Source organism: Carassius auratus, chromosome 22 (genome assembly GCF_003368295.1).
Source record: "Carassius auratus strain Wakin chromosome 22, ASM336829v1, whole genome shotgun sequence".
Taxonomy (NCBI): Eukaryota; Metazoa; Chordata; class Actinopteri; order Cypriniformes; family Cyprinidae; genus Carassius; species Carassius auratus.
The window spans coordinates 27,112,081-27,178,485 of record NC_039264.1 but is presented as its reverse complement, the minus strand read 5'-3'; the positions used below and the strand labels follow the sequence as shown (position 1 = coordinate 27,178,485).

Here is a 66,405-nt window from a genome sequence, read left to right as displayed (position 1 = left end):
TGTATTTTCGTATGCGCTCGACTACGTCAAACCTCGTGAAGTATCGCAGTTCAGGGCGCTGCGCGATCTAGCTAACGTTGCCAGAAAAAGGTGTCTGTATTCAAGTGTGTGTTGTGAATTTAAACACAGACATAGATTTAAAGTATAGATTTCATTACAAAACAACAACAACAACAACAACCTTGAAACAAAAGGCATGCCTATTTTTCAGTTTAAAGGTGTAAAATTATTATAATTTGCCAGATTTTTTTTATTTATGTAGGGAAATTACTTATTTACAGATTTGAATAACGAACTACAAATTTACAATAATTTTGTGTTTCGATGCAATTAGCTTAATTAGTGATCACTCATAGCAATATCCAATTGCCAAAAAATTTAGCGCTGCATTCTTATTTGGAATAACTATCTGATAATTTTTTTTAAATAAAAAATTTGCTTTATCTAATCTGTAAAACATCGCGGAAACCAGCGATTAAAGGGTTTTAGGAGTCTATTCACGAAGTGTTATATTTTATAATTTTATACTTTTATGCCGCAAATATTCGTTTTTCGCCTTTACAAAGCATTTCGCACCACAATATGCTGGATGTTTTGAAAAGCAACATGGCAGCCCAGTGTCATTTTTAAGACAAAGGACTGATCTAATGAATTTGGAGGTTGGGTAAAATGTATAATGTTGACATATAACAGAATGTCAGTTAAAGTCGGCAAGAAATTTAAATGAAGCTGAAGTTTACAAAATTATATATTTTCTAAATTAAATGAATCTTTATGGTGAACAATTAATGTTTGTTTTTGTTTTTTGCTTCGTTTTTTATTTAAAAAAAAAATTCCAATGGAATAGACTAATGAAACTTCTTCAAATCGTTTGGTGTACTTAAACCACACCCCTTTCTTACAATTGACTGCGAACTGATTCACACCTGCTTTCATCCAGTCAACAATAGATAGAACTATCCCTAGCCAAAAATAATTTTTTCTTTTTGGAAAATAATTTGTTCAAATGTCTGTTACTTTATAAAAAAAATCTGTCACTACTTCCGTTAAATCACAAATATAAAAAGCCTTTCAACTCACCTTTTGTTGCACTCCAGTTTTTATAATGCTGCAGTGCATTGAGTGTAAACATCTCTTAACATCTGATTATTTTCTGAAAACTAGCTACATTTTCTAGAATTTACAGATGATAACACACACTAAAATGATTGAATGAACTTTTATTCTTGCTGTTGCTGCCGCCATGTTGTGGAGACACTGTGCGTTTCCTTGTGAAAACGAAATTACTTTATTTGATATTCTAAAAGAGTTCACAACTAGAAATCAGGTGGTTAAGTTGTATTTACAGTAGGGTGTAAACCGCCGGTGGTTGAGATATATATATATGTATGTATAAATATATATTAAAAAATGTATGAATATATTAAATATATTAGTGGTGTCAAAATTAGCACGTCAATGCAGGCGATTCATTTTTTTCCAGATTCTGCATATTCTGTATACACCCCACTCACAACTGGTGCTTCTGTCAATTTCTCTTGACAAGAAGTTAATTTATTTAGTCGCAGAATGAGACATTTCAGACGCGCACTTCACTTCAGTGCTAGGCGCCAGTCAAGCGAGTGTGGAATCGCTCCTGTGCTTGCAGTGCGTGGTCTTCAATTACATGCTTAAAGGCGCTGTTGCGCTACCCTTGTGCGTATCCTTTCTTATCAGACCGCAAAATAAACTATGTGCATATTTATATACATCTCTGAAACCCATGACTGGCTGACTCCTCTAACACACCCGATTTAACCCATCAGCTCGTGTTTATTTTAGCACTTCCGTCAGTAAATACGCAACCTAAAAACGCAAACTTCATATTATGCCTGCTATAAAGCTTACACTACTGCTGGTGGCGGTTGACAACCGCAGTTGTCATAGCAACAGTCACAGCCCTAATTTACAACACTGTTCAACACAAATATTCAAATGCAGTGCATTTTATGGAGTACTGTTCTCCTGATCTTGGGAGAGTAGACTACATTGCCGGCTGTTCTGACTCACAGTCTGTAAGTACATTTACATATTTAAAAGATTTGGCACTGATGATTCAAATGCAAGTTTTGAGCCCCTTTAGAATAGCCCTTGTTGTTTGTCGTTTCTACGATCACAAATGCAGACATGGTTTTAGGTCTACACAGTACGGCAAGGTGCAAAGCAATGCAACACATAAAAAGACAGTTTAGTTAAGTCGGTGGTTCTCAATTCCAGTACTTGCCCCGCACTGCTCTGCACATTTTGTACGTTCCTCTTATCGCTTCAGACATTTGTTCTATTCGAACGTAAGTGCCCTGAGAAGTGGACATCACCGGATTTCCACCATGATTCCAGTTCGAAGCGAATGTATATGTTCTATTCAAAGTGCATGAATTTGCAAGTGCAAAGTGCAAAGACATGGATTTGAAATGCATTTATTTACAGAGGTATATAATGTCACACTTGTCCGTGTGTGAGGATTAGGGCTGTGCAAAAAATAGAATGCAATTTTCATGTGCATCTCCTCAGTAAAGGCACTCCTGTCATTAGTAGTGTATCTCCCAGCATGTGTGTTAAAGGGGGGGTGAAATGCTCGTTTTCACTCAATATCCTGTTAATCTTGAGTACCTATAGAGTAGTACTGCATCCTTCATAACTCCAAAAAGTCTTTAGTTTTATTATATTCATAAGAGAAAGATAGTCTGTACCGATTTTTCCCAGAAAAACACGACCGACTGGAGGCGTGACGTGTGGGCGGAGCTAAAGAATCACGAGCGCCAGTAGGCTTTTGCGTTGAGAGCGTTTGGAAGCTGTGACATTACCTTGAGGGAAAAACCATCATCCAAAACAAACCATGGCTAACAGTCAGATTCAGCCGTTTATTTATGATCCAGAATCCGATCCCGAGGCTGAAAGTGAACGAGAGCAGCAGCAGCAGCAACGACTCGCTCCGAGCGGGGCTCGAACCCGGGTCTCCGGCATGGGAGGGGACGCACTAACAAGGAGGCAGAGATATTTTAAGCAGTTTTACTCACCGCCTGCGGTTCCAACACACGATCGTGACCCTTTTTCGTTGGGATTGCATCATCCTTAAGAAATAAACGATACGCAAATCCGTCGTCACACTGGGCCTTGTTTGTAAAACAAGCATCTTCGAAATGCAGGGAACAAACAAAAACACTTGCACAACTCCGTTGATGCTCTGTAAAAATAAACTCCATCCACTGGTCCCTTAATGCTGTTTTTTTTTGGTAATCTGTGCAGGTTTGTCTTGCCCTGGCAACCAAAACACAGTCCTTTTGTGACATTTCGCGATGCTCTCGCTCTGATCAGTGAAGTCTGTTGTGCTCTCATTGCTCTGCTATACGGGAGCGCACGCTCTTCCGGCAGAAGTGCCCTTAGGAGCCATATAAGGAAATTCCGCTCCATTTAACGTCACACAGAGCCATACTCGAAAAAAACTTTCCGAAACTTGTGACAAACCGGAAGGAGTATTTTGGGAACAAAAATACTCCTTCAAACGTACAACTTAATTTTTGAAACTTTGTCCATGTTTAGCATGGGAATCCAACTCTTTAACAGTGTAAAAAACTCAGTATGCATGAAATAGCATTTCACCCCCCCTTTAAGATCAGAGTTGCCAGGTTTTCACAACAAATCCTGCCCAGTTTCTTCTCAAAACTAGTCCAAAACTAGCCAATCACGTTTCCAGGAGGTTCCCCGATAAAAAATTGTGTCCCTGGGTTAAAATACACGTTTTTTTGGCAGGGTTGCCTTGGTAACATTCGCATTTTAGGGGCTAAATATAATGTTATCGAGATTGGAGTCGCTTTGACCAGCGGACATGGAAAAACTACTGCGGACTTGTCAACACTGGTTCAGGTGGAGCGGCATTCTCAGGGACACATAACATCACAGTATAGTAAGGGGCATAACATTTTCATCACACGCATGAGGTGTTCGGCCAATCACAATGCACTGGATAGCTGGCCAATCAGAGCACACCTCGCTTTTCAGACCAATGAGCTTTGTAAAAATCTATTCTTTTCAGAAAGGCGTGGCATAGAGGAGAAACAATGTACATTGTGGAAAATGTTTTTTTTTTAAACTTTGCATAAACCCATTTCATTACACCAAATACACAAAATAATATTCTTTTTAGCAACATCATGTGACCTCTTTAATGTTTGGCCAAAAAAATTGTGAGTTCTGTTGAACACTTAAAAGGTGCTGTTGTGTTTACAACCCTCTACGGACACCCTTGGCAGTTGAATCTCCATTGGCTGGTAATTTTTTTGTTTACTCAACAGACTGCCATATAATATACAGTATATAATATAGTTTGCAGTTTATAAAATGTATTTCTTAAATATCTGAAAGTACCTGATTGTACTTTCAGAGATCAAAAGTACCTAATGTATATGAAAGCACCTAATGGTACTTTCAGGTATAAGCTGTGGCCTAATGGTTCGAGAGTTTGGTTCAAGTCTTGGCAATACCACGACTGAGGTGCCCTTTGAGCAAGGCACCGAACCCCCAACTGCTTCCCGGTAGCCGCCGCATAAATGGCTGCCCACTTCTCCGGGTGTGTGTGTTCACTGCTGTGTGTGTAGACTTGTGTGTAGAGATTGCCGTTGTGCATTAGCTCTGCCCACTACCAGAGAAACCGGCAGTTCTTAATTAATGTGAAGAAATCCAAAGGAATGCCATTATTTATACAGGAAAATACAACCGGCTATATCGTTTACATGTAGCGTGTCAATTCTCTCTGTGTGTGTGTGTGTGTGTGTGTGTGTGAGACAACACAATGGTGAGTCTTGCGACTTTACACTAGAGTTTATGGTACATCAAATACAGGCGTGTTGCACATCCATTCAGATGAACTGAAAAATATAGCAGATCGCCTGACGCAGAGTGAAACTCTGAAGCGCTCAGTGTTTGGCGAGTGAAAATATATCGGTGCTAAAACTTTCACAAATACCGCGTTTCCACCGAAATTACCCGGAACATTTTTACCAGGAACTTTTTTTCCCAGGAACTTTTTTCCCCCAGACCTGTTGCTTTCTGCGTTTCCACCGCGGTGTAAAGTACCGGGAAGATTAGGCAAATAGACTGGTGACGTAGGTCTGCGCGCGTTTCTCAATACAAAGTACTGCTGATTTGTTTTTTTTTTTAAAGTACGCTGATTTTGGACGTGCATCCTCGGTAGTTAGTTCAGACTTTGTGCATTCGACTGGGGAGTGTGATGTCCGCGACGACGCAAGTCCGGTAAATCTATAAACAGCAGCGTACTTGATAACTTCAGTCAGCTCGTCTTGGCTACTGCAATTTTCCTATTTACAATAAAACGAAATAGGATATAAAATACCACTGCCTCCTTTGGTTTTCATTTAAGCATAATAACAGCTGCAGAAATGTACTTAGTTCAGGGAAATGTGTATATGCAGGCCATTACAATGAAACGAAATATTATATAAATTTGCCTTTTTTTATTTTCATTTTAACATATAGATAAATTGAATACAGACCAAAGAAAACCTGTTAGATTTACCCCGCAGCTGAATTATATGTTATGTTTAACCACTAAAGACACATCAGAGCCAGCGGCACATATCAGAAGGTCTAGCCGATTTGAGGCTGCATCTCGGCGGATACATGAGGACTGAGCTCTCGCTGATCGAGTGGAGCTCACCGTCGCAGAGATCGGCGAAACACATTTTTTAAATAGGCACGGTCTTTATAAATAAACCATAGATTTGAGTTTTAAACAACTACATTCTCGCCTGAAATACTTTTAAAATTACATTTCATGACACAATAACAGTAATATTTGAAAATGATCCAAATAAATGGTGGTTGAACTCAACCAATGCTGCGTGAACTCAGATCGCTTTGGCTACTGCAATTTTCCCCTCAGTACATTTACAATAAAACGAAATAGGATATAAAATACCACTGCCTCCTTTCGTTTTCATTTAAACATAATAACAGCTGCAGAAATGTACTTAGTTCAGGGATATGTGTAACGTTATATACAGCCATTACAATGAAACGAAATATTATATAGACTTGCCTTTTTTATTTTCATTTTAACATATAGATAAATTGAATACAGACCAAAGAAAACCTGTTAGATTTACCCCGCAGCTGAATTATATGTTATGTTTAACCACTAAAGACACATCAGAGCCAGCGGCACATATCAGAAGGTCTATCCAAGGTGAGGCTGCCTCTGGGCGGATAGATGATCACTGAGCTCTCGCTGATCGTGTGGAGCTCGCCGTCGCAGAGATCGGCATAACACATTTTTAAATAGGCGCTGTCTTTATAAATAAACAACAGATTTGAGTTTTAAACAACTACATTCTCGCCTGAAATACTTTTAAAATTACATTTCATGACACAATAACAGTAATATTTTGAAAATGTTGATCCGAATAAATGGTGGTTGAACTCAACCAATGCTGCGTGAACTCAACCAATCAGAATGTTTAGCGCCAAAGTCCCGCCCCCGAAAGTTCCTGAACTTTAAAAAAAGTACCACCTCGCCAGCAGGGACTTTCTGGGGGGCATTTTTTTACCCGGAACTTTTATTTAGTTCCTGGTTCCTGCTGTGGAAACACACCAAGTACCGGACCAAGTCCCTAGTTCCTGGTAAAGTTCCTGCGGTGGAAACGCGGCTTTAGCCTCAAACTCACACTGGTGAGTAAAATCTGATAATTTATTGGCTAATATTAGACATCATTTAGTCACCCAGGTAAAGATTTATTCGCATATGCAAGTGATTTACTCGCAATGTAGATGGTTGTTTATGTGGCGATTTTTTTTATATATATATATTTAAAAAAAAAACTCTTTACAAAAGGTACGATAATTTTTTTTTTCAACTTGCTCATCAATTTCGAGGATGATGACAGTAAAAAGATTGTTAGCGCTGTAGTATCCCTAGTAGTATTGATGGAAAAGCAAGATGCATCAACTAGCTTACATAGCTGCCTCTTATGTTCAGCTAATCACGAAGACTTGAGTTTTTTTTCAGGTGTGTTTGGCACTCCAGGACTGGAGTTCAGTAGCCCTGTTTTCACCACAAACAAAATTTTGAATAGGAACAATGCATTACAAAGGAACTATTCCCACCCAGGATGAACATTCTGTTTGATGACAGAGTACAGTATGAATTTTTGCAAATTGACAAACCTCACTGACCAGTAATTTCTTGTTATTGATTCATTCTCTTCCCCAATACTTCTAGCCTATATGTCTGTTCAATATGTGCATTTAGTTTGGGGAAATTACATTTTAAAGTGATAGGTAGTCTACTATACTTTAAAACATTCAGTACGCTAAGATAACAAAGGATGCATATTAAGCTATCTTGCAATCTGATTTTTCACCAGTTTTTCAGTTTTGAGCTTCATTTACATTTGAAAATTGAATGGAGTGGGTGCAAACGACTTGAGTTTTTTAGCTAGTGTACTTCATTGATGGTTAACACCTAGTATTAACATTCATTTGTTGAATGGGGCTAAACAAGTGTAAACAAGATCCAAAATGTTTTTCGATCTTGTCAAAACATGTCAGAAACACAATTTACATAAACCTTTGAAAATTGAAGTGGTTAAACAAGACACTTTTGCAAACACTGACTGAACACTTGTGAGTGGTTCAATTCGCACCAGGTGCAAACATTTGCATACTGACAATCCAATGTTTTTTGTTGTTTTTACAGGAAAAAATCTGAGTTAAGCAAGAAAACAGGCCAGCCGATGTTATATGAGCTTATTCCTGATTCTTGATATTATTTTAATTATTTATAAAAATATTTTCTGAGTCCGTTTTCCAAAGATGTTGTCAATCCTGACACGGTATTTCTCATTGGATATATTTTGAGAAAAATGCATCTGGATTTGGCCTACATCAAGAGAGTTTTTTGTTTTCAATTTGAATTATTTAGTTTTAAAGCAATAAAGTAAAGTAATAATTGAAAGCTTTTCTATAGATAGCCTATATCATGTCTGTGAGGCAGTTTGTTGAATTTCAGTTCATTTTTGTGAAGCGCTCTTGTTCAACACAGAGACTTCAGAAAGCGCATTCTGTTTTCTTTATTTTATAAAAGCACAATGTTTTGTTGATATTGTGAATGCACACAAATAAATATAGACCCTTTATAGTTCCGGATAATATATTACGCTTACCTTTTTATGAGCACAAAAAGTTGTTTGCAAGTGATCACACCGGCGCCTCCATGTACATCAATGCGCACTTGGTTTCTACTTTCTGCACAAACGAATGGATCTAGGGTACATCTAATAGCTCACATCTAAGTTAAACATTTAAACAGACATTTTGATTAGAGCACAAATTAGAGAGATTATCAGCCAGTTTGAGCCTGTTACCGATATATCGGTATTGGCGAATATGCTGCTTATATAATCTTTTTTTCTTTTTTTTTTTTCAGAACATATAATGCAGATTGAATGAATGGTGTAATTACTTAGTTTGTCCAGCAGAGTCTGCTTCATTGTTTGCTATTGTACTCCATTACTCCATTGTAGAGTGATGTAGAGATACACAGATAAACTCAAACTTCACACAAGTCCGCTGCTTCAAATTATCCGCCCGCCACCCACCTGCACCTATACTCGATCGTCACATTACAGTGATTCTAATTCTTAGTTTGGCATGATGATATAATGAATAGATGGCTAATTTTTAACAGCAGATTCAGTTACGTTAGAGACTAAAGCGCAACAAAATACAATAGAATTTTATTGTATTTTCTCACGCCGTTCGTCAAATAGTTTTCTGCACTGGCTGTGGTAAACTGAGGCCCTGTTCTATTTATGACACGCTGACACAAAGTTCAAATGATTTTTCAATGGTCGCTTTGTTGTGGCTTGTTGCAGTGCAGGCACAGTTTGTCAGTACAGTAAGTAACGTAGCAGATAGAATTGTTAGTATCTTTCTGCAGTCCAATAGATGGCAGTCCAGTGGGGGCTTGAGTCTGTTGAATCGTGATTTAACGCTAAGTTGTCCTCTTTTTCGAAAGACTCAATGCCAAGTAAATAAACAACAATGTCCTCGTCTTTAACTCCCATAGTGAGCTTATCATACTAGTTTGCTACATAAGTAGGGCCTTATTTCCGTGATGAGGAATGTCTGTATTTATCTTTTTTACTCCCTAATATCGGCATCGGTATCAGCTCCCTAAAAAACCCATATCAGTCGGCCACAAATTGTGATATGCTTGATGATTTTATTTTAGGCAAGTCGTGATGATTTGAGAACAGAGGCTATGATTAACTCAATGTCTTCTCCTGGCTGCTTGGTCGTTACTTAAAAACCTTTTACAAACAATAAATGTTCTAAACATCTATTTCTAAATTAACTCTATAAAGAAATATAACCACTTTGCTTTCAAAAGAAAACTGAGCTATTTTAATGGCTGGAACAACAGCTGTGTGTAATGGGAAAGAGAGCGAGAGAAAAGACTCAGACTCAGGTCGGACTTGGGCCAGTAATTATGAGAAGCTGTCGGACAAGGGCCAGGCTTTTTTTTATTTTAATATTTATTTTAAGGCACCACGGTGGTAAAAATCTGATACCGTCACAGCCCTAGAACACACCGCTAAGCAGTGAAGCTATCTATTATACTTACATTGCATGCACTTTGTTTATGATGAAAGAATTTGCGAAAGACCAGAATTCAGTCAGTGAGTGCACACTGAACAACAATACTCCGGTGTTTCAGTGATGACTCATCTGAATGCCTTTGATTAGCCATTGAATTCATAAGTTCAACAGAATTGTGTGTGATTGGTTATATAACACATAACCTTGTAAAAAAAAAAAAAAAAAAAAAATTATTTCTTTAAAAAAGGTTTGCAAAACGTTTACTTTATGTGCGCTGAATATACGCAATGGCCGGATCAACATTCTGTCCAACGTTATATAACCAATCCAGTGGTTTTTCTGCATTGATCTTTTTTTTTTTGGCGGCTGTCAAAGCCTTATTTGATCGATGAGTGATGTAGAATAGAATGACTGCTGCGCCTGACAGGGCGCGTACGAGAGAGAGCCCCGGCTGAGCGCGCACACTCACAGTCTTCAAACATCACAAGCGCTTCTTGCTCTCTCTCTCCCTTGTGCATATTAATCAAAATCATGAAACACGATAGAAAAAGGGCGAAACACCAAAGTTTCACGCGCGCTCGCGCACTCACAGTCTTCAAACTACACGAGCGCTGTCTTGCTCTCTCTCTCTCTCTCTCTCTCTCTACCTCGTTCATATTAACCAAAATCATTAGACACGATAGAAAAAGGGCGGAACGCCAAAGTTTCATGTGGAGCATTTGGAGATTTTTTTTTTTCTCCATGACAGGCTACTGGCTCACACGGTTAATTTTTTTTTTTTTTTTGAAAAGCAATCTCTGTATTAGCTTAAAGCCCTCAAGTTTACATTGGTTACTGTATTCTTTCAATTGCTCTAAACAAGTATTTTTGGTGACCTTTTTTATTGAATGCTAGACATCAAGTTGTTGTTATTTTCATCTGAAAGAAGAACTTTTTTTCAGTAAGCTTGTTTCAGTAAGCTATGTGTTTTCAAGGCTTCAAGGTTTTATTGAATGCTATCTCTATACAAGTGCAAAGTAATGCATTCTTAGTCAGTCTTTTATTTTGTAATTTTAAGAGCAATAAATATATATTGCAATGTTAAGGAATTCATGTTTTTCCATTCAGATATGTAAATCAACTTGTATAAATTGTTAGTAGTCAATTAATGGGGAGATAATCGAAATCGAATCGGTCTGAAAAAATAATCGTTAGATTTATCGATGTATTGAAAAAATAATCGCTAGATTAATCGTTTAAAAAATAATAGTTTATCCCAGCCCTATCATCAATATACAATATTATTGTCTATAAGCACAACCCTATAAATGGTCACCTTTTTTCTTTAACCTAAAAGTAGTCTAGTCTGATACTTTTTACCTTGCAGATTCAGAGCATGGCGCTGATTGTTGTCATTTGTGGTCATTCTGTGAATTGCATGAATTTAATTGCTTAAGTTGGTAATAACGCGAGCTGCAGAACAATTGGTCCAGCAAAATATCTTTATTAAAACCAAGAGCGAAACAGTTCTATTTCATCAATACGATGGTGACATGTCTGTCTTGATATAAAATATTGGTTGGTAGCAAAGTGAGTATTCGTACTTTGGATATCATTGTTCTTCAGTGCCAATGTGTTTTTGTCTGGTCATCCATTTTGAATGAGTGAATTCATCAGACAGACAGATCTTATTTTTGAAAGTGAAAAATGTACCTGTTCTTTGAAACCTATATTCTGTAGGATTACTCTAGGTAAGGGCTTTGTCACCCTAGTGTTTAGGCAACACCAATGTGTGGATGTTCTTCTTCATTGCTTAATAATGAAGTAGTCTCTGTGATGTAGGTATTGTGATTTATTTCTTAGAATTGAGTATCATGTCCCAAATGGATTCCTTAGACATTATGATTTGAATCATCAATCATCATGGATTTCATAAATATACTTGGGAAGCAATGGTGCTTGGGATATTAAAACTTGTCTTCATAGATTGTATCTGGTGTGTTTTGTCGAACTGCACTGGCAGATCTTTTCACTTTGAACTTGTTTATGCCTGAAAACAAATTAAAAATCTGCCAACTGCTGTAAGACAAAATGTACTTGTATTAAAGACACATTTTTGGGAAATGAGTCATCATAAGTCATGCTAATATTTTGATGTTAAAAGGGTTATTCATAGAAACTTTATAATTTAAGAGGTGATGAACTGCATCTTTAATTCCTATTAAAAATCTGTGTACCATTTTGACGTTTCATTAATTTGCACCCAGCAAGTCTAAATGGACAGAAAGATCAAATAAGCATGTGCGAGTACCTGTGTCTGTCATTCTTCAGGTTTAGTCAGATATTTGTGAATTAATTTTCCATCAGTTGTTCAAAGGTGAAAGCAATATTTTGTCTTGGTATGCTTTCAACGTGTAAAGGCATAGTTCATCCATGGAAGCAATCAAAATCAACAAAAGCAGCAGCATGTTCCGAAAGAAAGGGCCTGATCTTCGTAATGTTTAATAAAGCAAATCTGCAGGACCGGGCAATTTTGGCAATGTGGTCTGACAAAGTCAGCTGATCATCAATCATATTTCCAAGGTTTCTGGCTGCTTCTGTGATGAAACAATGGGTTTGATGGAACCATAAGCAGTTCAGTCTTGCAAGGTTGAGCTGAAGGTGATGGTCCTTCATCCAGCATCAAATTTCTATTAGAAAAACTGAGAAGCGAGCAGCTAACTTCGGATCATCAGGATGGAATGAGAGGTAGGGTTGAGTGTCATCAGTCAAGTCATCTTTATTTATAAGGCACTTTAAACAAAAAAGATTTTCAAAACAACTAAACTACATTAATTAGGAAAACAGTGTGTCAATAATGCAAAATGACAGTTAAAGGCAGTTCATCATTGAATTCAGTGATGTCATCTCTGTTCAGTTTAAATGGTGTCTGTGCATTCATTTGCAATCAAGTCAACGATATCGCTGTAAATGAAGTGACCCCAACTAAGCAAGCCAGAGGCAACAGCGGTAAGGAACCAAAACTCCATCGGTGACAGAATGGAGAAAAAACCTTGGGAGAAACCAGGCTCAGTTGGGGGGCCAGTTCTCTTCTGACCAGACGAAACCAGCAGTTCAATTCCAGGCTGCAGCAAAGTCAGATTGTGCAGAAGAATCATCGGTTTCCTGTGGCCTTGTCCTGGTGGTCATCTGAGACAAGGTCTTTGCACTGCGTGCAGGTGCCAAGTCCTGTTGGTCAGCAGCAGGAAGCATGAAGTGCTCTAAAACTTCCTGGTATACGGCTGTGTGACCATCACTGACTGTGGAAACTTTACACTGGACCTCAAGCAACGTGGACTGTGTGCCTCTTAGGGCTGCAACTAACGAATATTTTGATAATCGATTAATCTGTCGATTATTTTTATGATTAATCAATTTTTTCCCCAAGTAAATTATTACTAAAGGGTTTTTATCATTCAGCATAGATTTTTAAGATATTTTAACCATTTTGCATTGTCATATCCTCATCAAAAATATACCTGGAGTTATTTTATTATGTGTTAGTAATCCTTTGTTGAACTCTTCTGCAATCAAAACACTGACACATACTCTAGCAAATTTCACAAGGAGATTTCAAATAATGTTTTCACCATGGCAGTCCTTAGAGCTCATAAAGTAGTTTAACATCCTGAACAAAGCTTAAGGAATCTTTCAGAACATATTTTCACGAAGAATAAGGATAAAACAGAATAAAATTGCTGTAAATTGCATTTTATTATTTACTGGGAAACCGCTTTATAGCTTATGCTGTGAAATTGTAAACAATCCTTCGAAAAAAGTGCCAATGGCATGAAACCTGAATGGAACTCACATTTTAAAGTAAAATCCATCAGAAGGTTGTCCAGAAAAAATAATTGGACACACACAAAAAACCTGCTGTGTGAAAAAGAGCAGTGAATACTCTGGGGAAAAAAGTGCATTTCAAATACATTTAAACATTTACCTCTCTCATTCAGTCATAATTAGGCTGCGAGACTGAATTATGAACTGGTAAACGACAAACTGATCACAGAACATGTTTGTAAAGCTTTAAATGTTTACTTTTAAAAAGCAATGTTATCAGCTTTTACGACTAAACATTTGCAAACAACATTGTACTGGAGAATCTGCACAAATAAAAGTCTTATGGGACGTTCACATATCGCGCCTGAAAATGCGTGGGAAATGCTAGGCGCACCGCTTTCTCCTTCTTTCCAAAGCGATCGGGCAGAAGCGCGTCTGCCTTTTCTAAGCAACCATGACGTGCTCTCTCCATGAAGACGCAGAAATTTCAGCAAAGGATAAATGGATTTGCAGCTCTGTAAATCGCTTGCAGTAGCTCTGCTACTAAATTTATTTCAACATGGCAATCCATATACAACTATGATCAGCTGTTCCTTCATCTTGGCTGAGCTTTCAACGTTACGGGAAAGGATGAAGCTGATTGGTTAGTTCTTGTCACATGACCCGCGGTGCGCTTGCGGCTCTCTGAAAAGTTGAGATGTTTTTAACTCGATGCGGTCCGGATGCGCCTGGAAAAACGGGCGCGTCGCTTCCATTATGAGCGCGCAAAAGACTACATTGGAAATAACGAACTTGAGCACACAAAAGACGCGATATGTGAACGGCCCCTTAAACAGTTCAGTAGTGCAGAGTTTACAGGTTACTCTTCTTTTTTTGAAGGCTCAAAGTAAAGTACTCCCACATCCCGCTGAATGCCGCAGAGACGCTGTTCGGGAAGCATGTGACATAAAAGTAAAACGAGGCCAGCTATTGGCTATTCGCTACTTCTCCTGCTGTACTGGCTGAGTAAAACCTCCGGTGGCTCATTACTGCCAAACTTTGGTCACCGCAGATTTGAAATATGCACGAAATGAGCCACTTACGGCAAATAAAAGTTATTTAGGAACTAATCGATGACTAAATTAGTTGACAACAATTTTAATAATTGATTTTAATTGATTAAATCGATTAGTTGTTTCAGCTCTAGTGCCTCTACTCTCTTCCTCCGGACTCTGGGACCCTGATTTCCAAAAGAAATACAAAATTTACTTTCATCAGAGAACCTAAATTTGGACCGCTCAGCAGCAGTCCAGTCCTTTTTTTGAAGAAAGATGGTTCTGATGTTGTCTGTTGTTCAAGAGTGGCTTGACACAAGGAATGCGACAGCTGAAGCCCATGTCTTACACACGTCTGTGCGTAGTGGTTCTTGAAGCACTGACTCCAGCTGCAGTCTACTCTTTGTGAATCTCCCCCAAATTTTTGAATTGGTTTTGTTTCACAATCCTCTCCAGGGTGCGGTTATCCCTATTGCTTGTACATGTTTTTTTCTACCACATCTTTTCCTTCCCTTCGCCTCTCTAATAATGTGCTTGCACACAGAGCTCTGTGAACAGCCAGCCTCTTTTGCAATGACCTTTTGTGTCTTGCCCTCCTTGTGCAAGGTGTCAATGGTCGTCTTTGGGACAACTGTCAAGTCTTCCCCATGATTGTGTCGCCTACAGAACTACACTGAGAGACCATTTAAAGGCCTTTTCAGGTGTTTTGAGTTAATTAACTGATTAGAGTGTGGCACCTGGTGTCTTCAATATTGAACTTTTTCACAATATTCAAATTTTCTGAGATACTGAATTTGGGATATTCCTTAGTTAATCATCAAAATTAAAAGAAATAAACATTTGAAATATATCAGTCTGTGTTTAATGAATGAATATAATATAATATATAAGTTTCCCTTTTTAAAACCTAATTAGTGAAATCAACTTTTTGACCTGTGTGTTGTGTGTGTGTGTGTATGTGTATGTGTGTATATATATATATATATATATATATATATATATATATATATATATGTATATAATATGTATATGTGTGTGTATATATATATATATATATATATATATATATATATATATATATGTATGTGTGTGTGTGTGTGTGTGTGTGTGTGTGTGTGTGTGTGTGTATATATATATATATATATATATATATATATATATATATATATATATATATATATATATTAGTGGTGGGCATAGATAAATTTTTCTTTAATCTAGATTAATCTCACTGTAATCTTGGAAGTAATCTAGATTAAAATGGCTCATTTGAATTCTGTCGAAAACATTCAGAATATGTGTGCTACCCAAATAAAATAATGACTAAAATTAACGTTAAGTCTTATTTCCTGTGTATGTTTGTTCAACAACTTAAATTATAAAAATGACTACGCATTTGTAGGTGCAATGTTGAAACCACAACAAAAGGTGTCTATCAAAAGTCATTGCTCTTAACAATATGACAAAGTATTTAATAAGCAATTGATTGAAATTGTAGAACTGTTTTGATGTGGAAAGCAGTGAGTTCAGATCCATTTCCCATTGATAGCTAAATAGATTCTTATCTCTTATATCTCTTATATATTCTTATATCTCTTATATAAGGGAATTAGAACAGTTTGCAATAAAATTGGCCAGTCTTCCTGTAGGTAATGTTGTTGTAAGAAATTAAGCCTGAGGCTAATACCTGGACTACCTGAACACCTGTAAATGCTCATTTCACAGTTGAAGTCAATAACTCAACCGCAAAACATTCTCGAGATGGTTATTCATGCAACTTAGATTGTGTGGAATAAAAGCCCTACCAGCTACTGATTATTTAGTGGAGTATTCTAGTTGAAGTGCACTTTTGAAGAACTGTTGAAAAACTGACAGTTCAAACTGCATAACCAGAATGTTGTGATTAGTTTAGTCATAGTACTGTTTTGACCCAAAGCAAACACTAAAAAACATTGTTTTGCCAAACTGCATCAGTCAAGATTGGCTGGGATAATTTAGAGTAAGTTGTTTAAATCTAGGTCTACATCTAGGAAGATACAATCAAAACTATCAGCAAAGATCAAACAGTAATATTTTTGCTAATCCATTTGGTGCTAGTGTTGCAGAATTTACACTGCTCTTTGTGTTAGATAAAATAAACTGCAATTCATGTGTGTTTTTTTTTATTCATCACCTTAATATCCTTTTCATATTCACAGACACCTGAAGTCCTTATGCATACCAGCTGTGAAGGTGCACCATGAATTGTGAAGAGCAGGGCATGGGGAGGGTAGTCCATTCCTGGGCCAGATTTTCCCCAGCTGGACAATCTGCCCTTGAAGAGGCCCTGAGGGTTTTTAACCCCATGTCCAAAGATCTTTCGGACACCGAGAGACAAATGGGGTCCTTTCTTCAAGAGCTGAGGAAAGAGGGAGCCAAGCCTGTGATTTTGAGGAGCAAAGATGTGTATGGATACACGTCTTGCACCACAGAGCCAATCTCTTCCAGAATTGGCAGCAAAGTTCAGAGAGTGCAGAAACCTTCCAAGAAGCGAGGGCGGAAAGGTTTGAGCAAGTCCAAGGATGTGAATTACGCGATGCTCAGTAGAGCAGCAAAGAACATTCTTCATAACCAACCCAAGATTCTGCTTACCAATCTCTCGGTGGACAGTCTTAAGCAGAATGTTCGATCGGCAATGCTAGATAAACATTCTGTTCAAGCGCAGCAGTGCCTCAAGCTAACAAACATAAAGGGGTTGACCGGAGGCCACACCGCAAGGTTGCAAATTCACTTTGGTTCGGATTCTAAAAGCGCCCCCAGTTTTGCTCTGGGACGGCCACCGGATCTCTCCGGAATCCCACACTCTCCAACGGAAAATGGCAGTCAGATATCAAATGTAGTTGCCTTGGACAACAAACGTGTTTTGTCATGTCCGTTCAAAGTAGACGATGCCCTTATTGGAGACTCTGCCCCAGTCGTCTGTCAAAATGGTTTCGGTCTTAAAGATGGTAGCATTTATAAAGGTAAAGCTGATGTGATGACCAGTGGTTCGGTGAGGAGACTCCATTTCCAAAGCTATAACTGGTCCCAGTCTACACTCACCAATGGCCAAGACGTTTCTAGACTGAATGGCAATGGTCTTGAATGGAAGGTTATAAAAGTAGACGATTCGGTCACAGACGAGGAGGTGAGAAGGAAGGCACAAAAAATCTTGCAAGTTAACTTGTCGCCTGTGATACAGATCCATCCCCTTGTTGACTCTGTATAGACTCTTGGTGGGAAATCTTTTTTTGTTTCCTCTTTTGTTAACTTTTCTTGTTTTGCAAATTGCGTTTTGTGGACACACACCCTAGGTTATCTCTGGATGGAAACATTGCAGTTACCTCCAAAATTAAGTAGTTACTGACATCATAATCCAAAGATGGGATGTTTTTTTTTCTACTCTCACAGTATTTTTGTTTTCCCAACACATCCCAACCTACCTTTCTTTTGTGTATTTTTATCTAACTTCTGAAGGATTGGACTGATGTACAAACCCTTATTTATGACTATGCAGTTCCTAGAATGTTTCTTGTGTTGGAAATTCTGTGGGCATGGACTGACGTCTCACTGGATCATTGGAACAGACTGAATTTGTAGAGTCCTTGGATCCTGCTAATGTCAGTGTCACCCAGTTTTTTTTTTTTTTTTTGTATAACATGTTTAGTCTGCCGGCATAGACTGCATATGATATTTTTCTTTAGACTCTAAAATGTTCAAATTGGGGGCACTTTTGTATATTAATTTAATTTCAGGGCAAAATAAATGGCCTTAGACTGAGAAGAGTGAAATTTAACTGAATCTTTGTACTTGTTTCTTTCTGCACTCCACTTCTCATAAATTCCTCAAGTGTTTCTTTTAATGTGCCAACCCTGTTTTTTCATTTCTTTACAGTTTTGTTGGTGCCATGACCACAAAGAATTGCAAAAAAATCTAAATGCTTAATTTTATGACTTCTCAGCATCCCGTCAAGAAGTGGACGAGCTTGTCCATTGATTGAACGTACCTCAAACACTTGAATATGAAAATATTGTCGTCATTAATTCTGCAGTTCATGTTGTTCATTCCATACATCCATAAGTTGGTTGGTCAAGGATGAAGAGAGATGGGAGTTTGTTTGCGTTCCGCAATGCCTAAGGCCTTTGGTTCATAAGGTCTCATTCAAACTAAAGTAGAAGATGGCAATGCAGCAGTTTATTGGTGCCACGAGGCAAACATTTAATTTTTTATTATAAATTTAAGTTTGAATTAACAAATATATGGGTTTCTTTAAAACAAAACCCTTTCATTCACATGCAAAATACAAGGAGAATTTGGTTTCCGGTCAACCAGTTTTTATTTTCATCCAGTTGAATCTGTGACACTCAAAAACTGTAAATGTCAGTGTTGTATCTTTAGTTACTGTTATCGAGTTGTGAATTAAAATCTGTTTGAAAAATGTTTGGTCTGGAGTCTCAGTGTTTTTTAAGGGCAACATTATTGGTGGAAAAAAATCATAGTTGCATTTTGTTTGGCCAATGCCGTTAAATCCCATTTCAGAAATGAGTAGTTCCTGCAATAAAATCTGACTGGATAAGCCATGTTAAAAGCACTTTTGAAACATCTTATGTGCACACCAACAAACAGCACAAATTCAATATTATATTAATAAGCCAAGTTGCTTGGCAACCGTAAATGACTTGCTGTTTGGCTAATGAACTTGGCAGATGTTATTTAGCAGATGAATTGCTTATTGTGATTACTGTTACTAATATATTTAATTGTTTTTTGAACATTGGTGTGTTGCCATACTGATGTTGCTGCCACAGTTGAGAGGGGTTTTGGGCACTGTTTCATGTGCCGAACAGCATTTCTTAAGCGTTAAAACCTCTAAGTAATGCTTAGTTTTTCCTGCCGTATTGCTGTGCAAACTCTGAGAATAATTAGTGTAAGATTGTTGTTTATTTTTACTGCTGTATCTTTGAAAATTTTAGATATTTTTTTTATAGTACCTATAAATATTTAATATTTTAAACCATTTCCGTTTCTTAATTCAACCATATTATGTAATATTTGCCCATGAATCCATTAAAAGTCAGAAACGATTACATTTATTCAATCCTTTTGAATTGGTCTTTTTTTTTCACAGTTATGCTCAAACAAATTGGAATTTAATTGCGTTAGAAGATGAATGTTTCTTTTGCGTTTTCAGTTTCTTTTCTGGTGTTTTTTATGCAATGCAGCACCAGGAATTTTCTCTGCTTTGACCCAACCATTTTTCAGTCTTCCATCTTTGGAAAAAAGAAATATAATAATAATTCCTTACATTTATATAGCGCTTTTCTAGGCACTCAAAGCGTTTTACATTGTCTGGGGGGATCTCCTCATCCTCCACCAGTGTGCAGCATCCACCTGGATGAGAGACAGAGTGATGAAGCCAATCAGTGGAAATTTCCCTGAGACATAAGCTGCCACCACCATTCTTTTCACAAAACCAAACCAAGCAATGTAGAGCTTACCTTCAGTGCATGGACATTTTTTTAAATCTGGTCCTGTATTCACTGCCTCGAAACAAAAACATTTTAGAAACATTTGATGATAATGAGCTTTTAAAAAGATATCGCCTTTGGTTTTGGAGGTTATCCCAACTCTAAATTTTCCTTTGATTATATTCTTGATTTCATTAACCAGTTGGGCAAGAAGTAACAGCTGTTCTTGAAACAAGTTTGGTTTTCTTTAATGTGTGCATGTAGTACTATCAGCCATGATTATTCTTTGTTAATTAAAAAAACTGTTTATATGCATATCCGCTAATTGGTTTTTTACGAAAAGCATAAATGTAAGAGGCTGACAATTAGCTGAACATATACTTTTTTTTATACTAACCTTTATTTGAATGTCAACATAATATCATGCTTACAATATTTCTATGAATAAATCTGACCCCTCCCCTATCAGCCAATCACTGTGTGCATAGTTAGTAAGCACTGACATCATCCATAGCAACGATGTCAACCCCAGCCTTGCTCTTAGTTTAAGACTTCTCTCTTTTCCTTCGTAAAAAAAAAAAAAAAAAAATTGTGCATCTTTGGGAACAGGTTTTGAGAGAACACCCTTCGCAAAAATGTTCACTGCTATTTTGGAAAATTCTTAGTGGTAAGATAAAATGTTTTGTGAATATGGGCCCAGTTCTTATCGCACAGTTTCAACGTTTCAGTAAATCAAATTTAAAATCTCACATGCCACTAGACAAATTCCAGACATGAAGTAGAGTTTTAACAAAATCTTTCTGCTACATTATTGAAATGGGTGGGACATTGTTGTGTTGTGTATAATTTCAAACATCTGTCATCTGCCTCGATTTCCCTGCCTCTTCTGGAATGAGCATGTGAATTTGAAGAAATCCCTGTCTGGCCAGATTAAAATAAAGCTGCAAGAATTAATAAATGATGTTTACTGTAGGGCCTAATTTTTTACTGTGAGTCCATATTTAAAAAGAAAATTTTATTTTTATAAGGAACACCAATAGTTCTTAATAATCAAACCATTGATAATCAACTGAATTTGTTAACAGTCGCTATATTTCAAAACAAAATTGGATACAACATTTCAAACTGATTGGACAAATGTTTTAGCACCATATTACTGCCAACAAGTGGCTAAGTCCCATCAAATCTTTCAGGTGTTCTCAAAGTGAACCATTCCTTGGTTGTACCAAAGCTTATACCGGATACTTAAATGTAGTTTGATTACAATATGGCAAATAGCCTTGAACATACTACATGACCCCCCCCCAAAAAAAACAGGTAAGCACAAAACCTTTCTCTTCAGTTGGTCAACATTCAACTGGTCAACCATCAAGATCATGTATGAATCTAAACAGTAATGCTAGGGTTAATGTCAGGGTTAGGGTTAAGTATTTGTTTCAGCATTGTGTCTACAATCAACATTGTGATTGAGTTAACCAATGAAGTCTTTAGAATCGTTTGTGGGTGGGGTGTGTGCTTAAATTTTTTATTATTTTACAAAAGTAACATTTGCAAAAAAAATTAAAAAATGACTCAATGAATCCATTGACATTAAGCCCTTGCATTCCCAGTTGGGCCGAAACAATGCACTGGTTTGGGAGTACTTCCATTCTACCAAATTTACTGTCTGTAGGGCCTATTGTTTAGGCTCAAAGATGTGTTTTTGTCTAGAAAGATAATAAAAAAATATTGGGTCCTGGGTTTTCACACAAATAAAAATAAAATAGCACTGGGACACAATAAATATGTAGAGACTGAACCAACTCCATCAAACCAACACAAGGCCTAAACGTCTGGTCTCATCACCGCATTCATTCTTTGGCATTTGAAGAATTCTGGTTGGCATGGGAGAACTTCAGATTACTGACAGCAACTTCTTTTTGGAGCAGACATATGCCTCTCGGTAGCTCCCGAAGGCCTCTGGGACGTCTGTTCTGGGCATGTGGTTTTGGTGGACAGCCAGTTCTGGCCACATTCATAGAAACCGATGGCGAATGTAATAAAAACAGACACTGGAACAACAAATTTAATTTTAACTATTTATCATGTAATTGGCAAGACGTTTTGGAACCAATACTGGTCATTATCTGCAAGATTTCGTAGACACAAGTTATTTTGTTCTACCTCTTTGCTCAGTGTAGTGTTTGTAGACTTTTACGTAACTCGTTTTGGGCCAAATATTTAGTTTTTCTTTCAAAAGTTGACATTTTCTCAGTGAACAACAGGTGCATTTTGATTTAACTCACGCAAAGTGAGCAAATTCTTCTTTTACACCTGATCCCCTCTCAACATTTACTTCAAAGATTTTTTTTTAAATCTTACAGACAAGCACCACATGCTATCTTGAATACATTGTAGTCTCCTCCTTTCACACATTTCAAAGCAAACACAATGAAAGGTGCGACACGACACATTTCTGTGACCCAGAAGACGCTCTGTCTAGAGTGGGGATGGGTGTCGTGCTTTGTTGCGAAAGAGCGCTATGAGAATGGGGGATGGGAGATGAGTGGAACTGGAAAAATGGTGGAGGAAAGCCCAGCTGTGAATTCACTGCAGTCCTCATTAGCCCTGGGTCCTAAAGTCCCCAGGCAATTTCCCAAATTACAAAAATTTGCTCATAAAATTACTTAAAAATCAGTCTACAATCCATTTTAAGAACTATAAAGCTGTAAGGTCTGTTTTTGTATCCCAAAAAGGCTTCCTGTATGAGGCATCACACACTCTGTCACTGATTGATGGACTACATTATTACTACAGTATTTGCAATGCAGCACTGCATTGCTAATAATCAAACATAACATCCCCATAATTTATTACATTTTCTCTACAGTTTTTATGATGAATTAGCTTGAGCTGCTTAACATACAACACACAGTCCTTTTAAGCTGTATTTGGTAAGTATTTCTATTGTAGATACCTCATCTGTTTGTGGTTTTTGCAACTGTAACACTAGCTAGTTCAAAATCTCTTTTTGACTGCAATGTTTGTAATTCAAAAGCAAACCGATGTTCGTGATTGGTCTGCTTTCTTGAATCAATATGCATATTTGGTTGTGATTGGTCTTGGCTTTCTAACATGTCAAAGTGTGAATGTCATTTTAATTTATGAAGAACTAGAGCTCTGAATGTGCACCTACTTTAGATAAAACTTGTTTTAGCGGGGGTGGGGTTTTTTTGAGCAGAAAAACCATGCAAACTTGACTAATTTTTCATACAAAATGACATCAAATTCCACACTAAACTTTTTCTCCATTCCCATAGCAAGTCAAAATCAACACTGTTGTTTTCTTGTCAAGTAGTATGAACAGGTGGTCTTTTTCCTTAGGGAAATTTCCACCCATCTCCCTCTTGCGTTACGCTTCAGTCATTTTTAGTATGATCGAACAAGAGAAAAATACCCTTCTATGATGTTGACGAGACCTTTGGGATTATGCATTGCAGTTGGAGACATTAATTAGACCCCAGGTTTAGTCCCTGGACAGCTGATTTCCTTTGCGATTGGCCAACAACAGGTAAACTAACAAATGCACCCAGTGTTTTTATCAGATATTTTTGTTGAACTGAAGGCGCCACAGTTGGCTGGTGTTGTCTAGAACATAATTAGGGCTTTTGAGTCTTTTATTTTTAGGTTTAACCATATACAAAGGTGCTGTACCACCTCCTCCAGCCAGCTGATTTCAGTTAATGAAAGGGAGAGGAGGTCGGCGCTGATGTCTGTGCTAGTCAATCAGGTTGGGTGTGTCTGTAGCAGCTGGATCCTGAAAGAAACATATTGATTAGGACAACTGTGTTTGACCAGTGGTAACAATCAAATAAATGCATGTAATTACAAGCACACAGAAGGATATTTTTCTATATTTACCCCAAATGGCTCTGCAAATGCCCTGTAGCCACTGTATAAAGGGTTTGGAATGGATACTAAAGCAGGGTTTCCACCACCTTTTGTGGAAGCACCATCTTCATCATCATTCTGTTGAATAGTTAAATAAGATGGATGGATGGATGGAGAAAACTCCAGACAAGTTAGTCCGACATTTTGTTTGATGGTAAAGTGTCTTTGTTCATCAACCTAAATATCAGAAGCTGAACAAACCTTAAAATACTGGAAACGGAAGGCGTCGTTCTTGTGCTTGAGGACGTAGTATGCGAGCCCAGCAACAATGCCAACAATGGCAAAGACAATCAGCACAGTGGTGACTGCGACCCCGCTGGACTGTGTGATTGGAAGAATTGCCGGCACCTAAAAACACCATTGATGACTTTAAAAAATTCACTGGGATTGTAAGCGAGGTCCAGCTTTTGGCAAAGCTATGCGTGACTGTATATTACTACTGCTTTGAAAAGACCAGACAAATGTCCATGTTAGTCAAACAGGATGTAGACGTGCTTTAACTAGTCTGATGAGTCATAGGTGCTATCTTTGTCTGATGACTGATGATGAGCAAAAATTCCTTTCAATAAATTCACTGCTTAACAGAAGGCTTGGGAGTGTGCTTTTTATCTAAAAAAAATTCTTCAAATTAATCCATTGGTGTTAATGCAGTTACCCATTAATTTTTTTATATATATACATATTCTGCCCATACATCCATAAAGCAAAGCAGTTCTCAAATATGCTCTATTGTACTTCGACAAAAGCGGCCACTTACTTGAACAGCTGGAGCTCTGAAAGGCCCATTAATGACATGGATCAGACCATTGATGGCTGGGATGTTCCAGGCCAATATGACCTTCTTATTCACCAATTTTTGAGGTTGTGAGTTCTGTGAAACCAATAAAAATATAGTTTTCTTGACTATGTACAGTAAATGTGGCCTGAGTGGTGTGAAGCTGCTATGGTTAGTTTACCTCAGCCTGACCAGTGGAATTGGAGGGAATTGTTACGACTAGATCAGAACCCAGACGGGACGGGATTATGGTGTTGTGCTTCAAGTCTTCATAGAAGTGCAGACTATTGATGCTGGATATATGATACAGCAAATCCCTCCATGACAAGGTCTAAAAAAGGAAACAAACTGCAGACTCAAGGCCAGCGGAGAAAGAGCGTGTCCAACAGGTTCCCACTTTCTTTGTAGGTTTTCTTCCTCTGACTCAGATGCAATTCAAAAATGTTCATATGAGAATTCATTTTAGGCTTATATCGATAATCACCTTGTTTGCAGAGAAACCGTCATTTTGAGGTACAAAGACTGTGATGTTTAATGATTTATCTGACAGGGACTTCAGCAGGTTCTTGCCCTCCTCACCATCCTCTGCATATTTCAGTAAAGTCTGTAGAAGGAAACCGGCAGGAAATGCGTGGATATTCCTCTTTGAACAGAACTACATTTGTATTGACAACAATTATGTGAAAAACTCACTTCAGCTTTGTTTTTTTCCCTATTCTTTAATCAAAATATTTATAACAAAACATGTTTTGGGGGAATATACTGTAATTAGTAAATAACTTTATGCCAGTTTTTGCCTGCGTGCTATCTTTCCATTCACTACAAAGCCAGTTCCTTGATGACATCATTCTGCAGGAAGTGGCATTATTTTTAGAGGGAAACAGGCTACTTACTGTGTAAAACACAGAAAAATTGGAAGTGGTGGCAACAACCGAGGCCAAGTCTCCATTACAGAACTCTCCATTTCCAATGTATCCGGATTTACATTCACAAGACACCTCTGTATAAGAAAAAATGGCTCTCGTTTTTACATCAAGACTGTTCAGGTACAGTAAAATTTCAAATTACATTTCCTGAGGGTCATACCTTTCATCCTGTAGCAGTATGCGTCATACGGCAAACTGGCATTGACTGGCTCTTTGTACAGCACGATACCAACATGATTATCACCGCATTTAACAGAAGGAAACCGGATCGGATAGCCAGCTTTCTTCCCGTCCATCCATCCTGCCACACATAGATGCATTCCCAACTGGAACAATAAAAAAGCTTTGTTCTATCATGTAAATTAACCAGCCATTACTTCAGTCTCAAGTGTTAATATTATCAGTGTTGAAAACAGTTGTGCTGCTTAATCATTTTTTTAAAGATTATTTAATGAATAGAAATTTGAAAAGATCCAAAAATATTTATTTTATAATGTAATTTAATAAAATACCAGTTGAATTCAACGAACTTTTATGCAATGTATAATAGGCAAATAGACTTGTGGTGAAGAAAAAAAAATATTCTGGATAGAAATAAATTCATTCTGATTTAATAAATATTTACAGGAAAATAAAAATAGCAACTGAGAAATTGTTTGAAGAAACACTGACTAAAGGTGCGTTAAAATTTACCATTGCTTGTTCAAATTTTGACGGTGAAATCCAGTCAATTTTCTATAAAAATCAGTGCATTTGGGAGTTTCGTGTGAGGGCGACAAAGTTCATCATGCAGATTTCGCTCATGTTCAAATTGGTCATGAAAATTCACCACACTGACCAACAAAACCATTCTGCTTGGCTTAAAAGTGACTTTAGTGTGAGCTGTGCTTTATACATTGCCAATCTATTGACTATGAACAGTGGACCTTTTCTGTCAGTGAAATTCTCTAATGTGACTGTACATAAGCTCCAAGGCTGTCGCTCTTATTCACCACAATAGCATAAATGCAAGGTATGTACAGCTAAGTTTGGGTTAAAAGGTCACCTGTTGGGCTTCAGAGAGCTGCTTGAATGTAGCAAGAGTAGCTCCCTCAGCCACGCAAGCTTCCTGTGCTTGGCTAAAGTTCAGTTTATACTTCCCCTCAGGTGAGCGCAGGTGGAAAACACCCGCTGTTTTCGCTGAAACGTAAGAATAAAAGCCTTTGTTTTTAAATACTCAAAATATTTGGCTGTCAGTTAAATCATTGTGAAGTCATACTATGGAAATGAAGGTCTTTGCATGTGGCTTTGGGGTCGCAGCCACCGTTGTCCTCCAGGCAGCGGTCAACAGGGGGCACCACTTTCTCCAAACACTGGATTCCATTTCCAACATACCCCTCGAGACATTCGCAGCGCCTCTCATTCTGCCACAAGGTAAATGTTACATATTTTGTTTATCCAAAAACTCTTGTCAAATTAGATTACATTAACAAAAAGTAGAATTTCCACATACAGGTCCAGTGAAAATGCATTCTGCAAAATCGCTGCAGCCACCGTTCGCCTCCTCTACACAACGGTTGATGGGCGAGCAGACGTGTCCATCTCCAGAGTATCCGGCCTGACAGGAACAGGTAACATTGATACCGCTCTGCAAACAGTCAGCTGCTTCATGGCAGCCTCCGTTATATTCACTGCAAAAATCTGGGGCTAGAAACACATACATTTCACAATCAAAATGGATTTTATCCATTGAAAGCATTCACAATAAGACTTTTATGAACTTACACACCCCAAAATATTATTCTAATATAATCAAATCTAAGAATTCATAAATCAAGATATATTTACCTAAAAAGAAAAATTGACTGTTTAGTATTGATATATTTGTCAAAAAAAAAGGCCAGATTTATGAACAGCAAATCAGCAAACCAGCGCAAATAGTTTTTTGGCGGTAAAATAGTACTGTCAGGATTTACTAAATATGTGCAGTGAAGAATTAGCGCTAGAAAGGCATGGACACAATTATTTTTGCACAGGACCTTATTGAATATGCATTTGTAGGAGTTTCCCTTACAAACGCGAAATTTATAGGAGGAGAGTATTAAAATGATTCGCGCAATTATTTAATGCCCAAAAAAGCATGTCTTCAAGCACTGCTCTCGGTAGATTGAAATTAAATTTCCAATTTAAAATTACCATTCCATAAAATTGCCGTTTCGAAAATCCAAAATGTTAAATAAAAAACATTATCTAAGTTTAATACAGTACATTCATTTAATTGAAAAAAGGCTAAAACATTCAAATCTGTTCCGTTAGGGGGTGAGAAAAATATACTTAATTCAAAGGAAAAACAAGAACATTTTTACCCCATTGACATACTTATTTGTTCAACCATAAACTCACATAATTTTAATACATTCTTCAGAAAACAAGTCTCAAAATCTCAAGTCATTGTGCTTTCTTAAGTAAATGTATCTCCCTCTGAAGTGCATTAAGGTTACATGTCATAAGCTGCTATTGGAAGCTCCCTCTTCTTTTATATTTATATATAAATATACAGGCCATCTGAATCCAGGACAGGCATCTCACAATCAGTCTAATACAACAGACGATTCATACCCGTGCAGTTAATGCCATTTCCTCCATAGGGCGGCACACACTCGCAATTATTTTCAGGGAGGCACACTGCATTGAGATCACATGCTGGCAAGCAAATCAGCTTGACTTCTGTTAAATAACAGGGAAAAGAGAGTGTTTTCACTAATGATCAAGTCTCAAATATTTTCTACAATACTATGCATCTATTTTATAGTTGTAGGACATTTGACATGTAGATTTTGAGTTTTCCATGTAAGGCCTACTCTTACCGATTTTTGATTCGCAGTATTTACCCGTCCACCCCTCTAGACAGAAACAGCTACCATCACCGTCCAGGCCGCTATTACACTTGCCATTGCTGGTGCAGTTACATGCTGTGAGAAAAGATGAATAAACTGTTCATTATAGCTGTTAGCATAATGGTGAGTAGTACTAATACAATTTTTTTTAAAAAGAATAATAATAATACAAATTTATACTGATCTTACAATAAATGTACATTTGGACATGTAATGTCATTTGAGTACAATTTTTTGTGTATATATATTTTTCTGTTTATTATTTGTTTATTATCTGGCATACCACACAGAGATGCAGTATGATCTCTATGGAGCGGTGACAGAAGGACACCAGCAGCTTTTCTTGCAGGTGGTTCTGCTTGAGGATTCTGAGGAAGTGGAGTCTCTACTGTGCCTTCTTAACCACTGCAGTGGTGTTACTGTGCGTTCACACTCTAGCCACCCTGCTAACAACACTGCAGAAAGATTCGTGGATGCTCTGATGTAGATCGAATTTTTGTCTTGTAATTAAAGTGTCTGCAAAGCAAACAAGCTAGTTGATCTTGTGCAGACTAACCACAATGAGAGTAACGTTATAGGTTAACCCCATTAAATATTGTTGTGGACGAAGTATTGAGATCCTTTACCTAATAATGTATAAAGCACTGTAAAAATACTCTGATTCAAGTAAAAGTCCTGCATTAAAAATGTTACGTAAGTAAATATAAAGTGACAAGACATACAGCCAAGTATGGTGACCCATACTCAGAAATCGTGCTCTACATTTAACCAAACCAAAGTGCACACACACAGCAGTGAACACACACACGGAGCAGTGGGCAGCCATTTATGCTGCGGCACACAGAGAGCAGTTGGGGGTTCAGTGCCTTGCTCAAGGGCACCTCAGTCGTGGTATTCCCAGCCCGAGACTCAAACCCACAACCCTAGGGTTAGGAGTCAAACTCTCTAACCACTAGGCCACGACTTCACCATAAAGATAATCAAGTATTTAAAGATTACTTAATGTAAGTATAATCAGGGAAATCTGCTTAAAAGTAAACTGGGACTACTGTAATATTATTTATTATATCATTAGATTATTATTCCTATATCATTATGCACATCAGCAACTCACCAGGAACATGAACAATCTCAGACACTTTGGTCCACGTATAATTTTTATTTTATATTTTATGTCCCTGTACGCAAACAGGGACACGTGATAGATTATTGCAAACCCGCCACAGCAATAAACAACCTGTCCTCTATTTTGCTTGATCTGGTCGGAGCTGCGTTCTCTGGAATCGTCTCAAGCGATGGACTTCTACGTTCCAATTGGTTGCTGCCAAACCACATCATAGCTCATTACCATAAAGTCGCCCTGATTTTAACTCTCCTCGACGCTCTCATTGGCCAAGTCGAACCGCGCCGCTGCTTGCCGCTGCTCGATGCCAGCTCACATTGAAATGAATGACTTCTGGCCACTTTGACACTCTCAACAGTGGTGGTGTGTACACACAGTTAGTAGTCCATGAGAGATCTGAAGAGATGTGTGTGCCCAAGAACTTGAGAACAGGAACCCCTTTCCACACAGTCCCCATTGGTGTATAGTGCACTGCAATGCTCTTACGGAAGTTTATTATGAGTTATTTTGTTTTTAAGGAGTTCAGGATGAGAATGTTTACTAAACACCACGCTGTCAGTCTTTGGACTTCATCCTTGTAGGCTGTCCCATCATCCCCTGAGATAAGTCCAACCATGGTTGTGTCATCTGCAAACTTCATGATGGTGTTGGTGGGGTGAGTGGGAGCACAGTTGTTTGTGTAGAGGGTGTAGAGAAGTGGGCTCAGCACACAGCCCTGTGGGACGCCAGTGCTGGGTGTTAAGTTGGAGAAGACACATGGTCGTCATAGCGACGCCGCAGGAAACTGCCGTGACGTAATCTTCTACCCGACACACACCCAATACCCACACACACAGGACAATGGAGGAAATTGAGTGTATGCTGTTTTTGATACTCGGGATGTGGCTGTTTCTCAAAGTAAGAAGACAAATGTTGTTTCAGGATAGGCTGAGGGCAGCAAAATGAAACACTGCTGAAAAAAATAGGAGAGTTTACTCCGTCTGGCGCGTGCAATGATGACACAGTGAATAGTGACGATTCTCTCTGACCAATCAGCAGTCTGCCGTGTTTTTATGTCACATTTTAGTATCGCCTCAGCTCGCTGAGAACCTTGCCGGAGGTGATACAAAAAAAAGTACCTGGAAGCAGGTACAGGTACAACTTTTACACAGTGGAAAACCAAATTAAGGCGAGTCGAGGCGAGGCGAGTCAAGCTGGTACTGTGTAGTGGAAAAGCGCCATAACTGTCTGGGGGCAGTTAGTAAGAAAGTCCTTGATACAGTGACATATGGGCTGGGAAAGGCATAAGTCAGCTAGTTTAGAGATCAGTCTGCCCAGGATGACAGTGTTAAAGGCAGAGCTAAAGTATATGAAGAGCATCCTCACATAGCTCCCTTGGTATTCAAGGTAGGTCAGGGCTGAGTGAAAAGAAGTGGCGGATGACAACTCAAAAAAAATAGTTTTAAGTAAAATTAGTTTGGATGCAGTATCAAATGATTCCACTAGATACAATTTGCTTCCCATTACATTCCAATGTGGCCATTTGTAACCACAAACAGTCAAATTGTGACTGTTTTTTTTTTTTTTTTTTTTTTGCAACCATTTTTGCACCTTTCTGTATGGTCTGTTTTTGGTTCTGGTTTAGGTTTTCATTACTTTCATTTTTATATTTTGCCTTATTTCATTTTCCTATCATCTGTTTTCCTATACAGTCATGTGATGCCCTTGTCTGCGTGTTATGTTCTGATTGGTTCCTTGGTTCATGTGTAATTGTTTTTTTATTGGTTGTCTCTTGTTATGTGACCCTCATTGTTTGATATAAATAGCCCTCATGTTGCCTTTGTTCTTTGTGGAGGTTTAATGTTGTGACCCACTGTCGGTGAGTCTATTCTGTTCATGCCAAGTCAAGCCTGTTCAAGTCAAGTCAAGTCTTTTTAGAACATGTTTTTCTACCCTGACGTGATCCTGCCATGTGATTCCTTTGTCTGTGTGTTATGTTCTGATTGGTTCCTTGGTTCATGTGTCATGTTCTCACTGGTTGGTTATTGTCATGTGACCCTCATTGTTTGATATAAATAGCCCTGTTGTTGCCTTTGTTTAGCTTTAATGTTGTAACCCGCTGTCGGTGAGTCTAGTCTGTTTTCGCCAAGCCTGTTCATGCCAAGACAAGCCTGTTCAAGTCAAGTCTTTTTGGATTATGTTTTGTCTTTATGTTAATAAAACTGCACTTGGGTACTCACTTCAACTCCGCTTCAGTGGACTAATTGTTACACTTTCTTGATTTATGGTGTTTTCCATGTGTTCACATAGTAAGTGGCTAAATCTTTACCAAGTTTCGTACCATTGTGTAGAAGTAAAAGAAAAACATATATTTTTTGTCAAAAATGACTGAACAAAACCAGATGGTTAAAACGAACATCACTAAATTTTGTTAATTAAAATATTACCAGAAAAAAAAAATGACAACTATAAAATGTATATATCTCTTATATGTGATGGCAGTTTATAACATACTGGACCGTGATTTAATTTATGCAATCAGGGCTTGTCCTAATTGCATCTTCAATGTTTCTGTGGTGTTTCTAGGAGGCAGAGGACATTCAGTATGTTGCAAGACTGCTACTTCCTCTGACAGATTTAGAATCCGCAAAAGTCAATCAGCCGTCCCAAACCAATTCTTTAGACACAAGGCACTGCGTCAACTGCAGAAAGTGGCCCGGTCACTTGCCGTTAACAACACCTCTCAGGTGAGCTTTAACCACGTCCATTAATTTATACACCGTAAACCCTAATAAGTTCAAAGAACTCAAAAAATATTTTGTAACAGATTACACAAAAACATTTAAGTGATGTTTTAAGTCTACATAAAATTTAAAATTAAATTTCCAGTTGCCTTAATTTATCTCATACCTCATTTTCTTATAAATATTGATATTTCTCAACTTATAATTAGAGAGTAATTCACTCAAAATGTTCTCTATTTTTCAACTCCTATAATGTGGCAAATACACTCAAATTTAGTTGTCCATCCTCAACCTAATCACAAGCTCTACTCTTCACCACAACGGTAACACTACAAAACCAACATAACAGAAACCTTTGTAAATTCTAACATAACACAACATTCAAGGACTAACTTATGTTTTATAAAAACTTATATATTTAAAAAAATAAAGTTGGAAAGAAATAAAGAAGTAAAATATAAACATTCATTTATTACCAAGAAATATTCAAATTTTCTTCTTTATTTATTCATGTCTGGTCTAGCTCATTTTAAAATGATAAAAATCAAATAGACAAGTTTACCTTGACAGACAGGGTGAATTTTTTTTTTAAATCTTGATTGAGTAAAAAAAAGTACACTATTTAATATTAATTTAATTTAAAGGGATAGTTTTATATCGGAGTCAAAATAGTACTACCTAACTGGCCAGAAACTCAATTTTGTCTCCTTCTCAAAGCCAATTTCTTTTCAACCTGGATCCTGCATGATTGTTCTCACAGTTGAGTTGTTTTGATTTGTCTGTTCACTTAGTCTTCACCGACACTTGTGGATTAGGAATTGGGAACCGTTTAGGAAAAATTCATGTTTTGAACAGGTTACCTGTGCAGTTGGGCCCAAAGTGATTGCTTTCACACAGCTCACAGCCTGTGCCTTTAAAACCTTTGTGACATTTACACGTCCCTGTGCCAGTGCGCCCGTCATCACAGTCTCCATGCTCTCCACATGGGGCCTCGAGTCCGCCAGGGCACACTAAACCACAAACCAACAAACAGTTTAAGACCTATTGGCTGCATCATTTCATGTTACGTTCAAGGAACTTATTGCTTTTTGTGTGTTAAGTTCTCACCTTGACAGTCTCTTCCAAAGTGGTTTTTACAGCATTTAGCAGTCCATGACATTTTCATGCATACCCGATTACAGCCAATCCAATCACTGTACGAGTTGTATCCATAACCAAACGAGTACAACCTTTGATAACTGGGCCGTCTGTACATGTAAGGCGTATAATGTCGTCTACATATGCCAGTTCTATTCTGTAAAAAAGAGATCAGTCTGAATCAAGGCATGCTAAGTGTGTATAAACGTGAATGATTACCACAGAAAACACATTTTCACTTGGTTAAAAAAATAAGCAAGTCAATAAAGTGGTGACTGCTCAAGTTTTGTTAATGCAACCAGACAAAAACATAAAGTAAGTCAATAAAGCATTAACTGCTAAAGTTTTTGTGTGATGCAACAGAGCCAAAACAGAACAAAAAGTATGTCAATAGAGCACTGACTGCAAAAATAGCAAAAAGCAGGTCAATTAAGCACTGATTTTTAAAAATGTTAACGAAGCTGAACCAAAAAAATGATAAAAAGTCAGTCAGTAAAGCACTAGCTGCTAAAGTTTTGTTGATGAAACAGAACCAGAAAATAACAAAGAAGTTCAATAAAGTGCTGGCGCTAAAGTTTGATTAATAAACAAAACTATAAATCAACAAGACGCAGATCCACTCACTGAGTCCTCTGATCCGAGGGGACACCTGGGCGGCATATCACAAGAACCACAGAGTCCCTAAAGACAGACAACAGTACGACAACAACATTAGGACTGCTCATTTGTTTTTATATTAAAATCGCTTTAAAACACCAGTTGCAGCAGTAGTAGAACTAAACTGAACTGAATAATAACTAGCTGGTCTATTTTTTGCTTTACTGTTTATTTTGTTCAGTTTTTGAAGATATAAATAATCTGATTTAGTCTTAAAGTTTTGTACCTTTATCTCTATGCTTGTGAAGTTGTCGCAGCGAGCACCAATGCTTGGCGGCTCCAGAAGCTGATCAATTCCATGAGCGATTCCTGAATCAAACAACATGTTCCGCGCTACGATTCTGGCATTGTTTCCATTGATTAATATGTCGCCCTGAAAATCAGCCAATAAGACGCGAGCAGATTTACTATCCAACTGTATATCACTAAAATGACAATGAAACGCATCAAATTAATATGCGAGGATGCATGATGTAGTTTCCAATCTTAGATTTGAGTCTTTATAATGCATTTTAACTTGGATATAGCACACATTATGAATACCTTTATAACTGGTAAAACATTGATACCAAAAACAATAAATAAATCATTAACATTTCACATTTTTGCCAACTTGCCAATACTTACAATTATATTTTTGCTGCAACTGAAGGTGAGCTTGGATCCAAACAGTGTTTCCATGCTTTTCTCAGCAGGGAGAGCAACAGCAACTATCTGGAAACATACATCCAAAATCGTTTTGTGAATCTTAAAGGAAAGTACTATGGTGATGCTATCAGATGGTAATACCATGGTACTTTGAACCTAACTGATTTCAGTTAAATGAATTACACTGATGTTGGAGTCTCATACCCTCTGGTCGCGGACTATGTGAGCTTTGAGGTAGGCTTGTAACTTATCACGATGGTCTTCGCTGTACAGCCATTTCTTTCTGTCCTCAGGAAGACTGTTAAAAACATCATCCGTTGGCCAGAACATGGTGAATGGGTAAAAGGGTTGATGCTGCACCACATACATCAATTCTGCATCCTGTTTGAAAGATTTTTTGTAAGAAAATGGCATGTAGTCCAAAAAAAAAAAGGAAGTGCAGAATAAATATTACCTGAAGGAGCTTGCTGAAGATTTTGAAGCCATATTGTTCAGCAGCTTGGGTTATGGTCAACTGCAACATAAATTGAATTTTAGTTTGTGGAATGACATTTTTATGACTTTTCGGAACTTACAAAATGGTGGACATCGGTTGAGTTGCATACATTGGTGAAGATATTTGCCCGGCCCGTTAGATCGTATGGAAAGAGGACATTGTCTGTGAAATGTATCACTCCATTGGAGCACTCAACATCACTGGTGAGGATCTTTGTCTTATCGTTGATGTACACAACACCCTGAGAGACAAGAGTAGACACTTCAGATCAGAGTCAGAAAATAACTTTTCCACTTGGGAAACTGATTTACAAGGGGAGCTTTTGTAATCAACTTATTAAATGGATCTGTTCATACTGTCTTTCATACTTTCAAATTTTTATACTTCTTCAATTAATCTATATAATCAGAGTAATACCAGAAGCCATCTTTTCCTTGCAATGTGGTGCAGAAGCTGCATCTGGCAGTGTTTTATTATTTTCTTAGATAGAATAATTGTGTGTTTCACCCCAGTATCTTGAATTTGGGAGGCTTTTTTTTTTTTAATTATTGTTTCCATTGATAAAGGGATAGTTCACCCAAAAATGAAAATTATGTAATTTACTCACCATGCAGTTGTTCCAAAACTGAGTATTTTATTCTGCTAAACAAAAAAAGAAGATATTTTGAATAATGTTGATAACCGAACAGTTGACAGTAGCCATTGACTTCCATAGTTTTTTTTCTATAATGTGCAAGTCAATAGCTACAGTCAACTTTTTGATTCCCAATATTTTTCAAAGTATTTGTTCTCAGCAAAAGAAACTGAGGTTTCCCTGAACCTTAAGATGAGATGATAACAGATTATTCTTTTTTGCGTGAACTATCCCTTTAATTTTTTGACTCTGGTTCAGATAAATATCCAATATTGAAAATATAAAATGTAACTCACATCTCTAACACTGAAGCGTAATTTATATCCGCTACTGGTAACCACTTCTTTAACAGATTTGAGGTCTGATTCGCGCAGTTCTTCACAACTGACAATATGGTACCGCAGCAGTTCTGAACTGTGACTTGAATTCGTCCACTTTTCAATCTCCAGAGTCTGTCATGACAAGAAATTATATGACAACAGAAAAAAGTAATGAAGTCATCACAAAATTTTCAATTTGTGCAAATGTTTGATTCAATAGTTTATGCTATTTCTAAGATAAAACTGCCTTCGCGATCTTGCAAGCATTACTTTTAAACACAACTTTTGAAAAACAATGCTTGTTATGTATTGCCTACTTTTTACAATCCAATAAATACCAATATAATACTTATAATGTAAGAATACTTTGGTGTGATTCAGTGCAGCATACCGAAACATTTGCGACATAATCAGCATGAGGAACAAATACAGTGAAAGGGCCTTTACTGTACAGATCTCGGACTCTCATTACCTATAACACACATTATTATTGTTGTTAATATATCTCAAATATATCAAAAAAAATTATAATACTCTATCACAAATTTAAATCTGTGCTTACACCAATATTTCTTCTCAACCAAGCTGCCTCGGGCATACGAAGAAGCTCCTTAAATAAACAATTATAAGATTCATTTGAAAAGCAGAAGTTGTTGTTTCTCATGTTTTGTCAGTCATTATTAATTAGCCTAAAATTAATCTCAAAGGATACTTACTCTACTCACAGTCCCTGCACAGTTAAAACCATCCCCTTTGTAGCCAATATAGCATGTGCAATTACGTTCCCCATCTCCAATGTATTTGCAAACAGCATTAATATTGCAACCGCCATTATTCTGTGATAAAATATAAATGTTTCACATACAAAAATACCTAATATCAGATGATGATTTAATACAATTATTTGCTGTAATATTGTTTTTGAATTCTCTTACCTTCCGGCAAGGATTAACTGCCAGACATCTATGACCTTGAGAAATAAAGCCAGGCTTACATGCACATGCAACCTGAAACAAATGTAATGTTCAACATCTTAATCTTTGTATCTTTACATCTTTGTAATGTTAACATCTGTTATTAAGCATGTGCTAAAATCAGTGAGACAAACCCTGTTTGGTCCAGTTTTCATACATAAAGCATTTCTGTCACATCCTCCATTGTCCACTAAGCAGGCATCCATTTCTGTAGTGAAAACACAATTACACTGCTTTAAACAAGTAAATGCATACATACAATGCAAAACTGATAATTGAGGCCAATACAGAGCCTTGAGGGACACCCTAAGCACATATCACATAGTACAAAAAAATCTTAATCAAGGCTGATTATGATACTAAATTAAAATCAAAGAAAGAATAAAAAGCAGGCTAAGACCAACTGAATAAAAACACCACAAAGGATGGATCAATGAAGATTTTAAATGCTAAACTGACAAATGTTGCACAAATGCTTTGAGCGATGATTTATAAATCAAATCTAAAACACCAATTCCATGCATCCACTAGACCACGCTACCCATTTAGATATTAAAGGACGTAAATCACACATTTACCAAGACACATAACCCCATCACCAATGTAGCCAGCATTACATGTACAGCTTCTTTCACCAGGTGATGTTTTTTTGCAGTTTGCATTTACGGAACATCCTCCGTGGTTTGTGGTACAAGGGTCAATTTCTGTGGAACACAAATAATTCACAATAAGACCCGGAATGTGTTTTGGGAAAGTTAATAAGGTGAATTTTGATTTCACTGAGGCAAAAAAAAACTTCAATGACAAACTTAACAAAGAACCACAAACACACCTTTGCAGAATGTCCCGTTACCCTTATAACCAGCTATGCAGGAACAAGATGGAGGAGCTCCTGAACCTCCTGAGATACAGCTGGAAGAAAAATGTTGCATTACAAACAGTGATGAATGTGTTAAAAATGTTTCTTATATTTATGTTTTCCATACTTACTTGGCATTGACATCACAAACTCCACCACAGGCATCATTAACTACCACTGAAATTGAGAAAAGTTTATGACGTCAAGTGCACAAAGGTGAGAAACATGCTATCTGACATAAAATAAGTTTGACCTTTAATACTGACCAACAGAGCAATTCACTCCCTTCCAACCTTTGAAACAAATGCACTGCCCATTTCCCTCCATGCCGTCCAAACATTTGCCATGTTCACAATGACATTCTGTCAAATGAAACCAAGGGTTTGTTGAATAAGGCTTCAACAGGATGCCTACACAAAGACTGTATAATGAAAATATTGCTGGTAGATGTTACCAGACTTGCAGTCTTTTCCATATCTCCCAGGTTCACACATCTCACAGGCTGTTCCGTGGAAGCCCTCATTACAGAGACACTCCCCACTGCCAGACAACCCATCCTTGCATTGACCGTTATTGGAGCACCAGTTATTTAAACTCCCAGGACATTTGGAGCAAACATTCCCAAAGTATCCCGGACAGCAGGAATGGTCCTAAGAAGAAATTTATCATGAGGTTTGAATCTGAAACAGCTTTGAATCTGAATTTAGAAGTGTAAACTCACTACTAGTATATAACACTCTGGCCTGAAATACATAATTTCAGGAATCTCTAGCTACGCAATCTTGATTTTACATACTGTAGTGTTCAGAGAGCAAGAATGGCTTGCATTTTCAGGCGGGCGCTGTAGCAAAGACTAATATATAATATTATACAGTTTTTGTCCAGACTGAGGAACAGTTCGAAAGATATCTTGAGGTGCAAGTATCAGCATGTTAATTGCTACCTGAATAATAAACTGTTTAACAGCAACTTTGTAAGATTTTTTTATGAGGCTGTGGATAGATCTAGGTCAGTTTGAAATCGAGATGAAAAATTGTTAATTTAATGAATACAAAATATATGAAGATATAAAGCAGGGGTTACCAAACCTGTTCCTGCAGAGTTCAGCTCCGAACCTTTTTAAACACAAATAATCAAGGTTTTCAGACACATTAGAATCTTCCAGAAAAAATGTCTTGGAGGCTGGTTGGAGCTAAATCTTTAGGAGAGTGGCCCTGGAAATAGGATTGGACACCCCTGATATAAAGTGTTCCAATCTCTTCACAAGATTTCGACTAAACTCCTTGATATGATGCCTTTGTGGCCTTTTTGGATCTTCAAAGATTTGGTAACCTGGACTTCAGTGGAGGGACAGAAACCTCTCAACAGATTTAATTCCTATTGGAAATGGAAGGATCTGAAACGGAACTCAGGTCTGAGTTCCCTCAAGTATGTACAACATGACCATGAATGTTGGAAAGCATTGGAAAATGAGTTGCATCTGAGTTTGTGAACTTGTTTAGTAAGCTTTTTATGTTAAAAAGTAGAAAATGAGGTACCTTTGTTGTTCTCAAGCAGTCAATTTGACAACCTGGCACACTCACTCTCTTTTTTCCAACTCTTGTCCTGTATTTACAGTTTGACTTCATATTTTGAGGGTACTTTGGTTGTATCTGAAGAAATTAACAGAAGATGCATCATAAAATTCACATAAATGTTAATCTAAAAACACAAAGGACTCTACGTCATCTTACAGGTTTGGCATTATAGAGGCATTTAGGTTCAGCGGTACAATCTCCACAGCGACCCTGCAAAGAAAGCAAATGTTCCTTGACGTTGTCCATATGCCACTTTGAGATTCACCATAATAAAATTCAAATAGAAACTTACAGAAATCTTTAAAATCACATCTTTACTGCAGTGGTTCTTGTGGAGGTCTAAGACACGTGGGATCCCGAACACAGTGCCATGTCTCGTCTCAGTGAAGCTTCCGTTAATGGGAACGTCATTGGCCATTGTCTGGAATTCAGGAATAGTTAGTCTTGACTAGTTTCATCTAAGTGTTGTACAGAATATGAGCTATTGTTGGTCGTGCAATACCTGATTATCAATGTCCACAAAAAACATGATCTGAGTGCCATTTTCCAAAAACGTGTTTTTGAAAAGTCCATTGCCCAAGTGTTCAGGAAACAGTTGCTCGCCTAGAATTATGTGATATTTTACGACGTCCAGGCTCTGTTGAAAAGAGACACTTTCATCAGTTAATTTTATGAGTGAGACTAGAGTGTCTCACTAGAGCAGTAGTCTCAAACTCAATTCCTGAAAGAACACAGCTCTACAGAGTTTAGCTCCAACCAGCTAGGACGTTTCTAGTAATTCTGAAGAGCTTGATTGGGTGTGTTTAATTAGGGTTCGAGTTAAAATGTGCAGAGCTGTGGCCCTCCAGGAATTGAGTTTAAGACCAATGCCCTAGAGTATGAGTGTCTAGCATTATTTTAAACGTTCCACTCACCAGTTGTGTCGAGTTGGTTTTTTTCAGGTACTCTTGCATGGCACTGTCATTTGGGACAAAAATGGTGTATTCTCTAGTTGGGATATTTTTTTCCAAGTTGTAGAGCTAAAAAAAAAACAGAGACAACTATGTTTATGTAACAAAGTTATTCTGTAACTCTTGTACAGTTGTTGAAAACAGAGTAAGCTATATTTCTAGATTAAACACACCAGAGCTGCCTGCCTGAAAAGGCTAAATTCTGGTGTTTTGTTCAGGAACTCCATCAAACTAGGAGGAGGTGGAGGGAAATCAGAGAGAGCAGGTCGAAGAACCTGTAAGCAAATTTGTTACAGTAAAAATTTAAGACGATTAAGAAATGTTTCATATTTCGGAGACAAAGGGTATTAATATGGCCAAACTAGGCCAGATAATTTTAAGAAGGAAATCAGAGTGTTTATAAAGAAAAATGTCAGGCATTGCTAATAATTTTTCTAATGTTTTAGAGTGTTGCTATGCAGTTGCAAAGGCATTCTACGTGTTTTTAATGTAAGTTTTGTTGTTGCTATGCAATTACTAAGGTGTTATACAGTACATGTTCTTATTGTGTGTTCACACCTAAAACCAAACGTGAATATTTGCATTGCATTACTCACTCTAGATTACTCGCTAGATGTTTTTTGCAACACTCTTGCAAATAAAAATGATAAAAAGGTCGCATGTTGTGGACCTTTCCCATCTTTTGCACCTAGTCATCAGTTGCATCACCTGTCACTCATTAAATCTTATCATCAGTTCACAGCTGTCTCGCAATTAGAAAGACTTTAAAAAGTAGCACACACACTCTCTGTCTTCACTGGTGATTAAATGTTCAGCCCTTCCAAGTTTCCTAGATTTTGCCTTCCTCATGTTTTGATCCTTGGACTGTTACCTTTGTTTTTGATTTATTGCTGCCTGCCCTGACCATCGCCTGTCTTGTGGATTATTCTTTTGCCTGTGCCTCGGATGTTATTGTTTGCTGGTGTTTGACCCTGTCTGTTGTGACTACAACTCCAACAAACGTTCTCATTTATTGTAAATTAAAACAAAGTTTAAAACTTTTGATAAAAAAACAAAAAAACAAAACAGACATAATATTTGCTTTAAGTTAAATTACCGTGTCAATGATGTGAATGCACCCATTTATTGTCTTGAGGTCCGGTGCGAGGATGGTAGCATTGCCGATCATGAGCTCCTGGGAACATGAGGGTTAACAGGTCACATCAGAGCAGTTAAAGATGGCCACTTTAAGGTATGAGTGGTGGGACAGCTACCTTGCCATTGCTATTGACCTCCCATTTAGTCTTTCCTAGAGTCTGTACCGTTTTACCAACCAGCTGCTGTAAGGCTTCAGAGGTGTATATCCCATCTAAAAAATGGACTCTAGACAGAAATTGCAAATGAAAAATGCATTTATTAGATGTTTTTTAAAAACCTCAGAAATCAGTTTGTGCCATCGATCCAAACACTTACTTCAGAAGGTGAGGAAGCCTGTAATAGTCATACCAAAACGACGCCTCTGAATTGCTGAGGTTTTTGAAAGCAGCTTTAGATGGAACCAAAGCCGTGACTCTGCTGTCGCTGTCAATCACTTTGTGCCTCTACAGATGAACAAAGAAATGTTGTATTATATTTTTATATTATTTGTTTTCATACTCTCATTGTTACTAAAATATTATTGTAAATTAATTAATTGACAGTTTACTGGAGTAAGGATGAACTTACTAGAAGTAAGCTGTTGAAATTATAAAACTCAGCGTTTCCATCTAGTTGCTGAAAATAAAAGCAATAATGAAAAGATGATCAAAGATTTGATCAAAATCCGTTTTTAGGAACAAATCATAGTTGTGTATGAGTCTTTATGTTATATTCAAATCTTTTGTGTTTGAAAATTGAATAAATGAAGTATATTGAAGGTATTTTATTTGTGTTTTGAGCTTTTGTTGTTCATTTAAAAATAACAACAAAATGAACTCTCATTCTAACTGATAGAATTGTATGCTGTTTTTCAGTCAAAATATAATTTTGAACGTTTATTGTTTGTGTATGGTGTGTTTATTGAAAAATGATGGAAAACAATTATGCTTGTTTTATATAAGTTTCCTTCTTTGTACTAACATTTAATAATTTAAATAAAATGTAAAACATTTACAAAATTGCTATTATTTATTACTAGACCTTTTTTTACATTTTTAAAAGCCAAAAACAATGTTGTTGCTAACTAATTTACAACTTTACAATTAAATGCATTAAAGCGTCATCTTACCACAAGCATGTTTCCGTAACATGTGAGTCCATCGCCTTCATATTCGCTTCGGCACACACATTCACGTATTCCTGGGCTCTTTAATTTACAGGTGGCCTGAACACATTATCATACTGTTACGCCACATTACACGCTAGCTCTTGCATGTAAATATAATTTCACCAGCATCCGTATTTTGACAGGTTGTTCAGAGATGTACAGATGTATTTAAAAGATAAATCTGCAAGCATGAAATACAGACCAGAGAATGGCAGCCTCCGTTATCTGACAAACAGGGGTTGACGACGTTACAGACGACGCCATCTCCCATGTAGCCTTTCATGCAGCTACATTCATTCTAAACAGAGAAATAGTTTTAACAAAGCCCAGTTCTGGGTTTATAATAGTAATGCTTCTTTCATACTTAAGTTCTCAGTTAAGTTTTATTGAAGTAATAATTGAATAATAATAATTGAAGAGTCAGATTTTTCTATAAAAATTCATTTGGAGAAAAAAAAATAGTAAACCTTTAAAATCAATCCTTTCAAAAATGAAAATAAAAATATTTTCTGTAAAACTGTTAAAAATTATAAAAAGCATATCAATTTTTATTTTATTAATTTTATATACTTTTGCTCAAACATGGGATCATTGTTTTGATTCCAAACAAAATTTGCATGCAAGAAGAAAATAAAAATGGATGTGTCAACACCGCTTGTATATATTCATAAATGTTTGTATGTATTGACAAATGTATTCAAATAAAATCATCTATCGATAGTATAAATGCTGAGGTACGTATCTGAAAAACTGGCATAACAAAATTATTGTGCGTAAATGTGAAAACAGGAACGCAATTTCAAGAAAAACATAATGAGAATTTTCCAAAACTAATAAATGTGTTTGTGTCAAATTGACGAAGAGCATAATGAGGGCTAGAGAAGACATGTGTGAAACTCCAAGATGCAAAAGACTTTTTAACAGGAGCTCCAGTGATATTTTTGTGATTTTTCTGTCCTACATGTTAACTGTATCCTCACAGTTTGTTCAGTATTACCTGTCCTGGTCCAGTGAATGTGCATTCTGCATTTTTATGACATCCACCACGGCTCTCACTCAAGCAGTTATTGATTCCCACACACAGACGTCCATCGCCTGTCCATCCTTCCATACAAACACAGTTCACCGTTCCTGCATCATACATACATCTGGCCTATAAAACAAAAAAGTTAAACTCAAAATAATTACTTTTATAATTAGAATTATTTAATCTAAAGATTTCTTAATTCTTATTATGGTTGAAAAACACAGGCCTAGCCAATGAAAAAATAGGCAGACATCACTTGAGATTTCTACATGTGAGGACTAAAGGCTGGAAAAGGGAAATAAACATCGGTCTCACATTGACGTGGCAGCCTCCTCTCTGAAGCTGGAGGCAGGGATTGGTTTTAGTGCAGGTGTAACCATCTCCATCGTATCCAGGCAGACAAACACACCTATAGCACAATGGACGATAGATCAATAACATGCCAAAGATTGATGGCGATTAATAAGTCAGAACATAAACTGGCATTACTGACATGCTTGCCTCAGTGGGCACTGCAGTAAAAGTACTGGGTTGTTGAGAAAAAAAACGAGACACGAAACGAGACACGAAACGAAACGAGACACGAAACAAACAAACAACAAACATAACATAACATAACATAACATAACATAACATAAACCATGCATGTGCATTGGAGAGTAAAAGTAAAAAAAAAAAGTTTAATATTTGCTAAACATTTTGTCCAAACTAAATAAATAAAATTTACTTCTAAAAAGAAATAAATAAATTTTTGCCAAATGCATGTCCAATAAAATAAAAAAGTAATAAAATAAAATATGCACTGCAGAGTTAAAGTATTGTGTTGTGTGTTGTATGTGTCTATATACATATATATATATATATATATATATATATATATATATAATTTTGTATAAGCTAAATAAATAAATACATTAATAAAGCAAAAATGTAAAATAAAATACCATATTGCAGTCTTCAACGATCTACACACTATGCTCAAGTGACACTAACATGGTTTGATCGTTGTTGTAGACACATTTAGCGTGAATGTGGCAGTGCTCGAGGACGCCGTCTGAATTGCAGGGTGTGGGGGTCTGGTCACAAAGCTCCCCTGAAAAGCCCTCCTGACAGGATCCTCTCCTACACACCCCCATACTGCCAGGAATGTTAGCACACACGCCATGGACACAGCGGCAGTCTACAGGAGCAAACAGAGCACGAGCAGAGGAGAAGGTCACGGCAATGGTACTGTACTAGCAGAGCTACGCTTTGGAAAAAGAGACAGAAGGATGCTTTATGAAAGTATATAAGGTATATAGCTTCACCTTCATCACAGTTCTCTCCGTGTTTGTTGGGGTTTGAGCAAAGGTGGCAGGCTACACCCGTAAACGCTGGTTCACATTTACAGGAGCCATTCCCATTGATGCCGTCAAAACACTACGAATAGACATTAGACAAATAAACGCCAGAATATCCAGGCAGTCATGACAGTAGAGAGTACATATTTGTATACTTACAGTCCCTTTATCATAACAAGGGTGCTGGAAACCCCCAATGCACGGTTTACAGTCTGGCCCATAGAAACCACTGCAACACTGTGGTGTCTAAAAAAACACAAGATGTCACACGTCTCACAAACTTCCGTATTCACACAGATAATTGGTTAGAAATGAGTGCATTAGTGCCCACCCACGTTTTCAGTGGCATTGGTTCCAGAAGCATTTTTGCTATTTATTTTTCCCCAAAATAATTTTTTAAAAGTCATAAGTCTTCATTAAAAAAGTTGCAAACCGTGAACCAAGCCAGCTAGCCACGAGAAGAATCACAACATTACACACTTTGATTTGAAGCTAAGAAATAATAAATGGGCAAAAAGACAAAGGTACAAGACTGTGTATTTAACGGAACTTACAATCCCATGAACTACTGCGAATGACATAATCAAATTAAACAATACTGAAATCTAAAACTACTCATTTAAAGTTGTTGATTATATCAGTAGAAACAATATATTTTGAGTTTATTGCAAAATATGCGTCTATGTACAAACTCTTGTGGAATGTTTTGTACAGAATCATGGGTAATGTAGTTTTTCATCATGAATTCTGCTGCTAAATGGGATTACTTAAAAAAAAAAATTAAATAATGCAGGTTGATAGCTTCATGTGAAGTATATACGATTGATGATTAACCTTGTAGCATATAGTAGATCTCTCTTGAAAGGTTTATAAGTTACAGTCAAAAAACTATTTTGTAAAGATCTGTCTTGAAAGGTTTATAAGTTACAGTCAAAAAACTATTTTGTAAAGATCTGTCTTGAAAGGTTTATAAGTTACAGTCAAAAAACTATTTTGTAGAAAACTAATGGAGTTTTTAAAATTTTACAACAATTGCAGACATTTATGGAATGTTGTTTTTGCATGTGGAATGTGAGACCTTGTTTTCATACCCTCTCAGTAATGTTGCAGTATTTGGCACAGCCTTCCTCAAGTGAAGAATACGACCATCGGCGATCAGGAATTGGTTCGCAGCCTCTTAAATGATTTGCCTAGGTGAAAAAAGCCCAGATGCAGTGTTCGGGTCAATAAATGATGCACCTCTGCTGTAAACATTGCTGATGTTTAGATTTTCTCCATTGGTTGTTGTAATTTTGAAAATACATTCATTTAAAATGTCTTTTAATAAGTATGTATCGATTATAAATATGTTAATTGCTTATATAGTTCATAAATAATTGAAAAATCTTATACCAGAGCAACACTTCTAGGCGGACATTGTGTTTCATGGATATGGCTGCAACTGACACAGGTACCCTTTGAAAAGAAGCAAGATTTTTCACAGAATTCATAGAGAATCTTGTTGCACAGATGTTTTATTATCCATAGAATTATGTTGAATAGAATTATGGTGTTGAATATTTGTTTTGCTAGCAACAACTATGTGTAGTCACGCATAAAAGGGCACCTACAATAGAGATCCTGCTCCCATTAAGGTCACACCGATGGGGCATTATGGGAACTATAGAGGAAGGTACAAGAAGTCCATCAATTAGGTGAATGATTCCATTAGATGCGACAATATCTTTCGTTTCGAGAGGTATTCCTTTATCGCCCAGGAAGACTCTTCCCTGTGGATTGAGTGAGATGAGTGAGAGAGCGTAAAACCAACAGTTCTGTCATTTTTAAATTTCCCATTATTACAATGTCACTATGTCACCAAATGTTTCATTTTCATTTTTCATTTCATCGTGTTCCTGTAGCTCAATTGGTAGAGCATTGCTTTATCAAGTGCAAGGTTGGGGGTTCGATTCTCCGGGAACACATGATAGGTAAAAATGTATAGCCTGAATGCACTGTAAGTCGCTTTGGATAAAAGTGTCTGCTACATGCATAAATTTAATTTAAATTTAAATTTAAAAACAGAATGAGGCCCAACATAATTGTACCAAATTTCATAAAAATTTCTCATTCTCATCAGGAGTTACAGCCAATGCAATAATAAAAGCACATTCACTTACATCCTCAGAGGCATTGATCCTTAAAATCTCATTGGCCATTGTTGTAATCCCAGACATGCTAGCAAGTTGGTCCACAGTGACCTAAGGCAAAGATATTTGACATGATGTATGATATTAATTTCCCAACTATGAAACTGGGCCAAACATTTCACCAAATGTGCTGGTTTAAGACAAACATACATTTAATATTATTTTAAAGGGGTCACCGGATGCCCATTTTCCACAGGTTGGTATGATTCTTTAGGGTCTTAATGAAAAGTCTATGAGCAAGTCGTTCTGTAGCATTTTCCTTTAAATGTTAATGAGCTCTGCTGACCCCGCCCCTCTCTTCTGAGCTGCTCTCTGAGGGACTGCGCTCATGCGTTCAACAACTTGCAAAAGTGCATGTGGCATCCTATGACCGCTTTAAAACTCACTGATCTAAACATTATATTGCACATACATCCTAAATTAAAGATTTGAACGATTTGAATTAATGTCCATTAGCTTTTCCTGTTAGCATGTTTTGCTAGACACTGACAAATACAGCTACCTTTTGAGAAAGCGGTTGGAAAATGGTCCAAAAGTATTGCTGTCTAAATGCTAACTTCATTCTTGCGAAAAGCATGTAGCAAATCATAGCTTTGGAGGTGTGACGAAAAGCAAATATTATGTGCTTTCCCAATTTCCAATTTCAAGGAAATTGCATTCGTCAAACCATTTCATAGGAAGCAACGTTCATAAATGCCTCATTTTAAAGTCAAATTAACTGTGGGAAATGATTTTGTATGTCAAAGGAGACTTACAGCGGCCTGGGAGAACACATGGTGCTTCAGAAGCATCTGAAGCTTTGGTCTGGCCTTTAAAACAAAGAGATGAACGATCAGTGTGTGTTATATGAGCAAATATATGAATATCCTAAAGATTTGATTAAAACACTGAGTAAACATTTGTTCTAAATGTTATTTATATAATGGCAGCTCACGTCGTTCAGCATGTACATAATACTTCCATCTCTGGATTTGTCTATGGCTGTGTTGGTTGGAACAAACACTGTAAGTGGACCTGAACCTCTGAAAGGCAACAGGGTTCCACAATTCTGCCGCAGAAAGAGAGAAAAAAATGTCCTCAATGCTTGGGTTCAGCTGAGAAATGCAGAAAAGGAGCACGAGAGGAGATCACTCACATCAACCAGAGACAGGAATCGATTGAACCTGTCATCCTCTCTGAAAATCTCCCCGATGGTCTTTGAGGAGAACTTGACACATTAGAACATCTACATTAGAGGGTGTTGAGGTCGGTGCTGTATGTCATTCACCAGATATTATTAGATCAGCTGCTTGTAAAACAGGTTGAACGGCTTTACCTCTATGTTGTTGTTTGAAGACTCGATGTGAGCAAGAGTAAAGGGCTTGTCAATTATATGAATTATTCCGTTGGATGCTGGGATATCGCTCTCAAGTATAGTAAACAACACGTCTGGATCCCTCATCAGGATAAAGTGCTGCAGACACGTGCACAAATCAATGAATGAATACATGAATAGATCAGACAGGAAAAATAGACTGATGAGAGAAAGATGGACAGAACAATAGACAGACACAGATAGTGTCAAACAATAGAAAGAAAATAGAACCACAGACAGAACGACAGCGTTTTAGATAACACAATAGAAAGAACGATACATTTTAAAATAGAACAATGTGGAGTATGATAGAGAGACAAACTGACAGAATGATAGACAGAATAATAAATAGTTTATTACAACAGATTGACAAAAAATGGAAGACGGTACTGCAGACTGAAAGATATGAGGAATGATAGAACAATAGATTGACAGATGGAACAATAGAAGGATAGAACGATATATAGAATGAAAAGAAAGATATTTATAAACAGTGCAATAGGCAGAGCAAACAAGATAGATAGATAAAAAGATAGAATGATAGAACGATTGATAGAATGATATGTACCTAATGATAAAACAATAGATCGAATGATATAAAGAACAACAGAATGAATGTTATAAAGAATGATAGTGTGATAGACAGAACAAAAGAACGACGGATGTAGAATGACAGAATGTCAGTACAATAGAAAGAATGATAGATAGTATGATATAACGATTGATAGAATGATAGAACGATAGATAGAACAATGTAAATGATAACAGATGGAACGTTAAAACAGTAGACAATCACAGAATGATCAATAGAATGATAGAGTGATAGGTGGAATGGTAGATACAATGATAGAGAGCACCTCAAAGAGAATGAAAGAGAGTATGACAGAACGACAGATAGAATAGACAGAATGACTGATGTAGAATGGTAACTAGTATGATAGACAGAATGATAGACAATTAAAGAATGATATCAATAATAATAGAATGATAGAATAACAGAACAATAGATAGATCGACAGAACGGATGGATGCATGGATGGATGAATGGATGGATGGATGGATGGATGGATGGATGGATGGATGATGGATGGATGGCATGGATGCATGGATGGATGGAGGGATGGATGGATGGATGGATGAATGGATGGATGGATGAATGGATGGATAGATGGATGCATGGATGGATGGATGAATGGATGGATGCATGGATGGATGCATGCATGCATGCATGGATGGATGGATGGATGGATGGATGCATGGATGGATGGAGGGATGTATGGATGGATGGATGAATGGATGGATGGATGAATGCATGGATGGATGGATGAATGGATGCATGGATGGATGCATGCATGGATGGATAGATGGATGCAAGGATGGATGAATGGATGCATGGATGGATGGATGGATGGATGGATGAATGGATGGATAGATGGATGCATGGATGGATGAATGGATGCATGGATGGATGGATGGATGGATGCATGGATGGATGCATGGATGGATGCATGGATGGATGCATGGATGGATGGATGAATGGATGGATAGATGGATGCATGGATGGATGGATGGATGGATGGATGGATGCATGGATGGATGGATGGATGGATGGATGGATGGATGGATGGATGGATGGATGGATGCATGGATGGATGCATGGATGGATGGATGGATGGATGGATGGATGGATGATGGATGGATGATGGATGGATGGATGAATGGATGCATGGATGGATGGATGAATGGATGCATGGATGGATGGATGGATGGATGCATGGATGGATGGATGGATGCATGGATGGATGGATGGATGGATGCATGGATGGATGGATGGATGGATGGATGAATGGATGCATGCATGGATGGATGGATGAATGGATGGATGGATGGATGGATGCATGGATGGATGAATGGATGCATGGATGGATGATGGATGGATGGATGGATGGATGGATGGATGGATGCATGGATGGTTGGATGCATGGATGGTTGGATGCATGGATGGACACCTTTTTTGTTTTGAATCTGATTTTTTCTCCTCCGTACATCCACATGTCTTTCCCCTCCAGATCGGTGTAGAGTTTCTGTCCGAGGATGAGGTGATTTTTGCACACTGCGTTCAGGACGCCGGTCGAGGACTTTCCTGCAAGCGTCTGAAGAGCACAGCACATGTAAACATCTGCTCGCAACAAACAGGAAGTTGTCACACACACAAAAAGAACCAGGAAACATTATGAGGATGTGTAACACAAACTGCCAGGCCACTGTTTGGGTGTTTTTCAGTCTGCTTCAACCCACTTGGAAAGGATTCTGTCCCGCAGGGATGAACGCAGTGAACGGGCCGTGCTGGCTGAGTGTGAACTCACACGCTTGCTCTGAAAAACACAGCACACTGCTTTCAAACGGATAAAACAAACTCAATTGTTCACTCAATGTTGGATGAGAAAAAAAGGGTGGGAAAGCAGGTCTGGGGCTCTCTGCGGACGCACCAAAGAACCGAACGCTTCCAGTGAGGTTTCCTGCCTGACCGCCCTCTCTGTCCATCTCCAGAACTCGCTCCATCAGGTTACCATAGCAACGTCTGCCATCGCCGATCTGCTGAACATTGCAGCTGCAGCTGAAAGAATCAAACGACTCGGTTTATAGCCCTGGCCTTCTGCGAGCATCTGAGAGAAACATCCCAGCTATTCATGACGCGACAGAACCTCTCAGTAGTGATCTCGTGACAGGGTTATCTTTATGACAGATAAAACCAAAGAAATCATGGTTACTATAGTAAAACCATATGAACCATGGTTTTGCTACGCTACGCTCGTATTTGTAGTAAGACTGTGGTTATACAAATGGTAATCAATGTGTCAAAAAAAATCATGGTTACTACACTTTTACTATAATAAAACCATGGTTCATTTTCATAAGGGATTTGGTTATTTTTTTTACGAATAATATCATAATCAACACGATTCAGGATATTACTACACATATGTGTTTAAAATATGCCATACATGAATGTTTCTTCCAAGGAGAGCCATTGAGTAGTTAATGCAACATCTACATAACATTTCCATAATGTTCAGGAAAGTGATGTTCAGTTTTTCATGTTTAAGAAACTTCTCTTAAGAACAAGTTTAATAAAAAATAAATAATAATAATAATATTTAGTAGCCTACTAGTACTTGAAAGGTAATAAAGCCCATATAAATAGCTTTTTTGCTCACTACTGCCACATTTTCCCCTTATAGACAAAGTAATGGGTGAATATCTTTGATTGTCTTTAATTTCAATTTTTTTTTATAAATTTTTGCATTGCAACATTATTCGAAATTACGATAATGTTCTTTCTTCTATATTCTTTCCTTTATATCAGCGTAATTCATCCATATGTGTAAATAATTTAAAAGTGGCACAACAAACAATCTCATGCTGTTTAAATACTTTAAATATATATTTTTTAAATAATGCATTTCAAATTACAATATTGAATTTTCAGATTTATCTGCATTATGGTGATTAGAGTTTAGTGGGAAATGTGCTTAATTCTAATGATTTTTAAATACAATGCATACAAAATTAATAAACAAATTAATCTTAATTTATGCTGATTTATATTTAAACCAGTTCCAAAAATTGCCATGTTCTGAAAAACTAAGCTTTATTTTCATTAAACTAAATATAATTTCTTACATTTTAAAAAAATAACTATTTTATGACTATTTTAAGATTGCAGCACTGACAAAAAAAACCCAGGAAATCCAGAAAATATGTGACGCTAAGCATTTCATTGTAGTTTTAATGCTGCTAAAAAATAAAACTAAAGCTTATTTAGTTATTTAACAAAGACAATGCAGGAGGAAAAGTGTGGGGGGAATAGTTTAAATATCATAAAAAATGTGAATAATGAAATGATCGAAATATGATAATTTATTGTTGGGGGTGAAATATGACCTAGATGGAGTTGGACAGTTTTTGTAAGATTCTCTCAGTCATTAAAGTGGTGTTGTTGAAGGAAGTGAAAGCTGCCTTTGTCATGTTATCATGAGGGAAGCAGCAGGACAGACCTGGGCATGCCGTCTGACTTGGTCTCGCAGTGGGCGCTGACGTGGCATGAACCCGGTGCGCAGGCCGATTTTTGTGTGCAGCCCCTTCGATGGGTCGGACGATACCATTCCAGGCAAACACACACATTTCGACTGGAGAGAAACACACACAGAACTCATAATACAAATATGCATTGAATTCAACATTAGTTTCAGATTCTATCCCACAGTGCAGTGCTCACCTTCCCTGGGCTTGTGAATTCACAGAGAGTGGACTCTACAGGACAGCCCCCGTTATTAGTTTCGCAGGGGTTGATGGGAAGGCAGTGTCGGCCGTCTCCCTTGAATCCCTCTTCACACTCGCACTGAAACTTCCCACCGCTAAATGAACACTTCGCGTTAGCATCGCAAATTCCTGGCGAACACACGCCTGGAACAGGATAGAAACAGATCAGGCATAGGAACTAGCCTCTACAATGGTTGAGAAACTTGAAGTCAAGACACTACAGGAAAAAGCTTTGTTTTCAGTTTTGAGATTTTGGCGTTATTTGGCTTTTCATAACATGTTGTTTCAGACTAGTAGAAAGAAAACATCCAAAAATGTTATTGCAGTTGATCTATTTGTGTCTATTACAGCACATATATTAAAAGCCGTTTTATCTAAAAAAGTTTTTCCTCCACTTCAGTAGCACTCACATACACCAAAACTTACAGTTTTATTCCCATCTATACTCTGAAGGATTTTACTGTGGGGTTTGGTCATATATCATTCGTTTGCTTTTATACAACACTTTATTCCTAAAAACGTGGTTAAAATTTATATTTTCTGGCTGTCGACAGTATCTTCTGATTTATGGAGTGATAAAAAGAGATATCCAAAATCCCCTCTGTAAAAAGTTTTAACTCTGGTATGTCAATGAAATTAAACATCTATTTTGAAACTGGCTTTATCCAGTGTTCTGGAAAATGTAAGCAAATATTTAATTGAATTTCATTTCAGAGAACTGAAATTTTGAATGTCATAAATCGGCTGAGGAAATATGGTGCTGTCTGTTCACCTGGGACGTCCTGCCTTAAAATGAGCTGAATATGAACCAACATTTACAAAACGTGACACAAAACAAACATATAATGTAATATTTAACATGTCGCTAAACATTTAAAGTACCTATGCATGCATTTCCATTCTTCTTGTATCCAGGAAGACATTCGCACACAGCGTTTGTGTTGTCTCCCTTACAATACGAATAGGCCGGGCAGTTTGAGCAAGATGAAGAAACTGCACAGGAAACAATTAGAGTGATTTAACAAAACTAGCATGATGATATTTACTAGGATTAACCGGATAATTTTTTTTTTTTTTTTTTGCACCACGGGTAGATAAGCTTACAGAAATAGTCTCTAATTTACCTTTATCACACTTTGGTCCGGAAAATGGCGGCTGACAGTAACATTCGCCATCACCGTCTGGTCCTGAGTTACACTTTCCTTGCGCACAGCTGCACTCTACAACAGTTTTACAATTAGACAATTTTGTCTCCAAACATGGTGATTATTAGCTTGTTATATCAGAAATCACTACAAATAACAGACCTGAATGGCAGTGGTCTCCATAGGCATTCTCATTTGAACAACTCTGGCATGCAAAACCTTTATATCCCTCCTAAAAAATTGTTTATTATGATTATTATTATTAGTAGTAACAGTAGTAGTAGATAGTATTAGATACAAATGTCATTGAGTAAAGCTTATTTAAATAAATGAATAAACATAATTTCATTATTTTAAATTGAAGTTGAATTAACCTAAAATGTAAGTAAAAGAATAGATTATATATTTATTTATTATTATTAATTATTTTAATAAAAAAATTATTTATTTTATATCAATTTAATAAAACTTTAATAAATATGCCTCTATTTCAACAAAAATGTTTGAATTAACATAATATGTCAGATTTTTTTTAAAAGCAAGTCTAATTTACATTATTAGTATTATTTATTACATATTATTAATTTATTTATTTATTTTGTGTTATTACTTGCGAAAACAAGGCAAACGATTGAAAAAATAGATGTGCATTTATAATGAAAAAAATACATTTACTTAAAAAGTATTTTAACGTTTACTTTCAGTAAAAGAACGTAACTTATAAACACTTACATTACAAACACAGGTGCCATTTCCAGAGTCACATGTACCATAACCATTACACATCTTTCCGGACCAGCTAGGGCAAGCTGGAAAAACATACAGAAGTGATTAGAAAATGTGTAATTTAGTAGATACTTTCTTACCTAAAAGCAATGTACATTTGAAGCAGCAATCACCGGGTTTCCTGTTCATACATGCAACCATATAACCACACTTAACTGAAGTTCAGAAGAAACTGATGGTCTGAAAAATGTTAGGACAATTATATCTTATAGATTTGAATGAATTTAGAATTTTAATATTTCATATCCTATTCACAGGCAGCGTACACTCTTTTGTGTCAGTCGCGCCACAAGGATGTGCTGTTTTCATTCAAATCAAAGCGTAAATACACCATAAAAACAAAATCCTTGTGGTGCGGAACTGACACAGATGAGCATAAGCTGTCTGCGTTCAGCACATATTCTCCAAAATGGCACTACAGTGATGGGGAGAGACACAGAGAAGACAAATTGTTGAATAAAGTCAATATTTTTGTTTTCTTTGTGTACAAAAAATATTCTTGTTGCTTTATAAAATTCATATTGAACCACTGATGGCAGATGGACTATTCGGATGACGTCTTTCATACTTTTCTGGACTTTGACAGTGTATTTTACTTGGCAGTGAATGGGACAGTCACAAGCATCCCGGTTTTCATCCAAAATATCTTCAATTGTGTTCCAAAGACGAACTACGCTTTTATGATTTTGGAATGAGATGGGGGTAAGTGATTAATAACAAATTTTCATTTTGGGTTGCAGTATCCCTTTAAATGGTTTATTAATTAACGTGATTAGTGGACTAATGCTTAAAATGAACAACTACTAGTCGGCCAGAAAAATCCTTATTGGAGGACAGCCCTATTAATCGCCATTAATCGCATCCAAAATAAAAGTTTTGTTTACATAATATAGACCTATGTATGTGTGTATGGTTTATTATGTATATATAAATACACAAACATTCCGTATATATTTGGAAAATACTTACATGTATACATTTATGTATTTATATTATTATATGATATATAAATATACATTTAATATATAATCATAAAATTGCTCTTGAATATATACATGTATCTGTTTGTATTTATGGATACATAATAAATATAGGCTACACAATACACACTCATGTAAACGAAAACTTTTATTTTGGATTTTGGAACTTTTTTAATCGTTTGACAGTACTCATTAAAATCTCAAGTGCAGAAATACTTTTTAAGTCATGGTAACTCACGCAAGCAAAGGTGTCCCCAGAAGCCAGGACAGCAGTGGGGGACGGTCGTAACACCCTGACAGCTATGAGAGCACCCTGACAGCTCTACTGGACGACTGCCGATCTCCACAACGTATCTGAAACAGCACAGAACACATTAGACGCAAAGCATTCTGACTGAGCGAACAGCCTGTATTATCTAAAGCCTGGATAATCACACACCTGCAGATTTCGGGTTTCTGGGTGATCTTCCTGGACCCTCGCGGGCAGACGACGGCGGCGGAAGCGGCGCAGGACGTGCAGGGAGTCCTGTGAAGGACTGTTATGGGCTCATCGCAGCGATTAGAACCGGCCTGGAACGAAATAAAAACAAAAACAAGCATGTCATATCGCTACTGTGCAGAATGTGCACTAATGTATTAAAAACGTAAGCAAAAAAACTATTATTTAAACGCGAATATACTCTGTGGTAAAGTAGTCTGCCATTTTTAGCCACGAGTTCAAATGTTTATGCCATAGTAAAAACTACTTCATGGCATCACAATATCATGGAATTGTCATGATACACGTCCAAAAACGAGATAATATCATATTCATATCATATAGCCTACCATAAACATATATAAGTAGGCTACCATGTATTTTGGACATGTACCGTGAGAGTAGGCTACCATACTTGCACCAAAGTAGCCTACAATAGGCTACTGTCATTAATTACTATTGTTTGTATCTAAAAACCTTGGTATATCCATAGTATAAATCAAAGTGTCATCTGATTTCAGCAATGTACAATGGTGACACCTCTTTTTGTAAGGCATTTGAATGGCATTTAAAAGAAAACCACTGTATAACCTCAGTACATGTCCAAAAAATATATATTAACAATTATACCACTCTTACAAAAACATTCTAGGCCAGTACCATCAATTCAGCAATCAGTTAAAAAAAAAAAGATACCAAAAATGATGCATGGGACTAAGACTGTTTTTATTTGTTTTGGGCATGTACTGTAGTGCAACATTGAATTCATGAGAGTACCATATACATAATATTATAATTTGTTCTACCAAAGTCTAAATACAAAAATATCATAGTATTTTTTAAATTGCATATTTATACGGTATGGTATTTACATGGCCCTTAAATAAACACCATGGTATTACCACCGTGCATGTACAAAAATCTTTTAATAAATCATTGAAATACTGACTTAAAGACGAAAGCAACCTCTTTTCGTGCAACTTTCCCTCAATGTATCGGTCAAACTTACTATCTATCATAGTAAATAATTATAGTATAAATCAAAGTACCATTTTATTACCATCTGATATCAGCAATGTACCATAGTACCACCACTTTTTGTTAGGCATTTACATATTATACAACGGTATTACCATAGTGCATGTCCAAAAAAATATTATTAATTAAAAATGATACCACACTTACAAAAGTGTAATGGGTCGGTAACATGGTACAGTGATCAATCGCTAAAAAAATACTAAAAAGTTGACATGGTATCATGCAAGTATTGATATGTTTTGGACACTTTGTTAGTACCTTTAATGGCAATACCATAGTAAAATTTAATCCATATTCACATAGTATAGTATTTACATGGTCCTTCAGTGAATACATTGGTATTACCACGGTACATGTCCAAAAAAACTAATCATGTAAAAAGTTACCTAAACATGTCAGCAACCGCTTTTCATGCAACTTGCCTGAATGTTTGAAGTCCACAGTAGCATGAGTCCCAAAATGAGAAGATAAGACATGTCTGCTTCCCCAAAGCCAGTAAAAAAAAAACCTGAAAAGTCGTCAGATAAACATGCAACACAAACAGAACTGCTTCTCCTGAGACCGACAACTATTACCAGTCACTGTACACAACAGGATGTCTCGATTTCTAACATTTCCAGAGAAACCTAATTCACATCTTCTCACTCATGTACTTTCAAGGATTTGCATGTTGAACAGCTTGACACTGAGCTAGAGAGGTTTGATGTGACCACACAGTGGCTTCAAGCAAGAGAAGGGGTGAGAAAAACATCTTTTCCTGACAGGAAAATCTCCGGATTTCCTCTACCGCATCGCCTCAGTAATGGTTTGGGAAGTCCATGTTTGTCAGCTGACAAGATTGCAGATTTCATCAGAATTTAATAATGGCAAACTGAGAATTAGCACTTTTTTTATTTTACTTCACAGGGTCACATAAATAGCAAGTTCCAGTAGCACTAGGGTAAGAGTTGAAGTTGACTTCTTATCAAAAGTGAGAAACCTGTGGAAAAAAACAAGACATTTAAACAGCGACATTCACACATTTAGTAGCACATTTATCTAAAATATTTTATCAGTTGGCGTTTTCTGTGGGAATCGAACCCATGACCTTGAAGTCGTTAAGCACATTGCTCTATCATTTGAGCTACAGGAATGATAAAGTAAAGTTCGAACAATCATAAACTTTTATATCTCCTTTTTTACCCTGAAGAAAGGTGTTCTTTGAACAATTATAGTTTTAATGCAGCTGTAGAAAACAAAACAAAAACAAATGTAATTCAAATGGCTAAATTCAGTTCGATTACAGTAGATAGAAACTGGAAAGCAGACATTCTATATAGTTAGGGGAAAAAACAGCAGCGTTCACCCTGCAGCACTGCTGTGTCATCAGTTTGAGACTTTGAGAGTTCCTGCTATTGTGTCTGTCTGCTGAATAGTGATACTATTGACAGATATATAAAGAAAATTGCTTTAAAAGAATTATTAGGGCATCGGGTTTAAAATGGTCATTGCTCTTTATATTGTTTTTTGTTATAACTCACAACCACTCACAACCACATCCCAACACATTAACAACTGATCAATTACTTAACAGATCATGAAAAAACACACAACCTTAGCAGCCACATAGTTAAATCATAGTAAGCACATTGCAAAGACCTAAAAACACGCAGAACACCCTGGCAACCATAAAGCACTGCCCTGGCAACCCCCCACCCACAGAAATCCAGCAACTTAGCAACCATGTGGAAACCTCGAGCAGCTCCACAGCAGTTCACAGAAACATTTGGAATGCTCCAGCAGAACAATACCACAGCAGCACCACACAACACCTTAGAAGCAGCAATGGCGTAGCAGAAAAACACTAGCCAAGTAACCACAATATACAAAAAAACAACCAGGACACCCTTGAAACCACAAAACACCTTAGCAACAATAAAGCACTGCTCTGGCAAGTCCAACAGCACCCCTGCAACATGCTTTAAGCCACTCATTAGCGACTACATAACAACAACCTGGCAACCACAGTAATGCATAGCAATGCACTTAAACCACTACATTTTTTTTTATTTGTTTGTGACATTTTGCCTTTATTTAGATAGGACAGTGTAATGACAGGAAGTGAGAGAGATCCACGAGCCTGGATTCAATTAAATTAAATTCAATTCGAGTTTATTTGTATAGCGCTTTTTTACGATACAAATCATTGCAAAGCAACTTTACCGAAAATTACGTTTCTACAATATTTAGTAGTAGCTTATAAGTGGTGACTGTCAGTTTATGTGCTTATGACAGGAATTTTCAGAAATATTTATACAAGACGTAGTCAACCAGACGATGAACATTATTAACAGCAATTATAATGTGATTGCATTAGTAGCAATATTTGTTAGTTCTGTTTGTTGTTTCAGGGTTGGCATCCTCTGAGCTCCTCTGAGGTTCAGCATCATCTCTTCTCAGGTGTTCTGGATCCAGACTGGAGCTTGTGTAAATCCTAGTTAACCCGTTTAAGTCCAGTGGCAAAACACAAAAACAAATAGAGACATCATTAGCATAGCTGCTGATCCAACGAAGTAAAATTAATTTGTTTAACCCAAGCTAAAGAATAATAATGCGCATTTGCTCAGTTACAACTGCAGTCACAAATTATGAGATGCATTATCCGAATGCTTGGCGAAAGAGATGTGTTTTTAATCTAGATTTACTGAGTTTTTATCACACAAGAAAAAGTCATCATTATGAGATAAAACCACTTTTTTTCAATGGTGGAGATGGGTTAATGATGGGTTAATCTGTCAAAATCATTCAGCTTGACACAAACAAACATAACATACAGAAAACATTACAAAGTCGTAAGGCTAGTAGAGTGCTTCAAAGCCAATACTAAGAAAATGGCCAGTATTTTAATACTGAAAATTTCCCAGAAACAAAGCATTGAGTGAATCCAGCATGACCTTCACCCAGGCCAGAGTTTGCCTACCAAGAAATAACAGGAAGTGAAGGGGTCAGACTGACAATACCAGCGCTGGACACATTAATTCAGCAGCACAGTTCAGCAACATTGCAAATGTTTCCTGCCCTTTTTTTACTTGTGTAAGACACGCCGTGTTCTTAATTACAGTGCTGAAAAATACCAGCTTTGTCAGTTTCCCCCAAGCATTGTTCTTTTGCGTGACCCTGTGTGCTTGTTCGTAAGCGATCTGCTAGTGGTCAATCAGACCTTCAGTGTCTCAGTAACAGACCCGGTGCACACTGGGTTTCAAAGCAGGAATATTGCTGACTCTCTTTCTTTGAGGGGAACAACATGGGCTTGTTGATTGAAGAAGAGGTCTTAAACCAGTAAATAAAATGAAATATATTGTAATAATACATTAATATAATATTGATATATTGGAATAAATATATTCAAATAAATAAACAAAAGAACATTAAAAATACATAAAACATAAATATATAGGAATACATATTTATATTGGAAGGCGTAAATGAACATATTCCTTAATTGAACAATTATCAATTAATCAGTACTTCCACGTCAAAAAGAAGAAAAAAATAAACAAACAAAAATACACATAAAAAGTACTTTTTGCAAAACTCTTATTTTTGCTAATTAAATTTATATTTAATTAAATTTAAATGTATGCATTTAGCAGACACTTTTATCCAAAGCAACTTACAGTGCATTCAGATTTTACCTATCATGTGTTCCCGAGAAAATCAAACCCACAACCAATGCTCTACCACTTGAGCTACAGGAACACAAATAATAATAACAAATAAGCCCGATTTTACCACCAAATTCCAAGGATTATGATTTTTCTTCCTAAATTAAATACATTTTATTTATACCCAGGTAGCAAAATTCCCAGGCCCACACCTGATCGTTTCATCTGCCGCACATTAATGATAGCACTTGGGTGGTCTGCTCCTGTTTGCCAGATTTGGGCCACAAGCAGGGAAAAAGAAGGCCACATGTCAGCCATGACAATAAATAAAATAAACCAAAACTGGCCCAATCTGGGCAACACTGAATTTAATTCTGGCCCAGATCCAACACCTTGCTCCAGCCCACATATTTTGAAGAATGATGCCACGGGCGGTCCGCTCCTGTTTGCTAAATATGGACCTTAAGCAAGCCAAAGGAAGGCCCAATGTCAGTCATGAATAAACCAGATAAAGCAGAACTGGCTCAGATCTGGTCAAGATCCAGCACCTTGCTCCGGCACACATACTGTGTAGAATGATGGCATTTGGGTGGTCCACTCCAGTTTGCAAGGGGTTGAACAAAAATCTTACATAAAAAGCTTAGGAATTCTCCCCATTTCCAGGGACTCAAATGTATTTGTACAAATAAATATAATGATAAATAATTATAAATAATTTAAATAATTTAAATAATTTTTATTTTATTATATATATATATATATATATATATATATATATATATATATATATATTGTTCAGAATCTTTTACTGCAGCTAAATGTTTGTGAATCTTTCTGCCTTTAGTTTTGTCTTCAGTAAGTGAAATGCATGCTCAGTTGAGTTCAAATCAGGAGACTGGCTTGAACATCGCAGAATAATCCACTTTTCTTACCTTCAAAAACTCCTGGGTTTCTTTAGCTGTATGTTTTGGGTCACTGTCCATTTGTACTATGAAGCGCTGCCCAATCGACTTGGGAGTAGAGACTTGAGAGTAGATCTCTATACACTTCAGAATTCTTCCGGCTGTTTCTGTCCTCTGTCACGTCATCAGTAATCACCATTCTGGTAAAGGTTGTCTTAATTTCAGCCGTCCAAAGAATACTTTCCCAAAAGCGGTCTGGCTTTTTTTTTATGTTGTTAGGCAAAGTCTAATCTGGCCTTGTTTGCACCTAGTGGTGAAGCCGCTGTATTTGCTCTGGTGAAGTCTTCTCTTGATTGTAGACTTTGACAGTGACACATCTACCTCCTGGAGAGTATCCTTCTCTTGGCTGGATGTTGTGAAAGGGTTTTTCTTTACCACAGAGAGGATTCTCCGATCATCCTTCACTGTTGTCCTCGGTGGACGTCCAGGCCTTTTTATGTTGCTGAGCTCACCAGTGCGTTATGTTTTCTCAGAATGTACTAAACTGTTTTGGATTTGGCCACTTCTAATGTTCCTGCTATCTCTCTGATAGATTTGTTGTTTTTGATGCCTAACAATAGTCTGTTTCACTTGCATGGATAGCTTCTTTGACTGCATGGTGTGGGTTCACAACAACAGCTTCTAAATGCAAAAGCCACACTTCGAATCAACTCCAGACCTTTTACCTTATTTACATAGAAAAAATTAAGGAATATCCCACATCTGTCTATAAGATGGCTTTTGAGTCAACTGTCTAATTACTTATGGTTCCTTGAAAAGGGGAGAGGTACATATTAAAAAGCTGTAATTCATTAAAGGGGTCCTATTAGGCTCTTTTACAAAGTCTTGATTTTGTTTTAGGGGTGTATTAAAACAGGCTCTTATACTAGGTTGCTCGAAAAACACATAATTTTTCACATATTTTATATTATTACAACACCTCTCTCCCCAGTCTGGCATGAACAGCTCAAATAGTTCCTGTATCAAATGAAGGCCCACCTTCTGAAGTACCAAATGCGCTGTGATTGGATAGCTGGGCCAGTGGGTGTTGTGATTGGGCAGCACTGAACGGCCATATAAACCCAGATGACTGTAACCAGTCTAAGTTCATCTGCCTTGGGAAAGCTAGTGTGTCTCCGACATAGTGAGAACAACACTCAATTTTGTATTTATTATATATTACATTGTATAACTTTAACTTGAAGTGGTTTTGGTCAGCGGCTAAAATTATAAAAATTTTGCCTTTCCAAATATATATAAACCTTACTGTATGTGCTGTATGTGTGTTGGATGTAGAATTTGTGTTCTTGACAGGATGACAATGAAATATTATTTAAACTGATACATAAACAGAAATTATTTTTACAAACAAAAACTGTTTTTGTATTCACAGCCTGAATATATATATATAGCTCTCTCCAGATTTTGTTTTGGTGTTTTCACATACTGGGATTTTCCATTATGCTTATTTTTTGGGAGTGAGGTGGGTCATGTTCTGCTTTAGGATTTTGTTCCATTTTGTGGATTAAACTAAATATTTGGAAAATTAGATGAAGGGAGAAAAAAAAACAGGATAAATAAAACCAATTTACATTTACTCACATTTATTTAAAAAAAATTCTAAGTGCTTGATCAGTCTGAATTCCCATGGTGAATAATCTCACGAAGTTAAAAGCACTCTGTAAACAGGTTCTCGGTGGTCTTCCATTTGAATATCTGTACAAATTTGTACAAATAAATGCACAGATTAGTAATTTCTAAAATTGAAATAACACTTTAAAATTTAGAAGCATTTAGATAAAAAGAAAATGAAAGACTAATATATATAATCCATTCATTCAAAGCCATCTGAAAATCATTTTGTTGCCACAGAACAACAAATTTACTTAAAATAACACTGAACTGCACAAAACTTTATAACAGACGTTTCACATTTCATGATGCACGGCCGATTGTACACAGCAGCGGATACATTTTCTGAAAAGCAGCAAAAAAAAAAGCTAAGTTTAAAGCCTGAGACAAAAAAAAATATATATATATATATTACACTCGTGTGGATTCTACAATACAGCTTCCCAGGATGCATTGTGTCAAAGCTGTAAAAAAAACGTTCATTAAAAGAAATGTTCATCATACTGTGTAGGTGAATATTGCAATTTCTCCATTTTTTTTTTCCCAACTTCAGCCTGTTAGCTCAACTGGCAGCTCTCGGCTACACAGCGTCTCCCACTGGCGAGCCAAGAGCGATATTAGCCGCTCTCTGCAGTCTGCTCCTGGTACGAAAATACACCAATGCACTTCCCCCTCAGCTCCTCCAAGCCCCTGAGTCCTGTCGCCCTTCCTGTCGCTCTCCGCAAAATGATCCATGGTAAGGTGGCACAAAAGATCTGGGCCGGGGACATCGTCGAACACCAGCGTGAGGGCTTGTGGGTAAGTCTGGTAGCCCATTAGCACACGGTCCAGGTCGCGTATTCGTTGGGCATCTGTGAGGCGGTACTTTTCTCTTTGTGGAGGCTCTTTTGCAAACTCGGGTAGCGGATAGCTGATGTGGTCTTCATCCAGGAGGAAGACATCCGTGCTGGTAAGTATAAGAGTCTTGGGCTGTAGGACAGTCTGGTTTTGGGCCGACTGGCCTGGAACAACATGGACCTGGAATACCAGCACGTACAAAAGGATGTTGAAGGAATGAGACGGTGCCTGAGGGGTCTTCCTCTCCGCTACAATGAAGGTGAGGTCTCCGATCTCTTCCTCGCTTGGATATACGAACTTCACTTTGCTGGAATGGACCAGTTCATAGTTCTCCATTTTACCTGATTTGTGAGGAAATGCAAAGATTTCAACATCAAAAATAGTTTGCTAAACATCCAGACAAAATGTTCAGATAAGCACGAGTGACGTATTGAATATTCACAGTGTAAGTAGGCAAACCTGTGCTTTTGTTTCCAAACTGGGAGTAGAAATCCAGCTCAGATGGTTCTGGAGAGGGAACTTTCTCCAGCGAGGACAAAACCATCATCAGCTGCTGCAGGAACCGGTGTGTGCCGTAACCGTCACGGGTCAGACAGGAAATGATCTGATCAGCCGAGGGCCCTTTGGAGAGAAAGGTCATTCTTATAAAGGTTATATAAACTATTCAACTTCAAGTGTTTTCGATCTCAGGTTCATTGCAGCAGAAATTAATTTAGAGTAGAAGTTAAAACTGGAAACTGTTTTGGCAAAAAATGCGATCTTCTCAAAATTTCTCCAGAGAGAAGCAGCAATATGAAATGCCATTTAGTTCCTAAGAGTTGAATTTATGAAGCTTTTGCACAAAACAAACCAGCCAAACTCTGACTCCGTGTAACCACCACTGTATATATTATATATTTGCCGTCCTTCTGTTTAAAGGATTAGCTCACTCCCAGAATAAAAATATCTAGAAAATGTAACTAATCTTTTAAGCTGATGATTACAATTGGTGTCAGCTTAATAAATATGTCATCCAATCATGTATATCTTTGACTCGTTTGGGATGAAAAATGTGACTAGAAGAGATCTTGGTCGAAACAAACTCACCCACGACTCTGAAGTACTGATCGAACAAGCCCACATTGATGCTCTGCAGGTCTTTTAATTTTAGGGTGAAGCAGAAGGAGAAGAGGAAATCGGTGTCCTTGTGCTCGGACGGGTGCCAGGTCCACATCACTGCAAGATCAATCAATTTAATGACTCGATTTTAATGGTCTATCTAGACTGTTGACTAGAACAGCATAAAGAATAGCATATAGAACACCTCTCCAAGATGGCGGCGAGCATGGCAGCTCAGAGTAAACTCTCGTATGTTTTACTTGTTATTTTGTTGTTCTACGTGTTGGATGTTGTTAGTATAACTGTCTACGATAGACACACCTACGTAACGCAACGCTAACCGGACCACAATTTGTGGTGTGATGAGGGGAACCTACACTCTATTAAATCGTTCTGCCCCCCGATCTGGAATTTCATGCTTCTGTGTCGACCATCCTGGCTACTGAGGGATTTTACAGCGATCATTATCACAGCTGTTTACATTCCCCCTCAAACCAACACAGATCAGGCACTTAAGGGACTGTATGGGAATATAAGGGAGCAGGAAACCTTGTACACAGATGTGGCGTTTTTATTTATTTTTTATACAGAGGACTTTAACAAAGCCAACTACAGAACAATCTCATATTTTCAACACATCACCATCAACAGGTATGGTGATCGTGCACTGGACCACTGCTACTCTCCTTTCTCGGATGCCTACAAATCCCTCCCCCGCACACCTTTTGG

General features: G+C 37.2%; 3 protein-coding genes across 3 annotated transcripts in view; 1 reads left to right on the top strand and 2 right to left on the bottom strand.

Moving 5' to 3' along the window:
• The first annotated feature begins 16,592 nt into the window (after window positions 1–16,592).
• Window positions 16,593–18,947, top strand: LOC113040202 (coiled-coil domain-containing protein 71-like). Its single transcript, XM_026198522.1, has one exon. The coding sequence runs from the start codon at window positions 16,729–16,731 to the stop codon at window positions 17,734–17,736; it is 1,008 nt and encodes a 335-aa protein (XP_026054307.1). The 5' UTR covers window positions 16,593–16,728; the 3' UTR covers window positions 17,737–18,947.
• A 3,094-nt stretch (window positions 18,948–22,041) lies between these two features.
• Window positions 22,042–58,170, bottom strand: LOC113040201 (stabilin-1-like). The gene is given in 70 exon segments (XM_026198521.1): window positions 22,042–23,771; window positions 23,876–23,983; window positions 24,107–24,253; window positions 24,663–24,776; window positions 24,862–25,011; window positions 25,165–25,284; window positions 25,574–25,680; window positions 25,767–25,932; window positions 26,652–26,785; window positions 26,865–27,009; window positions 27,099–27,292; window positions 28,205–28,312; window positions 28,453–28,557; window positions 33,189–33,338; window positions 33,436–33,622; window positions 34,090–34,146; window positions 34,349–34,495; window positions 34,750–34,836; window positions 34,975–35,151; window positions 35,225–35,284; window positions 35,376–35,507; window positions 36,197–36,352; window positions 36,612–36,692; window positions 36,783–36,830; window positions 36,937–37,056; window positions 37,156–37,227; window positions 37,329–37,402; window positions 37,773–37,898; window positions 38,027–38,106; window positions 38,185–38,230; window positions 38,320–38,415; window positions 38,508–38,703; window positions 39,592–39,705; window positions 39,787–39,840; window positions 39,923–40,051; window positions 40,133–40,267; window positions 40,545–40,649; window positions 40,754–40,855; window positions 41,677–41,754; window positions 41,834–41,942; window positions 42,033–42,160; window positions 42,285–42,332; window positions 42,826–42,921; window positions 43,067–43,162; window positions 43,862–44,017; window positions 44,207–44,300; window positions 44,885–45,071; window positions 45,199–45,310; window positions 45,391–45,477; window positions 46,323–46,421; window positions 46,624–46,686; window positions 46,842–47,000; window positions 47,391–47,471; window positions 48,176–48,229; window positions 48,355–48,468; window positions 48,556–48,627; window positions 48,736–48,873; window positions 50,784–50,927; window positions 51,073–51,149; window positions 51,264–51,391; window positions 52,833–52,915; window positions 52,917–52,964; window positions 53,054–53,241; window positions 53,980–54,090; window positions 54,222–54,317; window positions 54,405–54,474; window positions 54,975–55,051; window positions 56,247–56,362; window positions 56,448–56,578; window positions 57,947–58,170. Coding segments are annotated over 70 exon segments (7,662 nt in total). The 5' UTR covers window positions 58,001–58,170; the 3' UTR covers window positions 22,042–23,732.
• Window positions 58,171–63,958: 5,788 nt separating this feature from the next.
• Window positions 63,959–66,405, bottom strand: part of LOC113040199 (nischarin) — a 16,199-nt gene continuing 13,752 nt past the window's right edge. The window contains exons 19-21 of the mRNA XM_026198519.1: window positions 65,665–65,793; window positions 65,038–65,199; window positions 63,959–64,919 (exon numbers count right to left, since the gene is read on the bottom strand). Of these exons, the coding sequence (XP_026054304.1) occupies window positions 64,291–64,919; window positions 65,038–65,199; window positions 65,665–65,793 (920 nt within the window). The 3' untranslated portion in view covers window positions 63,959–64,290. The remainder of the gene's footprint in view (window positions 64,920–65,037; window positions 65,200–65,664; window positions 65,794–66,405) is intronic.

Excerpts from the sequence above, each read along its gene's own strand:
- LOC113040202 (XM_026198522.1), top strand. The coding sequence starts at position 16,729 with ATGAATTGTGAAGAGCAGGGCATGGGGAGGGTAGTCCATTCCTGGGCC.